This window comes from Lactuca saligna, chromosome 2, assembly GCF_052625555.1.
Source record: "Lactuca saligna cultivar CGN05327 chromosome 2, ASM5262555v1, whole genome shotgun sequence".
NCBI classification, from domain to species: domain Eukaryota; kingdom Viridiplantae; phylum Streptophyta; class Magnoliopsida; order Asterales; family Asteraceae; genus Lactuca; species Lactuca saligna.
In genome coordinates this window covers 128,676,311-128,748,399 of record NC_136418.1, presented here as the reverse complement: position 1 = coordinate 128,748,399, position 72,089 = coordinate 128,676,311, and the positions used below count along the sequence as shown (strand labels likewise).

General features: G+C 40.8%; 2 protein-coding genes across 2 annotated transcripts; one reads left to right on the top strand and one right to left on the bottom strand.

Annotated features, from left to right (window-relative positions):
* The first annotated feature begins 2,089 nt into the window (after positions 1-2,089).
* On the top strand, positions 2,090-6,828 carry LOC145031586 (phospholipid-transporting ATPase 1-like). Its single transcript, XM_078980181.1, has 7 exons — positions 2,090-4,123; positions 4,217-4,517; positions 4,617-5,292; positions 5,377-5,500; positions 5,579-5,798; positions 5,870-6,328; positions 6,410-6,828. The coding sequence occupies exons 1-7, from the start codon at positions 2,557-2,559 to the stop codon at positions 6,615-6,617; spliced, it is 3,555 nt and encodes a 1,184-aa protein (XP_078836307.1). The 5' UTR covers positions 2,090-2,556; the 3' UTR covers positions 6,618-6,828.
* Positions 6,829-63,754: 56,926 nt separating this feature from the next.
* LOC145029076 (Seed maturation protein) lies at positions 63,755-65,788 on the bottom strand. The gene is made up of 3 exons (XM_078977707.1): positions 65,526-65,788; positions 64,295-64,579; positions 63,755-64,175 (listed from the first exon to the last, which is right to left on the bottom strand). Exons 1-3 carry the CDS (start codon positions 65,700-65,702, stop codon positions 63,957-63,959), a joined length of 681 nt encoding a protein of 226 aa, XP_078833833.1. The 5' UTR covers positions 65,703-65,788; the 3' UTR covers positions 63,755-63,956.
* Positions 65,789-72,089: the final 6,301 nt, after the last annotated feature.

The following is a 72,089-nucleotide window of genomic DNA, read 5'->3' as shown; positions in this document are numbered from 1 at the left end:
TACGTTGGCCTTCCCAGGGTGATAAAGGATCTCACAATCATAATCTTTTACCACATCCAACCATCTACGTTGCCTCATGTTCAGATTCGACAGATCCATCAGATACCTAAGATTCTTGTGATTCGCGTAAATAGTACAACAGGCCCCATAAAGGTAATGTCACCAAATCTTGAGGGCGAAAACCACCGCTCCCAATTCTAAATCATGCGTAGGATAATTCGCTTCATGAAGCTTCAGCTGCCTTGAAGCGTAAGCGACCACATAACCTCGCTACATCAGTACCACACCCGAACCTGTTACTGATGAACAATATACCACAAAATCCTTAACACCTCCGACAGGGTCAGAATCGATGCCTCACACAATCTCTGTCTCAAAGTCTCAAAAGTTGGCTGCTGCTTGGGCCCCAAACGAAAAGTGACAGTCTTCTTCATTAACCGGGTCAACGGATCCGCTATCTTAGAGAAATCATAAATGAATCTCTGATAGTACCCAGCTAATCCCATGAAACTTCAAATCTCAGATTGAGACCTTGGAACTTCCCACCTCATCACCGCCTCAACCTTGGCCGGATCGACCAAGATATTGTTCTGGTTGACAAGGTGTTCCAGAAACTGCACCTCGCGCAACCAAACTCACACTTGGAGAACCTCACATACAACCTCTCCTTCCTCAGAGTCTCCAATACCTCTCTCATGTGCTCCTCATGCTGCTCATGGGTCTTAGAATATACCAGGATGTCATCGATAAACACAATAACAGACCGATCCAACACACGCTTGTATACTCGATTCATTAGAACCATGAATGTGGATAGAGCATTGGTGAACCTGAAAGGCATCACCACGAACTAGTAATGGCCATAACGAGTCTGGAATGTTGTCTTCTGCATATCCTACTATCTGACCCTCATCTGATGATAACTTGAACGCATATCAATATTGGAGAACCAAGATACACCCGAAAGGCTGAAGTTGGTCAAATAAATCGCCAATCCTCGGGAGCGGATAATAGTTCTTCACAGTTAGCTTATTCTACATTGGTGTATCTTCTAATTCCAAAACAAGAAAAGTGTGTGTAAATGGACAAATTACACAAAATAGTAATGTATTTACATGTCTTTACCAAAAGTTGGAACACACGAAACAACCACAAAAACAATACATCCCACACCGCACAACGCACGTAAAAACCTTCTAGTTGATATTATATAGAGAAAGAAGATAAAATGATCATATTTTTTAAAACATAAGAGGTTTAGGTCACATATTATAATAATTATAAATCTTTCTGATTTAAACAAGTAGTCAAATATAATTAAAACTAAGGAGAAGCATCGGGGCTGAATACCTGCTTTTGAAAACGAAGTAGGTCAATAACCGACAATTCCAATTGTAATCGAAGCGACCATAACCAATTATATTGATATTTAAATGGATGTTTTATTTATCTTGTAATAGATATATCTTTTAAATTTTTATAAACCGCTAGAATCGATTCCAATTCCAACATTCATGGATTTTCGATTCCAATTCCGTTTTTTATTCCACGACAAATCAACCGGGTACCTACCTATGCTCACCATTTTTGAACTTTACGAAATTTGAGTATAATATTAAACTCTCACCATTTTAAATGTTACAAAATTTGCATGCATAATATTAAACTTAACAAAAATTATTCCGATCCACTTTACACATCCATGAAAGTATCAAAAGTCATGAATATAAAAGAGTAAACCTCAAAAGCATAACAAATATACATAGTTTAAATAGAAGTGTACTCAAATTTATGTTGAAATGTATCGATTCAAGTTATTTTTAAAATTTTAATGAGTCAAACTTGTCAAAATAATCATATAGAGTTGAAATCCAAACCATTTACACGTCAAACCGATCAAATAACACGAGCCCTTTCATCGAGGCTTACCCAAAACAAGTAATTTTAGTAACATATGTGTGATTGGATATTTAAAAAAGGAGAAGGAAAGGGACACCAGAAAGACCTGGAAAGTGCAAACTGAGAAATTTTGTGAATTAATGGAAGATTCTTCCTCCATTTTCAAAGTCAAATTCGAACGCTATGAGTCATTGGGTCATGTGTCTTCTTCCATTGATGATCCCACAAGCGATTAATTAACCATTTTCTTCAACAACTGCTCCAAACAACATCGTGAGAAAAATATGACTTCTTCCCCCCTTCCAGAACGCCAATATTATTTGCGAAAGATTCAATTTCAATACAATTCTCAGTTTCATAGCCGTCGTCGTTGTCGTCTGCCTTCTCTTTCTAGAATGCCTTCTTTGACTTTTGAAAATTCGTCTCTAATCATATCATATATGCATCTACCTGCCCAATCGTCGTCACCCCAAAAGATTAGTTTCAGATTCCATCGTTTTCATTCTCACTTTCATTTTCATTGTTTAATAATAACGCCTTTTGATTCTTCAGAACCCTTTCCTTTTGTTGTTATCTAATTGAGTTTTAGTTCGTTTGACGAACAAATCAAAGTAGTAGAAACAGGCCGTCTGTTTGTGTGTGTGTGATGTTCGGATCATGACCTCCGATCATTCATCATCTACCGCCGATATGAACTCAGATGGATCCAAGGGTGTCGATCTTCAACCCCATCGACAAGAAGAAGATGCAGATAGCTCGCATAATTCATCTTCCCGCAGAAGCATTCCGTCGAACACTTCGAGGGCAAACTCAGTGAAAGAAGTTGCGTTCGTTGATTTGGGATCAAAGGGCGTGCGATATGGATCTCGAAAAGGAAGCTCAGGTGCAGAAAGGTTTAGCATGTCCATGTCGCAAAGAGAGATTAGTGATGAAGATTCAAGGTTGGTTTATGTAAACGATCCAGCAAAAACTAATGAAAAGTTTGAATTTTCTGGGAATTCCATTAGAACAAGCAAGTATTCCATTCTAACTTTCTTGCCCAGAAACCTGTTTGAACAATTCCATAGAGTCGCCTATGTTTATTTCCTCATAATCGCTGTCCTCAACCAGCTTCCACAGCTTGCAGTTTTTGGGCGTTTTGCCTCCATCTTGCCATTAACAATGGTGTTATTAGTTACAGCAGTGAAAGATGCTTATGAAGACTGGAGACGACACAGATCTGACGCGATTGAAAACAATCGTTTATCAACTGTTTTAATGAACAGTTCATACGAACATAAGAAATGGAAAGACATTAAAGTAGGAGAAATCATCAAATTTTCTGCAAACGAAACAATTCCATGTGATATCGTTTTGCTTTCAACTAGCGATCCAACGGGAGTCGCTTACATCCAGACCATCAATCTAGACGGAGAATCTAACCTAAAAACACGTTACGCCAAACAAGAAACCCTTTCAATCATCCATGAGAACAAGGAGATCAACGGCGTTATCAAATGTGAAAAACCCAACAGAAACATATACGGTTTCTTAGCCAACATGGAGATCGATCAAAAACGCGTCTCACTCGGCCCTTCCAACATCGTTCTTCGTGGATGTGTCCTCAAGAACACGAACTGGGCAGTAGGAGTTGTGGTGTACACCGGAATGGAAACCAAAGTTATGCTCAACAATTCAGGCGCCCAATCGAAACGAAGCCATCTTGAAGCTCGCATGAACAGAGAAATCATATTTTTATCGATTTTTCTTGTTGTTTTATGCTCGGTTGTTTCAATTTGTGCTGGTGTTTGGTTGAGACGCCATAGAGACGAGCTTGATATCATGCCTTTTTATAGAAGAAAAGATTATTCAGAAGGAGATGCTGAAAACTACAAGTATTACGGATGGGGGATGGAGATATTCTTCACGTTTCTTATGTCGGTGATTGTGTTCCAGATTATGATACCAATTGCTTTGTATATATCCATGGAGCTAGTGCGTGTGGGCCAGGCTTACTTCATGATCCATGATGATAACATGTATGATGAAAGTACAGATTCGAGATTCCAATGTAGGGCCTTGAATATGAATGAGGATTTAGGTCAAGTGAAGTACGTTTTCTCTGATAAAACTGGTACATTGACTGAAAACAAGATGGAGTTTCAGTATGCAAGCATTTCTGGTGTCGATTACAATGGGGAGAAATCGGAGTTTTATGGAGAAGAAGAGGGTTACTATGCTAAAGGTGCTAAAAATCTTCTATATTTGCTTCTTGTTCTTCATTTTCAGTTTTACACATACAAAGATCAATCAACTAATCTTTATTGTTCTTTTACAGTGAATGGGCTTGTTTTGAGGCCCAAAATGAAGGTGAAAGTTGACATGGAGCTAGTTCGTTTATCACAAAATGAATCAAAAACCCAAAAACAAATTTACGATTTCTTTCTTGCATTAGCTGCTTGCAACACAATTGTCCCAATTGCGGTTGATACATCAAATCCTACTGAGAAATTGATCGATTATCAAGGGGAATCCCCAGATGAACAAGCCCTAGTTTATGCTGCAGCTGCTTATGGTTTCATGCTTATTGAACGAACTTCCGGTCATATAGTCATCGATATTCATGGTGATCAACAAAGGTAGATTTCATCATTCAAGATCGTTCAAAACAATTTGATGATCTTGTTCTAATTAATCTTATATAAGCTATTTGGTTTCTAATTGATGAATTTATACAGGTTTAATGTTCTTGGAATGCACGAATTTGATAGTGAAAGAAAAAGGATGTCAGTTATATTAGGGTTTCCCGATAACACGGTGAAAGTTTTTGTAAAAGGTGCAGATACAACGATGTTTAACGTCATAGATAAATCAATGGATTCAGATATAGTAAAAGCAACCGAATCCCATCTTCATTCATATTCTTCAGTCGGATTAAGAACCCTAGTTATGGGAATCCGTGAACTAAATTCTCATGAATTCAATCAATGGCGTTCATCTTACGAGTCTGCAACCAATGCTTTAATGGGTAGGGCACGTTTACTTAAAAAGGTGGCAATCAATTTAGAAACAAATCTCCACATCTTAGGAGCTTCTGGAATTGAAGATAAATTACAAGAAGGTGTACCTGAAGCAATCGAGAGTTTAAGAACAGCGGGAATAAAAGTTTGGGTTTTAACAGGCGATAAACAAGAAACCGCTATTTCAATTGGATACTCATCGAAGCTTTTAACAAATACAATGACGCAAATTGTAATAAACAATAATTCTACCGAATCGTGTAGAAAAAGCTTGAGAGATGCGTTGATTAGGTCTCAAAAAAGTGATAGTTCTGGAGATGATTCAAGATCGATTGCTTTGATTATTGATGGGACGAGTCTTGTGTATATCCTTGATACGGAACTTGAAGAACAGGTGAATGTTCATAATTCATAAACCCTAGAATTTCTTCTCTTTTGAGTTTCTGTAATCTGATTTTTTTTTTTTTATTTGTTTCAGCTGTTTGAATTGGCGAGTAAATGCTCTGTGGTTTTATGTTGTCGAGTGGCGCCATTGCAGAAAGCTGGGATTGTTATGCTGATTAAGAAAAGAACAGACGACCTCACCCTTGCAATTGGAGATGGTAAGTATAAAATTGGCATGCAAGGGTAAAATAGTCATTTCGGTTACAGGAATCATTGATTACCTTTTCTCTTTGTAGGTGCCAATGACGTTTCCATGATCCAAAAGGCGGATGTCGGAATCGGAATCAGCGGACAAGAAGGTCGGCAAGCTGTGATGTCATCGGATTTTGCCATGGCTCAATTCCGTTTTCTGGTTCCTCTTTTGTTAGTCCATGGACACTGGAATTACCAAAGAATGGGATACATGATCCTTTACAATTTCTACAGAAACGCAATTTTTGTCCTCGTTTTATTCTGGTAATTTCATCACTTTCATCTCCCTCCAATCAAAAAAACATTCTTTTTCTAATTTCTACAACTCTATTCAGGTATGTTTTATTTACTGCATTCACTCTATCAACCGCCATTAACGAATGGAGCAGCGTGTTGTATTCTGTAATCTATACGTCTGTACCTACAATTGTTGTTGGAATTCTCGACAAGGATCTCGGAAGAACGTCTTTACTAAAACACCCTCAGCTTTATGGAGCGGGACAAAGGCAAGAAAGCTACAATACGACATTGTTTTGGCTTACCATAGCAGACACGTTATGGCAGAGTATAGTCGCCTTCTTCATTCCGCTACTCGCATACTGGAAATCCACCATTGATGGTCCGAGTATAGGCGATCTTTGGACCCTCGCGGTTGTTCTTCTGGTTAATCTTCACTTAGCGATGGATGTCACCACATGGAATTGGATTATTCACGCATCGATTTGGGGTTCAATTGTTGCAACGATTATTTGTGTGATCATCATCGACGCTATCCCGATCTTGCCTGGATACTGGTATGCATAATCTCTTACTTTAATCTTCAATTTCACGAACCCTAACCCTAACCCTAACCCTAACCTCCGATACTTTTGCAGGGCGATCTTTTATCTTGCAGGCGATGGTTTGTTCTGGATTTGCTTGATTGGGATCGTGGTGGCTTCCTTGATTCCTCGATTTGTTCTGAAAACATTGTTGCAGCGTTATAAACCGACGGATGTTCAGATCGCCGGGGAGGCGGAGAAATTTGGGGATTTAGTTGAGTCAGGAAGTGGAGAAATTGAATTGCATCAACAGCAAAGATGATTTTTCTTTTTTTTTTTTAATTATATTCTTTAGGTTGCTAGAGAAATGTTCTCTTGCTGTGCCTGTGTTTGTGTAGTTTTTTTTTTGTCCTAAGGATAGAGCATGAAAGTTTTGTGTTCATAGTTTCATCATTATTTATGCAAGTTACTTGGTCTTGTATCTATTTGTAAATTTTCATTGTTTACAATATAAAATTTTGGTACATGATGCACATATGGTTTCGTAAATGATTGGAACATCCAGCGAATAGTTTGATGGAAAGTTTGTTTATATGATAAATGAAAAATTATGTACAAAATTTATGATCGTTTAATTAAGTAAACAAACATGAAAAACATGCCATGTTTGTTTATGTTTGTTTCTTTCTAACTAAGATGTTTTCCGAATTTATTATTGGATCGTTTATTCTAATGCCATTTCTGTTTTATCATAACCTTGCTAAACCTACACGAAAAAGTTATACAATCATGTCTAGTTCTCTTCTATCCAATTTATCCATATGTACCAAACACTATCTTAAAAAGCATGTGTCTTTCAACTATTGACCACATAATATATGATCAATTGTTGTAATCTTCAAGTTAATCCAAAGTGGACAAAAGTCGTACGAATATTTACTTTTTAGCGACATGCATTACAATCTATACATATCCATAATCATATATTGAAACCTTTAATCATGGTCTTAAGAGAAATCTAGCATGCATAACCACTTATCCAACAATACCAAATCATATAAACCCTCGATACATAATCTCTAAAATAACAAAATCCCATACATGAATTATTTCCAATAAGGTAATATACTTTGCCATAAAGCCATTTAGGCATCACACTTTCGCTTGTCATAACTTGTCTAAATATTTTTTGTGTCCAAACAAGGACATTCCAAAAGTATTATATCCAAAAATATTGGCTGTCACAAATATTTAGGAATATTTGGTTCAGTTGATAAGATATAATAATTTGAAAAAACGGTATGTCACAAAGTAACAGAAAATAAATCTATAAAGTATTCAATAATGATACATTATTTCTTAATTACATTGTAGTTTAAAGTTTTAATCAATCTAATTTTATAGTATTAACATATATATTGTTTTATCTTTATATATAAACATTAACATTTGTCAAAAATATCAAAAACTGTAGATAAGAGCACATCACGATACAATGCTCTTGCATTGTGCTCGAACATGTCTTTCTCGCACTGTGCTCCTTTTTTACATGTCTCATTTAGATTTGAAAGAAATTTCTCTCAAAAATATCTATCACAACCTCAAACCACTTTCCACCTCATGACCACCTCCACATATGCTTCACTGGTTTGGAACCAGCCTCTGTGAACAAACCAGAAAGAAGAATTTAGCAAGCGAGGTAAAGCAACACTTTGTCGCATCATCTGTTGGAAGGAGAATAGAAAGAAAAAAAAAAAAAAAGACAAAATGTAACGTTCCAAAAACTATATGTAAAAATTTTATTTTTAAATCTATCAAAACCATCATTCATTCGTTCCAAAACCCATCAAAATGTGATAATGTATAAAATAGTTATCATAGTACAAATTATATAATTAAATACGGAATACTGGTGGATATGATGCGATCATGCCGAGCCATCCCTTTTGAACCAGAAGTACCTAAAATCATAAACATAAACTGTAAACACAAAGCTTAATAAGTTTCCACAAAATACCCCATATTAGACATACATAACAACTTGAAACAAAAATGGGTCTATTTCACCCCTTGAGTCTATTTCAACTCCTTCGGTATCTTTCAACTGATATTTGGTCTATTTCACCCTTTAGTCTGTTTCAACTCCTTAGGTATCTTTCAACCTGTATTGGGTCTATTTAATCCTCTGAGTCTATTTCAACTCCTTTAGTATCTTTCAACCGATACACGTCTCTTTCACCCTTACAACTAAGCAGGTAGTCATATCAGCAAGAGTCACAAAGACAACAAGCACATTCAGGCATATCATCAAGTGTTATACAGACAACTATCATCCTACAAACATAATCTAGTGGGTTGGCATTTGTGCCTTCAGCCCACGAGTATATTGAAGTGACTCACCTCAATCTGCTGATAAACAAATCACACACTCAAACTGTTGATACGGGGCTCTTCACACTAAACATATCCAAGAATAACCTTAATTAGAAATAAAGTTCAACATCCATAATCAAGGGTCATAATCAACTTTTCTCTTTCTAGGGTAAAAGACAATTTTACCCTCCCAAGGCTAAACCTAACCAAACATGACCTAAATCCTAAAAATGATGTATTTTTACTTTTGGGAGTACGCCATGCATACACCTTAATTATGCACCGCGTATTGAGTTTCCACAGAAGAGAAAACAGGGAAAACCCCATTATGCACTGCGTACTCTAGGGTTATGCCCCATGTAACCGAGCTACTTGCCAAATACTTCATTAAGCTCTTAATTCATGAAGACTAAACGTACAACACTTAGATTTGACTCTTATGGACGCCTAAAGTCATGGAATAAGCACTCTAATTAATACAACTCTCAAGGCTAGACTATTCCCTCTTTTAGCACTCTCAGAAGGGTAAACGACCATTTTACCCTCTCATGGCTCGGGGACCCTAAAGTTGACTAAACCCTAAAAGTCAACAAAAGTCAACTCTCCAGGTTACGCTGCGCGCACCAAACCTGTATGCTGGGTGTACCTGGCGACCTCACAGAAATGGGGAACGTGACCCCCTACGCCGCTCGTACTGGGATTACGCCCCGCGTAACTCCCAATTTCAGACTCCTTAGTTCTTGGGGTCTTAAACAGTTAAGACACACGTCTAACTTTCAAATTTGACCATTTCTAAGCCTCTTAATCCATAAAGTTGGTGACTTTAAGCCTTTGCATGGCTGTAAAAGTCCCCAAAACCCATAACATTCCATTTCCAACCCTAGACAAGCTCATAGCTCAAGCATGACCTCATAATAACGACCAAGTTGGGATTTTTATGGATCTACAACACAAATATCACCGAAATGGGACAAATCTAGGTCCATGGAGTCCCTTACACTCATAAAGTCTCCACCTTTGGGACTTTTAACCCTAGAAATGGTCCATGCAACACCAAACCAAAATAAAGAGGAAAGTTTTGAGCTTGATACCTCTAGATGAAGCTCCTCCATCTAAAGAACTCAGATCCAAACTTGCACTTCAAGCCCTAGCCTCCACAAGCTCATCTCATTCTTCTTCTCTAACACAACAAGGCACTTTTAGCTCAAAACACTCACACATAAGCTTAATGACAAAGGAAATGCTCTCTTAGGGTTTCACTCTCTGATATGGTGGCTGAGGATAAGGCCTTAGCATTCCTTAAATAGTGCTCAAGCCAAATATTAGGGTTTGCACCTGGGCCCGCTATGCCCAGCGTACCTAGGGGAGTCTGCGTCCAAATTAAGCGCATGAGTACGCGCAACGTACTCCCTAGTACGCCCAACGTACTCATTTGCTACATTTTCACTCAAGGGCTAATCTTGACAACTTGATAAAAGAGAAGGGTCAAATAGCTTTACCTGAATTTCGGGATGTTACAATTCTCCCCTACTAGAACCAGACTTCACCCTCGAAGTCTCATGCTGAAAACAACTTCGGATGTTGCTCCCGCATCTCTGAATCTGGCTCCCAAGTCAGCTCAGACCCCCTTCGGTGTTGCCACTGGACATGAACCAGAGGCACCTCCTTGTTCCTCAGAACCATGGTCTTCCGGTCCAAGATCACGATCGGTCTCTCAACATAATTCAAACTCAAGTCCACCTGGATATCCTCCAACGACACCACTGCCGACTCGTCGGCAATACACTTCCTCAGCTGAGACACGTGGAAGGTGTCATGAATCTGGCTCAACTCCGCGGGTAGCTCCAAGCGATATGCTACCCTGCCCACCCTCGCGATCACCCTAAACAGCCCAATATACCGGGGCCCCAGCTTGCGCCTCTTCCTGAATCGAATCACTCCTTTCCAAGGAGACACTTTTAGGAGTACGAGGTATCCCACCTGGAACTCAAGCTCGGATCGCTGCCTATCCGCATAAATCTTCTGGTGACTCTGGGCCGTCAAAAACCTCTGTCTAACCTGTTGTATCTGCTCTGTCGTCTGAAGCACTATCTCAGTGTTGCCCATCATTCACTGCCCTACCTCTCCCTAACAGATGGGAGTCTGACACCTCCTCCCATACAACAACTCAAAGGGAGGCATACCAATGCTTGAATGGTGACTGTTGTTATAGGAAAACTCATCCAATGGCAAATATGTGTCCCAACTCCCTCTAAAGTCCAATACACATGCCCAAAGCATGTCCTCGAGCGTTTGAATCGTCCGTTCACTCTGTCCGTCCATCTGTGGGTGGTAAGCGGTACTGAAATGCAGTCTCGTACCCAACTCCTCAAGGAATTTATTCCAGAACCTGGAAGTGAAACACACATCTCGATCTGACACAATCGAGATCGGTACGCCATGCCGCGATACCACCTCCATCACATACACCTCCGCCAGCCTCTCTGCAGAAGAGCTCTCACTAATAGCAAGAAAATGAGCGCTCTTTGTCAGCCGGTCAACAATCACCCACATTGCATCAACTCCCCTCGCAGTCCTCGGCAATTTGGTGATAAAATCCATGGAAATTTGTTCCCACTTCCACTCGGGAACCTCAAGTGGCTGCAACTTGCCATGCGAACGCTGGTGCTCAACCTTCACCCTACGACAGGTCAAGCACCTCTTTACGAACCATGTGACATCCCTCTTTATACATGGCCACCAATACTCCCGCTTCAGGTCCAAATGCATCTTAGTGGCCCCGGGATGGATCGAGAACCTCGATCTATGCGCCTCCTCCATCAAAATGGTACGTGTCCCATCTTCATACGGCACCCAAATCCGACCCTGAAAGGTCATAAGCCCACGACTATCGGCAACGAACTCAGATATTTGTCCGATCACCCGCTCTCTTTTGCGGTTCTCCAGTCTCATGGCCTTTACCTGGGCCTCCCGAATGGTGTCCAACACCGGAGTCATCACTGTCAATCTCAAACAAACATCTTGTAATGGGGCACTCTCCGCCCTACGACTCAGGGCATCGGCTACCACATTAGCCTTACCAGGGTGGTAGAGGATCTTACACTTATAATCCTTTACCACATCCAGCCATCTCCTCTGGTGCATATTTAGGTTGGGCCGATCCATCAGATACTTCAAGCTCTTGTGGTTTGTGTATATGGTACACCGGACCCCATACAAATAGTGGCGCCATATCTTGAGGGCGAACACCACTGCCCCCAACTCCAGATCGTGAGTAGGATACCTCGAATCACATCAGTGGCATACACCGCTCTCTCGACAGCTATGGAAACTCACAAAGGTCGACTCAACGCCTCACGACAGATACTGATGTGCTGACAAAAGGCTAACAACACAAAAGACCGACTCGCACCCGAGTCAAATAACACCAAAGCAGTTACAGAACTTACAAGAAATGTACCTACGCATATCATAATATAAGCATAACATCACAAACTCAAAATAAATAGATGAAAGAATACATACCAGCCACAACATCGGGTGCTGCACGGACCTCCTCCGCTGTCAACTAGAAGGCTCTCTCGCGAGCCTTCGGCACCTCGGCCTTCACCGACCGACTCTCCGTAGCTCGTACGACACCAGGGGAAGATCCCTGTGATGCTCCCTGAGCTGACCCCTGCAACTGCGGACACTCGGCCTTCTGTTGTCCAGTCTGGTTGTAGTGAAAACATACTGCAAACCCCTTGGGGCAATCCTTGGCCATGTGCCCCTCCTTGCCACACTTGTAGCAAGACCCTGCCGTACACACCCTCATGACCCTTGCCGCACTTTCCACAAGTGAGGCCCTTCTGGTTCCCTGATCTCGAATCAGTGGGCTTGGCCCGCTTGGCAGCCGGCTGGGACTGTGTCGGTCACCGATCCCTCCCATGAGACTCCACCTCCTCCCTGGCCTGAGTCTCGAGCTCAATCTCCCTCTTTCGGGCATTTTCCTGAAGCTCGGCAAATTTCCGGTACGTCAAGTTCACCATGAACTCGCAGATGTCTCTCCTCAAAATGCTTAAATATCTACTCATGCGTGCCTACTTGGAAGACACGTGCTCAGGGCAGAACATCGCCCTCTCATGGAACATCCTGGTGATCACTGTAACAGACTCGGTACCCTGCTTGAGGGTCAAGAAATCCTAGGCCAAACGTTCCCTTTCCACCGGGGGAACGTACTCATCAAGAAACATAGCGGTGAACCTCTGCCACATCACCGTGAAAAGCTCTACATATGAATAGTGTGTTGTCACAAACTTCCACCAGTCCTTCGCCCCCAAGCGAAGCTGGTTCAGCGCGAACTGAACTCTCAGATGCTCCAGACAAGAACACGTATAAAAGCATCCCTCAATATCAGAAATCCATCTCATCGCAGCGATCGGATCCTGCATCCCATCAAACTCTGGTGGCTTCGTGTTGATGAACTCTTGGTACAACAACGAGTCACCCCCCTGTGGCCTCGCAGCAACAACGGTTGCGTTGGCCGCAACAACAACATCATCAGTGAGAGCAGCGTAACGCTTGTCAAAAGTCTCGATCAGGGTGGTCTTGATAAACCCAAACATCTCTGGTATCTCAGCTTGGATGGCAACAACCACCTCCTCGTGAATCAATCGGCGGATCTCCTCATCGCTAACACCACTGCTCTCAGGTGTGTAGCGTGTCCCAACCATGATATCTCTCTAAAACACAACACAAAATATCATAGAATTGCTCGAGTGTACACACACTCGATATCCCATTCCTACTCGATCCTTGGTACCTTAAGGATTCTTACTTGGGCTGCGTACTGATCCGGTGCCTTCGGTAGTACGTGCCCAATACTACCGTCCACACCGCATCCATATTCACCTCAAGTCCTCCTCCTAGGATCCCAAGTCTCAACTACTCTACTCTCCTTATGCATAGTCTACTCTCTAGCAGATCTCTCATAAGCTCCTCACTGCTATCCACTTACTCTGATGTATCTCCTAGCAGCAAAACCCCTAAGCTAAGGCATCACAAATCAGGCCACTCTAGTCCTAATAAGAATACCTAGCCTACTCTAGCATGCATATCATATCATAACATATCTCATAACTTATAATGTAAGGGTATTTTGGGAAATCACCTTTCGGGTGCTGGCTGATCGTACACACTGCTCTGCTCTGCTCTTTCAAAAACTTTTTACTCTTTTGAGAAAATCTTGTGATTTTAATTTAAAAATCTCTCAAATCCTCAGTTTGAGTTTAGATACGCCCGAAGGTGCACCCGAATCTGTCAAACCAAGGCTTTGATACCAACTTGTAACACCCAACATTTTCAAATAATTTTTCACATTTTAAAAACACACTTTCATTCATAAATATTATAAAAATGTCATTGTATCACATATCAATCCATAGAAACACAACCCAAGATCATAAAAAACTCCTCATGTGTGTACTGATCATGTCGGCGCCTTCCTACGATCCTCACTGGTACCTGAAACACATAACACAATGCTGTAAGCATAAATGCTTAGTGAGTTCCCCAAAATACCACATACAACATATATTAGCCAGTTGGGGCTATAACTCTGTTTGACCCTCTGGTCAATGTGTCTCAGTGGGACCCTCCAGTCCTATAACTCTGTGGACCCTCTGGTCCTAACTCTGTTGGACCTTTCGGTCCTAACTCTGTAAACTCTAAATCATACATAACACAATCACATTATACAAAAAAAACATACAAGACACTCTGTCACATAACTCTAATTACAACTCTCTGGTAAAGTATAGTGAGAAGACTCACCTCGGGTAACTCGGTAATCTCGAACTCAATAAAAATCTGGTATAGCCTCCGCCTAAGCACATGGAATAAGCACTCTAATTAATACAACTCTTAAGGCAAGACTATTCCCTCTATTAGCACTCTCAGAAGGGTAAAAGACCATTTTACCCTCTCATGGCTCAGGGACCCTAAAGTTGACCGAACCCTAAAAGTCAACAAAAGTCAACTCTCCGGGTTATGTTGCGCGTACCAAACCTATATGTTGGGCGTACCCGGTGACCTCACAGAAACGGGGAACGCGACCCCCTACATCGCGCGTACTGGGATTACGCCCCGTGTAACTCTTAGTTTTAGACTCCTTAGCTCTTGGGGTCTTAAAAAGTTAAGACACACATCCAACTTTCAGATCTGACCATTTCTAAGCCTCTTAATCCATAAAGTTGGTGACTTTAAGCCTTTGCATGGCGGTAAAAGTCACCAAAACCCATAACATTCAATTTCCAACCCTAAACAAGCTCATAGCTCAAGCATGACCTCATAATAACGACCAAGTTGGGATTTTTATGGATCTACAACACAAATATCACTGAAATGGGACAGTTCTAGGTCCATGGAGTCCCTTACACTCATAAAGTCTCCACCTTTGGGACTTTTAACCCTAGAAATGGTCCATGCAACACCAAACCAAAATAAAGATGAAAGTTTTGAGCTTTATACCTCTAGCTGAAGCTCCTCCCTCTGAAGAACTCAGATCCAAAATTACACTTCAAGCCCTAGCCTCCACAAGCTCCTCTCCTTCTTCTTCACTAACACACCAAGGCACTTTTAGCTCAAAACACTCACACACAAGCTTAAGGATGAAAGAAATTCTCTCTTAGGGTTTCACTCTCTGATATGATGGCTGAGGATAAGGTCGTAGCATTCCTTAAATAGTGCTCAATCCAAATATTAGGTTTTGCACCTGGGCCTTCTACACATAGCGTAACCATGGGTCCGCCCAGCGTACCTAGGCGAGTCCGCGTCCAAATTAAGCGCATGAGTACGCGTATCGTACTCCCCAGTACGCCCAGCGTACTTATTTGCTACAATTTCACTCAAGGGCTAAACTTGACAACTTAATAAAAGAGAAGGGTCAAATAGCTTTACCTGAATTTCAGGATGTTACGAACCTAAATCTAAGCGAAGGAATCATCAAGGTGAGAGCTTTATACCTCCCGAGGCTTGCAACTGAAATGAAAACTCTAAATCTTCAAGCGCCAAGCACATTAATCCGCAATGATGAACTTCTTCTTCTTCCATAATGCTCCAAGAATACTGTAAAGGTCCAAAATAAGCTCTCAAGAATTAGGGTTTCGAAATGACATAAAGAAGGAGTGGAGGCTGATGACAAGGGAGGCCGCAAGGACTTAAGTTTTTTAAATAAGGTCTAAACCCTAAAAATTAGTGTTTGGAAACAACGTGAGTACACCCCTTACGTACTCCTTAAGTACATCCACTGTACTCAAAGAAGTCCCTGCCATGCTTTAATGAATCACGCCCAACATACCCATAGGGTACGCCCTGCGTAAGGACTAGATTTACAAATATTTTATACTTTAAGCCATATATGAAAATACCTGTGAACACGGGTGTTACACAAAAGATGGTGCAACTTTCACATCTTATTCTCTACTTGAAAATGGGAATTACACACACTAGAATCGACTCCTATATCTAACTTATATGTGAGAACTATCCAAGAAAATAGGAGAAAGTAACAAATAATCCTAAAATTGTGCAACCTACAACCAACATGGTTTTGACCTGATCAATTAAAATGAAAACAAATGAGTAAACTACCCCTAAGACAATCACGTGATTTGACTCAATTTGGATTAACACCAACATTCTCCCCCCTTAATCCAAACTGTTCCTACCAAACTTCTTTCTTTCTCTTGGTCTCTCTTTCTCAGGCAAACAACTGGCCTTGTTTACTTCCTTCGGTATTCGTTCTTCTCTTGCTACGTCGGTCTTTTGATACAACACACTCATTCGATCTCAATAACCGTTCTTGCTTGCTTTTTTTGAGGGAAAGCATTAGCTAAGATCGCTCTCGGTATTTTAGAGACGACTCATGTGATGTTCGGTACCATTAAGGAGGGGATTATGGAGCTTTCGGATGATTGAATTATGGCTTTTTGTGCATAGACGACGGCTGGTCAGATTAGGGCACATACTCCTTTTTTTTGGGAATTCAAGTCTTACGGAGCCCTAGAGTTCTTCAGGTAGAAGGACCCTATTGCCAGTAAATAATGGAATGCTGACATGGAGTATGATCACTAAACAAAAGTCGTAGAATTCGTTAAACCGAGAGCGTCCATAAAAAGAACGCCCAAATCTGACTTCGTATGAGGAAGTTATGATTTTTCGAAGTTTCGGCTTAACACTGTACAACCCGAAATCCGAATATTAGATCGAGCGGTTTTTAGCTGACACAACCTAAACGAGAACCGAAGATCTCATTAATTGTAGCGTAACGAGAAAAAGATGGATGAAAACGGACGTCAGATGAAGAAGTTATGAGAATTTAACGGACCAATCCTATCCCGGCCTGTTAAAAATATAAAATTTAAAATAAATTCAAAATTAGCCGAAAAAGTCTAAACGAAAGTTGTAGAGTACGTTCATGCCAATGCGTGGATATAAAGAACGTCAAAAATAGAGCTCGTATGCGAAAGATATGAATTTTAGAAGTTAAGTGTGCAATTTGCAAAGCTGATGCATAGAGTGACGACGTGGATCGATCTGGACCGTACATTGCTGATTGGAGGACCCGCTTCGGATGAAGGTCACGTCGCCTTTTGCTACGCCCCGCGTCCAAGGTTGGGTACGCCCAACGTACCTTGGCCTTATCTCTTCCGAGCCACATGCGAGACAGCTGTATGCGAGGTGACACTCTTATCCGGACTACGCCCAGCGTACTTCGGAGTTACGCCCAACGTAATCCGAGGTCTTGGCACTATAAATAGACGTGCGAGGTTGCCTTCTTTCTCACCCAAAAAACTCACTCTCTCTCTAACTTCTTTCTCTCTCTAAAGGTTCCTAACCCCCTAAGCCTAGGTAAACCTCCTAGCACCCGAAGGAAGCCCCGAGGCTCCGAAGTCCCGAGAAAAACAAGGTCTTTTGGTTTGGAAACGCTACTCCAAACGAATCCCGGTTTTCTATAAAACTCGCTGTAAGTGAGCTACGCCTATGCAATTTTTAATATAGCTTTTAAATAATTATAGTAACATTATTAGGACCTTAAAATAATTATTTGGGCTATTATTATGAGTTATATAGAGTGTTGTTTAACACTTATATAATAATAATAATAACTAGACTATTAATTAGTCGCGTTTAACATTAGACTAAACCCTAGTGGTATTGATACTAGGTTTTGTCAAGGGAAAATTGTTTTGAGATAACAAAGTGTTGTCCGAGTTCCGAGTCACCACCTTAACAAGTGAGTGCATGGTCCATTTCATCTTACACATAGATATGAAGTATTTTATATAAATTACGTGTTATGTGTGCATATTATATGTATACTTGCTATATATGCTGGATGAATGATTTTATACAAGTTTTATATGATTTAAATTGTATATGTATTTATATCTACATAATATGTTGGGTAAAACATGGGTAGATTAAATATGAGTTGGTTGATGAGTTAAGAGGTGAAATAGACCATGAGGTGAGGGTGAGAGGTGGACGATGTGAGAAGCCTTTTACCCAAATGCTGTTCCCATCATCTAGTAGAGTATGGATGACAACCACGGACAATTCTAGACAGTCCAGTGGAACACTATAGGCTCGCAACCTGTAGGTGTTGTGAACGATGTCTTCACCGGTGTACTCTAAAAACCCATTGACATGTATTGCGAATGGACTCTCGAAAATGATACTGTCAATAAAACCCTCGCAGATGCGCCTAAAGGACTCTACCGGCAGAAGCGCCTAATAGAGAACCTCGTAACCCCGACAGATGCGCCTAAAGGACTATACGGGCAGATGCGCCTTATAGAGGATGTCACAATTCTAGAAGTTGTGCATGTGACAACCTGATATTTGGAATCAATGTAATGACCTAAAAAGTCAAGAATTGTAACCTCTTTTGATATAATGAAATTATCGTCAAAAATAAAATGTTCAAAAGTTATCTACTGGATTTCATAAATGATAGATATTGTGTCTAGGGTTTCAGAAATATAAAGAACACTAAAACCCGAATTATAATGAAGAATATATGACCAACCTAAGATTCATAGCAAAACCGTCAATACGGTTAAACGTAAAATGCGAAGTTTTAATAAAATACTTTTTAAGCTTAGGTAGTAAAATGAAAGTCGTAGATATCATTAACCCTTAAACAAACATAAAAAACGTCCAAATCTGACTTCGTATGAGGAAGTTATGATTTTTCGAAGTTTCAGATATAGCAGTAGACAGCTAAAAACTCGAAATAGAGATCGAGCGACTTTTAGCCGATGCAACCTAAACGAGAATCAAAGGTCTCATCAATAGTAGTACAACGGTAAAAGGCTGACGAAAACGGAGCTCGTATGAGAAAGTTACGGATTTTACAAGTTCTGGACACAAAACTCGAGGCTGGTCCGGAGGAACGCCCCGCGTTCGTGCTCGTAGACCTGTCCCTTCGCCATCCCATCTGAGGTTCGTAAGCAATGATGTATTTCAGCTTCAGAGCGTGCTGCGTTCAGGGGAACGCCCTACGTAGGGGAAATGCCCCGCATACCTAACAGGAACGCCACACGTTCGCATCTTTTCCAACCCCTATATAAAGGGCGCGGGGATTCCGGGCATAATTGCTCATTTTCTCTCCTTCTCTTGCGTTTTTACCCCATTTTGCATGCAAGGAATATCCCGAAGTCCCTGTTTTCATACCCAAGTCCCGAAGGAAGTTTTACGCTCCCGAGATTCCCGAGAATCCCAAGAAATCCTCTTTCTCCTGTCGAAGTTCTGCTCAGTTTTCGTCTCACCTTCTTCAATCTATCAAGTGAGTTCATACCCTTATAACTACATTTTCAAATGTTTTGTAAATGCTTTTATACACTTTTAAGGGGGGGGGGGGATACAAGTACACACATGGTTATCCTCGTGTGAAAAACATAAATCTTTTGCTTTACTTTTGTTATATAAATATAAAACACTTTATGTATATTTTGAGTATAAATGTTCAATAATGTTATTACAAATGTTATAGTTTACATACACAGTCGACACTACACTAGGGTTTATCATAAAAACGAATCACACATTTGGAAAAACTATAATAGGCATAGTTACTAGATATTCATGAGATTTTACATACTATAAGTACTCTATCAAGGAAATACTTTCATATACAAGAACAAATGGACTTTTCATACGTAAACCTATTTGATACTAAGTTTTGTGAGACATTCAACTTTACGTACTTTCAAGTATGCAGTTAAAGTCCTGTATTATATACCATAATCTCTTGTAGGGAGAGCGTGACACTTGTGTATGGATATATACGGGATTGACAATCCCGCACCTAAACTGTTAGCTACAGTTAGACCGGCAGGTCTGGGGTGACAAACGTCATAACATTCCAACGCCTGAAGAACATTGTTACAGGCAGTCTGGGTCAATAACATGGTTATAAAACTCACATGGAGTATTAAAAACACGTTGATTTACGGGGTTACCAAATTCCTTAGAATATGTAATCAGATTTGGGACAAATATAGCCTGATCAACTATATTTATCCGAGATCGGACTAATGTATGTCGAGTAGTGGTCGTAGTGAGCAACAAGTCAAAACTTACCAAAATAACACTGGTATCAAACATACAAACTTAAATACTATAGGAGTATTTGGTAAATACACTAGTTTAGCTTACATGTTTAGATTTACATGTTTTAATTTCTAGACAATTCTCATATCTCTATTCTCGCACAGACACAATGGATGGATTCTATCCACCCGGGGATCCCTACTACTCGAATCAGGGCAATGGAGGATGGGTATAGGAGGACCCCGAAGAGGATGAGGAACCTATAGAGTTGGAGGAAGGGGAAGACTCCGGGACAGACTTAGAGCCAAAAGTAATCAACCCACCAGTCGCTCAACCTCCTGCATTTAGGGGAAACTTTCAGGGACCAACTCCCATTTGGGGAAGTCACATTAACCATTGGAGCCGACAACAATGATTACATCCTCCCTACGGTATGTGTTGGGACTTTTACAATGCGGGGGGGTGGAGTTTCATCTGACCGAGCACTCCCAGTCATGGTGGGCAAACTAGCCAACCAGTTCTATCAATCCGAGGTTCAAGCAAACCGGATTCGTAAAGTCAACGTGGAAGTACAAGTTCACCTTTCTAACATCCGTCGACTGGACAGGTTGCAGGATGATGCCCAACTCCACACCGACACATTCCAAGAACAACTGATTACGGCCTTCTCTAAGATAAGGGAAATGAGGGAACAACAAGCCGCCTTCGATAGGCATCTTATGGAAGCAAAGCAATTAGACATGGAGTCGAGCTCCGAGCGCAACCTATGTCGCAAGTAGTGCTTGATCGAATCCCAAAAATTTTGTTATAGAATAAGAACACGGCTAAAAGTCTTACTTTTCTTTAACTTCTATATCGGAGACTCATAGAAGGGTCGAAATTTTCTTAACTTCAAAATGTAACTTAACGTATGTTTAATATATATGAAGAAATTCCTTTGTGTGTTAATTCATTAAATACCACTCAGATTCATAAGTTATCTATCACTATACAAACTTTTATTATGAATCAAGCTCTAAAACCTTGGGTAGATCAGTCAAATTCATAAATTGATGAATATAGCAAATTTATTAGCACACGGCTTCCAATCATTAAAGACTTATGGTCTTCATTCTATTTCTTTAGCAGCACGATGCCGCCCCATAGATCTACACGCCGTGTCAACAACACAACACCTCCACCACCAACACCACCTCCATCAACGGATGATGCCGCACAGATGAGTAATAATGGGTCCCGAGGGGGAGTAAATAGCTCTACAAATGGCCAATGTCAGGGTCGTTTAGGGGATTGCACCTTCAAGGACTTCACCAATAGCAAGCCCATATCTTTTAATGGACCCGGAGGGATAATGGCTCTATCATAGTAGATAGAGAAAACAGAAGCGATTTTCGAGATCTGTGCATATCTGGAAGGGAGCAAGGTAAAGTTTGCTGCTTGTACATTCTCTGAGAGAGCTCTGACGTGGTGGAATGGCCATGTCAAGTCACTAACTCTAGTAGTGGCTAATTCTATGGGATGGGAGAATCTAAAGCAAATGTTAATGCAAGAGTACTGTCCAAGGGGCAAAGTACAAAAGATGGAGGAGGAACATTAGGGCCTTACTATGGTAGGATCGGACATCACAACCTATACCAATAGGTTTAGTGATTTGGCAATCCTTTGCCCAGGGATGGTTGCTCTAGAGAGCAAGAAGATCGAAAGGTACATCTGGGGACTGTCACCCCAGATCCAAGGAAGTGTACTGGCTTCCAAACCAGTCACTTTCAATAGTGCTAAACAGTTGGCACAAGCTCTCGTTGACCATGGAGTCTGCTAAGGCTTCGCAACTGTTGTCCTGGAGCGAACCATAGGAAACAACAACAACAACAACATAAGTACCAAAAAAACAAGAAGAAGAAGTTCTGGAACAAGAGGAAGAGTCAGTTTTCACAGGAACCTGCCAAGAATCAACAGATAGTGGAAGTCCATGTCGCTACTACCCCCACTGTTGCTCCTGTTACCCCTACACCAGCAAAGCAATATGCTGGGAACCTACCAAAGTGTAGCAAATGAAATTTCCATCACAAAAAAAATTGTCGGGAGATGCACTGCAACAACTGCAACAGGAAAGGGCACACTGCACATTTCTGTAAGGCACCGACACGACCAATCACCCTAGTACCCGGAGTCGGTGTGGGCCAGGCGTGTTATGGGTGCGGTGAGGCTGGACACTACAAGAGAGACTGCCCTAAGGCAAGGAATGTTGGTGGCATAGGAAGAGTGCTGGCAATAGGGCAAAACGAAGAAATAGCTGATCCCATGGTGGTTACGGGTACGTTTCTCCTCAATAACGCTTATGCATGCATACTCTTTGATTGTGGTGTGGAGAGGAGTTTCGTGAGTCATAAAATCAAATACTTACTAAAACAAAACCCTCAATCACTTAATAAGATGTTTATAGTAGAAATGGCAAACGGTAGAACTGAAAGCACAAACAATATGTACGTAGGCTGCACACTAACTCTAAACGAACATTCATTTCAAATCGATTTAATGCCGATCACTATAAGGAACTTTGATGTCATCATCGGTATGGATTGGTTAAGCCTGCACCATGCCGATATACTTTGTCACGAAAGGGTCGTTCGCTTAAATCTACCAAACGGCAAAACTCTTGTCATTTATGGTGACAAACCCGGTACCAATTTACAAATCATCTCTTGCGTCAAAGCCCAAAAATACCTGTGTAAAGAGTACCATGCCTTCTTAGTCCACGTAGTAAATGAGGAAAAAGAAGTGAAAGACCTCAAAGACATTCCAGAAGTCTGCAATTTTCCCGATGTCTTCCCTGAAGATCTTCCAGGAGTCCCACCAGAACGACAAGTCGAGTTTAGGATCGATTTAATTCCTGGTGCTACCCCAATAGCTAAGTCGCCATATCGTCTAGCGCCAGTTTAGATGCATGAGTTATCCAGCCAGTTAAACAAACTACTCAGTAAAGGATTCATCAGACTGAGTTTCTCACCGTGGGGAGCACCAGTCCTGTTCATAAAGAAGAAGGATAGATCTTTCTGCATGTGCATCGATTACCGGGAACTCAACAAGCTCACTATCAAGAACCGATATCCCCTACCACACATTGACGACTTGTTCGACCAACTCCAAGGATCGAGTTACTTCTCGAAGATTGATTTGAGACCCGGGTATCATCAGCTACGAGTCTTGGAAGAAGATGTTCCCAAAACAGCCTTTCGAACTTGTTATGGTCACTACGAGTTTGTAGTGATGCCCTTTGGATTAACAAATGCATTGGCGGTGTTCATGGACTTAATGAACCGAATATGTCGTTCATTCCTGGATAAATTTGTGATCATGTTCATAGATGATATACTCATTTATTCGAAGAGTAAAAAGGAACATGGTCAACACCTCCGACAAATCTTGGAAACTCTAAGAAAAGAGAAGCTATACGCAAAATTCTCAAAGTGCGAACTTTGGATTCGGAAAATAGATTTCATAGGTCACGTGGTTAGCAAAGACGGGATACACGTGGACCCTTCCAAAATCAAGGCAATCGAGAACTGGTCAGCTCCCAGAACCCCAACGGAAATCTGACAATTCTTGGGCCTTGTTGGCTATTATCGAAGGTTTATACAAAACTTCTCGAAGATTGCTAAACCACTTACCACGTTGACCCAGAAGGGTGTAACTTTCAATTGGGAAGAAAGACAAGACGCTGCATTCCAAACACTGAAGCAAGCACTATGCAACACACCTATATTGTCCTTGCTAGAAGGAACAGAAGACTTTGTGGTCTACTGTGATGCATCTAATCAAGGTCTTGGATGTGTTCTAATGCAACGAGGAAAGGTCATTGCCTACGCCTCGAGACAACTCAATATGCACGAGGTCAACTACACTACACATGACCTCAAACTGGGAGCAGTGGTTTTCGCGCTAAAGATCTAGAGACACTATCTCTATGGCATGAAATGCACAATCTTTAGGGATCATAAGAGCCTTCAACACATCCTCAATCAAAAGGAACTCAACATGAGACAAAGATGATGGGTTGAACTGTTGAATGACTATGAATGTGAAATTCGTTATTATACAGGGAAAGCAAATGTGGTAGTTGATGCTCTTAGTCAAAAGGATAACTCGGACCGCCGAGCGAAATCCTTAACCATGATGATCCATTCACACCTGGCCACACACACCAAGTAAACTCAGAAGGAAGCCTTGAAAACAGAGAATATGACGGATGAAGCCTTAAGGGGAATGGATAAGAATCTTGAAGTCAAGGGTGACGGAGTTCGTTACTTCGTGGATCGGATCTGGACACCGAAGTTTGGTGGATTCAGAGACGTCGTCATGAATGAGGCTCATAGGACTAGATACTCCGTGCATCTAGGTTCAAACAAGATATATCTGGACCTCAAGAAACTGTATTGGTGGCCGAACATAAAAGCAGAGATCGCTACCTATGTGGGCAAGTGTCTAACTTGCGCCAAAGTCAAGGTAGAGTACCAAAAGCCTTCAGGATTACTACAACATCCTGAAATACCTGAGTGGAAGTGGGAGTGGATAACCATGGATTTCATAACCAAATTACCCAAGACAACAGGTGGGCTAGACACCATCTGAGTAATCGTCGATAGATTAACAAAATCCGCACACTTCCTACCAATAAAGGAAACCGACAAGATGGAGAAGCTAGCTCGAACATACATCCGAGAGATTGTACGACTGCATGGTGTACCAATATCCATTATCTCCGATAGAGATAATAGGTTCACCTCGCAATTCTGGCAGTCACTACAAAAGTCTCTAGGGACGAGACTAGACATGAGTACCACTTACCATCCACAAACCGATGGTCAAAGTGAGAGGACCATACAAACCTTGGAAGATATGCTAAGAGCTTGTGTAATCGATTTTGGTAAAGCATGGGATACCCATTTACCACTAGTCGAATTCTCATACAATAATAGCTATCACTCCAGCATTAAAGTTGCTCCATTCGAAGCCCTCTATGGCCACAAGTGCAGATCACAACTGTGTTGGGCTGAAGTGGGTGACACGCAACTAGCCAAGGGATAAGTACCCGACAACGCTCTCACAGGCCAGGAAATTATAAGAGAAACATCTAACATCCTGAAATTCAGGTAAATCTATTTAACCCTTCTCCTTTCCCAAGTTGTCAAGTTAGGTCCTTTAAGTATGTGTTAGACTTGTGAGTACGTTGGGCGTACTGAGGAGTACGCCGCGCATACTCGCGCGCTTATTTTGGATGCGGACTCGCCTGGGTACGCTGGCCGTACCCAAGTTACGCCGGGCGTAATGCGTCCAGATGTAAACCCTAATTTAGGGCTTGAGCACTATAGAAGGAATGCTATAGCTGCACCCTCAGCCTCCATTCCAGAGAGAAAAACCCTTAGAGAGAGTCCCTTTGTTTTGAGCAAGAGTGTTAGTGTTCTAAGCTCCTAATGTTATTTCAAGGTGGTGGAAGGAAAGAAGAGATCATTTTGGAGGCTAGAAGCTTGAAGGAAGGAAAAGATCTGAGCTTTTCAAAGGTTGGAGGTTCTTCCTGAGGTAAAAATCTCAAACCTTGCTTTGTTATTTGACTTATGTGCTTCTTGGACCATTTTCTAGGGTTTTTGGTCCCAAGATGGAGACTTTATGAGCAAATAGTCTCCATTGGCCTAGATCTATCATATTTCTGGTCTATAAGTGTTGTATGTTCATAAAAATGCAAACTTCGACGTAAAGATAGAGCCATGCATGAGATCTAGACCTTTGGAGGGAAAAAGGAAAGAGGTTTGAGGGTTTAGGGACCTTTACAACCATACAAAGGCTTAAAGGTTCCGACTTTATGGATTAAGACTTTGTAAGAGAGTTAAATATGGAAGTTGAAGGAGTGTCTTAATCGTTTAAGACCAAAATTTAAGAAATGGCTGAACTGGGACTTACGTTGGGCGTAACTCCCAGTACGCGTTGCGTAAGGGGTTGAAGCCCCGATTGTGGTTCGCTAGCGTACGCCCCGCGTACAGAGAAGGTACGCGCCGCATACTGCCTTCTGTTGACTTTTAGGGTTTCTGGTCAACCTTTAGACTTTTGGGTTAAGGAGGGGTAAAATGGTCTTTTACCCTTCTGTGGAAGTTATAGAGTGGTTCTGATCTAGCCTTTGAGTGCCATAATTTATGTATGAGTATTGTTATGTGTTTAGGCGAGGGCTAGACTAGTGTGACCGAGTACAAGGCTATCCGAGATACCGAGGTGAGTCTTCTCACTATACTGTACCTGGAAGGGTACCTATGTGCAACCGGAAGGTCTTGTATGATATGAGATGTATGTGTTATATGTTATGTGATATGTATGTGCTATGTATGTTATGTATGGTATGGACCGGAAGGTCAAGATGATATGGACCGGAAGGTCGATACGGGTAGGACCGAAAGGTCTACTGGAGTTCGGGACGGAAGTCCACTGAAACACTCGGATCGGAAGATCCCATAGAGTTATGGCCTGGAAAGGCGTATGTGTGGTATGTGGTATTTTGGGGAACTCACTAAGCATTTATGCTTACAGTTTTGTGTGATGTGTTTTAGGTACTAGTGATGACCGCGGGAAGGCACCAACATGATCTGTACACACACGAGGAGTTTTGCATGTTATGGTCTTGGGATGTAATGTTTTGGGTTGTTATGTGATACAATGATGTTTTTACAACTATTATGAAGGAAAGTATGTTTTTAAAATGTGAAAAATTGTTTCGAAAAGTTATGTCGTTAGAAGTTGGTATCAGAGCCTTGGTTTGAGGGATTCGGGTGCTTCTTTGGATGAATCTGAACTCAAACTGAGGATTTGAGAAAGTTTTCATAAAATAAACAATTTTTCTAAAAGAGTAAAAGGTTTTGAGGAAGACAGAACGGAGCAGTGTGTGTACGATCAACCAACGCCCGAACGATGGTTTCCCAAAATACCCTTACTCTATGTGTTATGAGATATGTTATGATATGTTATGCCTGCTATATTGGCTAGGTATTCATGTTAGGACTAGAGTGGCCTAATTTTATGATGCCTTAGCCTAGGAAGGATTGTGCTGCTATGCGATGCTTAAGAGCGAGTAGGTAGCAGTGAGGGGCTGATAAGAGGTCTACCGAAGGGTAGCCTATGCCAGTGAGATATAGAGTACTTGTGATCTGGGATCCAAGGAGGAGGACTTAGGGTGAATACTGATGCGGTGTAGACGGGTAGTATACGGGCCCGTACTACCAAAGACACTGGAGCAGTGCGCACTCTAAGTAAGGATCCTTTGGGTACTAAGGAACAAGTAGGGTCGAGTTATCGAGTGCGAGTACACTCGAGCAAGTCTTTGATATTATTATGTTATATTTAAGAGATTTTATGGTTGGGACATGCCACAAACTTGAGGCGGGCGGTGTGAGTGATGAGGAGCTTCATCAGATTATCCACGATAAGGTGGCGGCAACGATCAGGGCCGAGATTCCAGAGATGTTTGCGTCTATCAAGACCACACTGATTGAGACTTTCGATGAGCGGTACGCCACGGTGACTGAGGCTACTACTGCTATAGGTACCGCAGTTGTGGCTGCTGCCAAGCCTCAGGGAGGTGACTCGTTGTTGTTTCGGGAGTTCAGCAACACGAAACCACCTAATTTTGATGGGACGTAGGATCCGATCGCTGTAATGAGATGGATTGCTGATATTAAGGGATGCTTTTATACGTGTTCATGTCTGGAGCATCTGAGGGTTCGATTCGCATTGAACCAACTTCGCTTGGGAGCGAAGGACTGGTGGAAGTTCGTGACGAAAAGCTTCACAGTTGTAGAGATTTCAGAGGTGACCTGGGAGAGGTTCACCACCATGTTTAGAGATGAGTATGTTCCCCTGGTGGAGAGGCAACGGTTGGGTCAGGGGTTCTTGACCCTCAAGCAGGGTACTGATTCGGTTACTGTGATTACCAGGAAGTTTCATGAGAGGGCGATGTTCTGCCCTGAGTAGGTGTCTACTGAGCAGGCACGTATGAGCTGGTATTTAGGCGTTCTAAGGAGAGAAATTCAGGAGTTCGTGTCGAACTTGACGTACCGGACATTTGCTGAGCCGAGGAGGAGGCTGGCCTAGTCTTAGAGGGTGGATCGGCGGCCGGCCCAGTCTCAACCGGCGGCCAAGCGGACCAAGTCCGCTGATTCGAGGACTGGAGGCCAGAAGGGCCACACTTGTGGGAAGTTCGACAAGGGAAATAATGGGGTGTGTCGATCGGGTGCTTTCTACAAACGTGGCAAGGAGGGGCATATCACCAAGGATTGCCCCAAGGGATTTATGGTTTGCTTTCATTGCAACCAGACTAGCCATCGGAAGGCCGAGAGTCCGCAGTTACATCAAGGGACAGTGCAGGGATCTGCGCCTGCTGCACATTTTCTCGCCATGCGTGAAATGGCTCCAATAGATAAATACGCACAAGTATACTTGGATGAAATTGTTGCAAGACATGGTGTGCCACTAAAGATCATTTCCGATCACGATACTCGCTTCACTTCTCACTTTTGGGCGAGTATGCAACGCGAATTGGGATCTCGAGTTGCTCTCAGCACCGCTTATCATCCCCAGACAGATGGTCAGACGGAGAGAACAATCCACATAGTAGAAGATATGCTTCGTGCATGTGTTTTGGAGTTCGGTGGTAATTGGGTTAAATACTTACCTCTTGTCGAATTTTCGTATAATAACAGTTACCACACTTCAATCAAAATGCCACCATATGAAGCATTATATGGTCGCAAATGGCCTACATTGTTATGTTGGCGTGATGTAGGACAGAAGATCCTTGGGGGCCCTGAAATGATTCAAGACACCACCGATAAGATTCAAATCATACGAGAAAGAATGAAAGCGGCCCATGATCGACAGAAGTCCTATACGGAAAAGAGAAGACGACCTATAGAATTCCAAGTGGGTGATTTTGTGATGCTGAAGGTATCCCCATGGAAAGGCCTTATGCGATTTGGGAAGAAAGGAAAGTTGAGTCCTAGATTTGTTGGTCCTTTCAAAATCATCCAGAGAATTGGAAAGCAAGCATACCACTTAGAATTGCATGAAGATTTGGCAGGCATTCATGATGTGTTTCATGTAAGTTATCGGCGCAAATTCTTGAGCATCTACGATGAGATAGTTCCATTATCTGAAGTGAAATTGGATAATAAGTTAAGATATGTGGAAGAGCCTGAAGAAATCGTGAATGAAAGAACAACTAAGCTACGCAATAAAGAAGTAGAATTGGTGCTTGTCAAGTGGAAACACCATCGTGGCACAAACTATACTTGGAAGAATAAGAATGAGATAAAAGCAAAATATCCCCATTTATTTTAATTGATGTAATTTCGGGGACGAAATCCTCAAAATGAGGAGGTATTTGTAACATACACGTTTTGAAATCGTGTTTTGTAATGAATAAAATTGTGAAATATTATGTAAAATTGAGTGTTGAGTTCTAACAGATGGTTTTTACTAGAAATGAAGTAAAACTATGTTTAGAGTCACTCAGAAAATATTGGAAATCTTATGAGATTCCAATTAAAAGCCAAATAGTGAAATTTAGCGAAAATATGAAATTTTAAATAAGTAAAATTTTATTATTAGATGTTGTAGAGAATCTCATTAGAAACTTGTAGGCGAAAACCTCGTCAAAATCCGAGATATAACGAAGAAGTTATGACCAACCGAAGATCCGCGACAAAATCGGCACGGCGCCGAATGACGTAAAAAGTGAGTTTTTGATAAACTACTTTTTAGCCTTAGTAATCTAAATGAAAGTTTTAGTATTCGTTAAACCGAGAAATTCGATAAAAAGAACGCCAAAATCTGACTTCGTATGAGGAAGTTATGATTTTTCGAAGTTTCAACTTAGCAGTAGATAGCTAAAAACTCGAATTTTAGATCGATCGATATTTTACCGATACATCCTAAATGAGAATCGAAGGTCTCATCATATGTAGTACAACGGTAAAAAGTCTGACGAAAACGGATGTTGGATGAAGAAGTTATGAATTTTTAATGGATTTTTCTGTCCCAGTCTGTTAAAAATAATAATATTAAAAATAATAATATTTAAAATAAATCAAAATTAACCGACGAAGTCTAAACAAAAGTTGTAGAGCATAATTTTAGCTACGCGTTCATATAAAGAACGTCAAAAACGGAGCTCGTATGCGAAAGTTATGGATTTTAGAAGTTCGGGGCCCGAAAACCGAGAATATTCGCATGAACAGTGTTCGGACACGTCACTCGCACGAAGCAGTAGTGTCACCGGAGACGTGGCCGATCTAAGAAGCTTCACGTCTCGCAAGTTGAGTGGGCCGAGGTGCGAGACAATCCGGATTCGACGCGCGCTTCACATCGCTTTCGCCACCGAGCTGCTTCGCTGCTTGCTTCTGTAAGTCCCCAAAATTGCTTATGTATCAATCAAATCCAATTGATAGTGCGGAATCCCAATCAATTGGATGATGCAGATCAATATAAAAGAGAATTAGAAGAAGAAGAAGATAATGAATCTAATGATGTATTCAATATGAATGATGCTCCTTACAATAGATTCTCTCTCACACACACACTTCTTCTCTCTAGCTTTCTCTCTCTACAAGTTGCTCTCTTCTCTTTCCTTTTTCAACCGTACACTCCCACATGCACTCCTCTATTTATATGGACCTCCATCAATACACATGTATACAGCCGCACACCCTGTGTATGACCGTACACGGGGTGTGCGGCCGTACACACAAACCGTAAACACATACAGTATTAGATAAAAGTATATTTTCCTAGAAAAGAAAAGTATAAATCATATTTTTGACCCAACAATCTCCCCCTTGGTTTATAGCTTTCTTTTCTAATTGACCCAACAAACTCTCCCTACAAAGTAGCTGGTTTTTCTTGTTAATCTTCGTTGGGAGCTTGGCTTCAGCATTAGTCTTCAAATTGATTGGGTGAGGAGGCTTGATGTACTGATTCTTAAAAGATAGCACTTTCAGCTTGAGAATCTTCAGAGAGAACTATCAGAGAGAAATAATCTTCTAGATCACTTCAGTAGGTACAAAGATAGCAACAGACTGATTGAGGAGGATTCAATGCAATCTGTCACATATTCTTCAATTTAAGCTTCACCTTGCTTCTGGGGTTGACGGATGGAATGTCGAAAGAATAATCTTCATTTCTTGCTCCTCCGAATGCGAATTCTTCGATGCTCACAGATGAAGCCTTGGCTCAGAAATCTTCAACACAAACTCCATGAGTCTTATCTATACCTGAAATCACTTTTCAAGACAAAACAAAACTAAAAGAAAAAATAACACACAAAATAAAAATAGAAACAAAAATATTTTTGGATTTTCTGATTTTTTTGAACAAGAAATAACACTATTTTTGGATTTTAATTTTCTGATTTTTTGTTTGATTTTTGAATTATTTTTTATTCTCCCCCTAAAATTTGTGCATAGAGAAAAACTATGAACAAATTTAACAAAAATAAAATGATATCTAATTTTAAGAATGATTTGGGATCAACGTTTTTAGACAACCTTTATCCGCTTGTCAGTACCATCTATCTTCACGTCTTTTTCTGGTCGATCGCCGATATTGTTGTCCACTTAAACACGAAAAATTGTGACAAAATTAGGACATACTATAATTGACAAGTCAATGTGATCCTAAGTTCGTAGATATTATATCTGATCCTAAGTTTCTAGATACTATATCTTAAGGACCATTCGGCTGACGACGACCAGGGATATTGTTGTCCACCTAAATTGAGCAGCAAGATCTATAGACAATCTTTGAGTGTTCAATTTTAATTGTACTGGAACATGTTTCCCACTTCCTGATATGCCCAGTAATCAAAGACTTCTAGAGTACTCCTTACATCGGGTGAGCAGACAATCATTAGGAGAGAAGAGAGATTCAGATTATTATCACGTATAGTTTTAGAGGGATTAAGAAGTAGAAGGTTGCATATGCTGTGTACTAGGTCGAATTGTTAATCACGCAAAGGAGACAACATATGGCTAACAGATAAGAAGAATTTCATAGATATAATATGCAGAGAAATAGATTTGCATATGTTGCTGTCCAGGTCGGATCTCTTCCAATCACGCAGAGGAGGCAACATATGACTAACAGTAAGAAAGAAAGAAAATAATTTTCTACAGACCTAATTCATCGGAATTTACCAGTCGCCCCATCAATACCGGAATTAAGGATAGAATCCACACATCGAGGAAAAGTTAAGCCACGGTTCCAAGTATGGGTTCAATTAATGTGACGAGTAGATTCCCATATATATCTCCCTGCTCAACCTATCCAAGCATCGTATTGTTAGGCTAAACGGAACTATCTAGGTCAAGATTTATTAAGTCTCTAGATTCCTTAAGTTCATCTGCACCTAGTCAAGTCTGTTAAATTCTTCGTGCCTACCGACACATCAAACTAGAGCATAGACCTTTCAACTTTGGGTGCGTTATACAGACTTAGATTGCCTGTTATCACTTAATAATATCACTTCCCAAAACATCTCCCATAAGCACATTCCATAACCAACATATTATTTTTATATTATTTTTTTTAATTTTTTTTCTAATTTTTGTTTTGATTTTATTTCCCCCCCTAAATTTGTGCATAGGAGAGAAACGACAGTAAATGCGCAAATTTAAACTATCCTAAAACAAAAATTTGTATTTAAAGCGAATCAGCTTAAGAAAAACTCAAGAGTATAGAGAAGAAAACTCAAACCGTAAGTCACCGATTGAATTTGCATCCAGAAGGTCTGAGAACAACACGCATAAACTTAGAACGGATCCGAAAATTCTTCACGTCGTTAAGCACAAACCCCATGAGTGACCACTTCCTTTCTTCCCTTCCCGCAAGGACACATACTCTCAAACAATGTTCTAAGTGTTGTACAGTTGAGAGATGCCTCCTATCATGTGCCTGGAGCAACCACTATCAAAAAACCGAAGTCTGATGATATGCCTCCATAGCTGCTCCAGCACAGAGTGGGATCAGTTGGTCTTTGGAACCCAATCCATTTTGAAACTGGGTTGACCTTTGTCATCTTTTCACGATACTCTCTCCCATGACATGTCCTGCTTATCACAAACAGAAGATGTAAAAATATTAGAATCGTTAGAAGATTTGGGAGAGTGAGCCTTTGGAACCCATTTGTAGTTGGGTTTAACCCATTTATTTTTCGAGCGGATGGGTGGCTCAGTACTTGCTTTTGAACTTGATGTCGGCCGTTGAGATGACGTTGATTTTGGCTTCAAGGGAGCATCTCTTGGATTTGGCTTCTTTGCCAACATTCCCTTCTTGTTCTTGGGATTCAGATTCTTGGCCTTGTGGGTTTGATTCTTGGCCTTTTGCGTATTCCAGTCACCATTGTCTGAACGTGACCTAGAGGGGTTTCTTTTGGAAAATCTCCCTCTTGGCCTTTTCTGCCAGCCATGTGCGTAGTAGGGAACGTATGCACGATTTAGACAATTTCTGGCAATGTCTAGGTGTTCCACAGTGAAAACATGTCTTTTTATTCACTGTGGAATTGTTTCTTCCTGCCGCTGGTGGCGTGTCCATGCCTTGTCTCTTGTTGTTCCCACATGCACACTTGCAACAAGAACTCTTTTGCGTTGGAATTGGTGGCCTGTATTTCTCAATGGCAGGTTGATCAGAAGCAGTTGAGTTCGAAGCAACAGATTCAGAGTTCAAGGAGATGTTGGTTTGTTCAATGGTGTTCTCCTTGTTCTCATCCTCTGCTACTTTACCTGCACATAATGTAAAAGCATTAGTATCTTTAGCTTGAATATCTCCTAACAAAAATCCAGCTGGTTTGCCATATCAAAGATGTGTCTCCCTGTCAATTTCGTCCTGTGTCATAGGGATGGATGTGTAGTTATGATTGAAATGTGGAGGAACACTATCATACCCTAGACCCTTGTTTTGATTTTCTTTGAATTTTAATTGGGTTTCATATAAGGACTCGACTGTCTTACTTGATGCAGTGTAATTTTTGAAACTAACATCTGTTTTTCCACACTTAATTTTCAAAGCGTCAAGTTCTTCAGTTACAGCAACAAGTTTTTTCTTAATGTGATCATAATTTTCACACTTGTTGCTGTAATCTTCTTGGAGTTTTCGAAAATCCTTGATTTTGGTTTCTAATTGAGCTTTTAACGATTTCTGTCCTTTTCTAAGAGTATATCCTTCGTATTTGAGGTCCTCATTTTCTCTTTTTAATAAATCGATTTGATCTCGGAGAAATTTAATTGTAGCTTTACAAGATAGAGTACATGAAACTTCATTTACCGGAATTGATGTGGAACTCATTTTTATTTATTTATTTATTTATTTTTAATTAATTTTTTTTTAAAAAAATTTATAATTTATAATTTTTTTAATTGCCCTTTGATTTAAAACCGGGAAAGTCAACCTTAAAAGTCAAATTTAAAAAGTCAAACTTAAAAGTCAAACCGAAAAGCTAAATTTGAAAAATTAAAAGTCAAACGAGAAAGTCAAAGTTCAAAGTCAAAGGTCAAAATAGAAAAGTCAAAGTCAAAATTTAAGTAAAAGGTCAAAATTAAAAGTCAAAAAGTAAAAACTAAAATTTTGGGTTGAAAATTGGAATTAAAAAAAAAAGGAATTAATTTTTGGGCTGATTTTGTCAAATTTCGAAAGTATAAACCGAGAAGGACAAGATATGTATTATATTTCAGAGGACAGACACAAAGAGAAGTTTAGATGAGTTGGTAAGGCGCGCTTGTTAATGACCAGGAGGTCCAGGGTTATATTCCTGGCACCTCAACTTCGTGTCACTTTTTTATGTGGAAGCTGCTTAGCGAGGTTGCTGCTTGCGAGGTGAGCCAAGTGCGAGCCGAAGATGCTGTTGATACGAGAGCTAAGCACAGCTGAGCCGAGAATCTGAGGCGAGACCGAGCCGTACACTCCGAGGCGTACACCGTGATCGCACACGTCCGAGCCACACACACCGAACCGCACACTGCTGAGCGGGACACCGAGGCTGCTGAGCCGCAGACCTTCAGCCAGCCGCACTCGTTCAACCGGTTCTCGAAAAAACAACGTTTTCACCCTTTTTTGCTCTAAAACTCGATCAAAAACTCGTTTTTATGAAATATGCAAAGAAGTAAACCCCCTTATTTTTGCGAGATCTATCCAAAAACGCTATTCTCCTTTAAAAATAAGATCAAATAGGCTCCAGATCTGAAAAAATTGATTGATACAACCAAGCTCTGATATACCAATTGTAAGTCCCCAAAATTGCTTGTGTATCAATCAGATCCAATTGATGGTGCGAAATCCCAATCAATTGGAGTATGTCAGATCAATATAGAAGAGAATGAGAAGAAGAAGATGATGAATCTAATGATGTATTCAATATGAATGATGCTCCTTACAATAGATTCTATCACATACACACTTCTCTCTAGCTTTCTCTCTCTACAAGTTGCTCTCTTCTCTTTCCTTTTTCAACCGTACACTCCCACATGCACTCCTCTATTTATATGGACCTCTAGCCATACACATGTGTACAGCCGCACACCCTGTGTACGGCCGTACACAAGATGTGCGGCCGTACAATCAAACCGCAAACACATACAGTATTACATAAAAGTATATTTTCCTAGAAAAGCAAAGTATAATGTGGCTGTTTCGTCATCATATGCCCAAAATTCCATGTCATCTAGATATCCCTCATGAAAGTGTTGAGGAATAGGAATTTCCTTCTGTTTCTTAGTTGCAGGCCAAAGTATAATCTTCATGGGTTCGCCTGTTTCTCGATCAAGAACATCTTTGTCCTTTTTGTATAGAGCTTTGGCAGTCTTCATTGAAGGAAAGTTCTCTTTGACCTGTCTGTCGAGGAATCTTTTGAAATTTGAGGCATTTGGATCTTCAGAAGGGTTATGGAATGGGGCTGCTGCTAAAGAATTCACTACAATGGTAGCTACAATTATAAATGGAAGATTGTGGATGGGTTCAATGGGGAGATCAGATCTGAGGTTGTTTGAGAAGCCCGCTGAGGAGCCAAAGGAGTAAAGACAAGACTATGCTAGTCTCAAACCAAGGGGGAGACTGAAAGAACATATTTTTGTGGTTTGAGCTAGGCATCATTTTGTATAGATGATAGTGTCTTTTATTTATGTGATTATGTGGTGTAGTGTAATGTGTGCTGCCACACATGTGTGTGCGGCAGCACACATCTGTTTGGATGCACTCTCTTGTGCTGGTGTGAGGGGTACTATATATAACATCCGAGGTGTGTCAGATAGTACTGATTTTTGCTGGTGTAAGAACTTTGCTGCAGTTGTATTTCTCTCAAGATGTACCTGACATTTACTGAATATAAATGTGTGCATGCTTGTTTTTAATTCTTCTTCTTCTACATCTCTCCTTTATTATAATTAACTTCATTGATTACTGAATTGGATCATTAAATTTAGGACTTACAGCTTCCGAGATTGACGCGTGTTCTTCCCTGATTCGCCGAAGCCGAGGTCCAGCAGGAGCGAGACACGCCTCGCCTACCAGCTTCGTATCCGAGCCTCCCCTCTCACGCCACCTGCTTCGCTCCGCTACTGCCACCAAACCCTTCGCTGCTTAAGCCAGCTCCGAACCTCGGCCCTATATAAAGAGGACCTGCGAGATCTTCCGACTAACTTTGGAAATTTGCCACTTTTAGCCCCTCTTTCCATATTTTCACTATTTTAACTTTTTCCGAATCCCCGGTATCAATTTTAGCACCCGAAACACATCCCAAGACCCCCGAGAAGCCCAAAAATTTTATCTTTTCGGTTTTGAAGCCCTACCTTCGCAAATCCCAGTTTTCAATTAAGCTCCCGGTTTTCAACATAGAAAGTTATATTTAAAGCCGATGTGTTGTCCAAATTACTATTTTAACCCCCGGCTAACTTAAGGTGAGTTCAATATATAGGAACAATTGTATGTTATATGTTATATGTGCTATGTGCTTCTCAGTATTATCATTCTAAGTTATTTTCTCGTGTTATTCGCTATGTTTATAGCAATTGTAATACCTTTGACCATGTGATCAGTGAAAGGACTTAGATTCACATTGGTACTGGTACGTAGCCTCTGGCCATGTAGAGCATGTCTCCGTAAGAGAATGACTTCTATTCTATGGCATTGGCAAATGGTTAGACATGACTATAAGCCTGAAGTCTAACAAGATGTTAATCAGAAATTGCATGTCTTCTATGCCATTTGGGCCAAAGTTTATTGATGTATATCAAGAATTGAAAAGAACATATTTGAATAATGTCTTTGATTGATATGAACGCTTGTCACATGATCTCACATACTTCTTGTTGTTCCTCTTTGCTTTTACCACATTGAAGTATATATATGGCATAACATTATATTGTATCTATTTTTGAACTCACTAAGCGTCACCGGTTACCCTATCAATGTTTAACAATTACAGGTGATAAATAACTAGTATGTTTACATACTATTGAAAGATGTAGAATAGTTTGTAATAGTACTTTTGTACTACAATTTATGTTTGTATAAATTACAATATCATGGGTAGTTATGTAATATATATAACACTTTGTAATAGAAGGTTTGTATCCAATAGTTTGTAATTCCCTTTTATCAATGTAAAATATTGCTTTTATAAATATGCAAATAGCATGTTTTGGAGTAATGATATTGTGAAGTACGAAAGTTTGGGTCTTTCAAAAATATGAAGGTTGGGGTCTTTCACATGAGGTGGGAGGTGCCGAGATCGCCCACCAAGATCAGAAGCTTTCTAGGATTGACCAGCTATTATCAGAAATTTATCAGGGATTTCTCCAAGATCGCTATTCCACTCACCAGGTTGACCCGAAAGGGTGTTGCTTTTTCATGGGGTCCGGATCAGCAGAACTCGTTTGAGACACTTCGCCAGAGATTGTGCGAAGCCCCGGTGCTATCCCTCCCGGAAGGGATGGAGGATTTTGTGGTGTATTGTAATGCAACGATATCAGGGTTAGGTGTAGTACTTATGCAGAGGAGGCATGTGATAGCGTATGTGTCGAGGCAGCTGAAGCCTCATGAGACGAGGTATCCTACCCACGATTTGGAGTTGGGGGCTGTGGTGTTCGCCCTCAAGATTTGGCATCACTATTTGTATGGGGTTCGGTGTACCATCTACACGGACCATAAGAGTTTGAAGTATTTGATGGATCAGCCCAATTTGAATATGCGCCATAGGAGGTGGTTGGATCTGGTAAAGGATTATGATTGTGAGATCCTATACCACCCGGTCAAGGCTAATGTCGTAGCTGATGCCCTGAGCTGTAGGGTAGAGAGCACCCCGATTCGTGATATTTGTATGCGGTTGACAGTGATGACTCCGGTGTTGGACACCATTCGGGAGGCCCAGGCGGAGGCTGTGAGACCAGAGAACCGAAAGAGGGAGCGGGTGATTGGGCAGGTGCTGGAGTTCGTTATCGATAGTCGCATGCTGATTACCCTTCAGGGTCGGATATGGGTACCTATGTAGGCGGAGCGCACACCACTTTGATGGAGGAGGCGCATAGATCAATATTTTCTATCCATCCTGGGGCCACTAAGATGTATTTGGATGTGAAGAAGGAGTATTGGTGGCCATGTATGAAAAGAGATGTAGCATGGTTTGTTGAGAGGTGCTTAACCTGTCGCAGGGTTAAAGCCGAGCACCAACGACGACATGGCATGTTGCAGCCACTGGAGATTCCCAGTGGAAGTAGGAATAGATTTCAATTGATTAAATCACCAAGTTTCCAAGAACCGCAAGGGGTGTCGATGCAATTTGGGTGATCATCGACCGGCTGACGAAAAGTGCTCACTTTCTTGCTATCAGTGAGAGCTTTTCTGCTGAGAGGCTAGCAGAGTTGTACGTGAGGGAGGTGGTATCGCGACATGGGGTGCCGATCTTAATTGTATCGGATCGGGATGTACGTTTTACTTCCAGGTTCTGGAAGAAGTTCCACAAGGAGTTGGCACGAGGCTGCATTTCAGTACCGCTTACCACCCACAGATGGACGAACAGAGTGAGCGGACAATTCAGACGCTCGAATACATGCTTCGGGCATGTGTGTTGGACTTCGGAGGGAGTTGGGACACGTATCTGCTTTTGGATGAGTTTTCCTATTACAACAGCCACCATTCGAGCATTGGTATGCCTCCCTGTGAGCTGTTGTATGGGAGGAGGTGTCGGAATCCTATTTGTTGGGGAGAGGTAGGGCAGAGAGTAATAGGAAACACTGAGATAGTGCTTCAGATGACAAAGCAGATACAGCAGGTTAGACATAGATTGCTGGCGACCCAGAGTCGTAAGAAGAGTTACGCGGATAGGCGTCAATCTGAGCTCGAGTTTCAGGTTGGGGATTTTGTTCTTCTGAGAGAATCCCCTTGGAAAGGAGTGATTCGTTTCAGGAAGAGGGGCAAGCTGGGGCCTCGATATATTGGGCCATTTAGGGTGATCGCGAGGGTGGGCAGGGTAGCTTATCGTTTGGAGCTATCTGCGGAGTTGAGCCAGATTCATGATACCTTCCACGTGTCTCAGCTGAGGAAGTGTATACCCAATGAGTCGGTAGTGGTACCATTGGAGGATATCTAGGTGGACGCGAGTCTAAATTATATTGAGAGGCCAATTGAAATCTTGGATCGGAAGATCAAGGTTCTGAGGAACAAGGAAGTGCCCCTGGTTCAGGTCCAGTGGCAACATCGGAAGGGGTCCGAGCTGACTTGGGAGCCGGAGTCGGAGATACGGGAGCAGCATCCGGAGTTATTTTCGGCATGAGACTTCGAGGGTGAAGTCTGGTTCTAGTGGGGGATAATTGTAACATCCCGAAATTCAGGTAAGGCTATTTAACCCTTCTCCTTTCCCAAGTTGTCAATTTAAGTCCTTTAAGTATGTGTTAGGCTTGTGAGTACGTTGGGCGTGTTGAGGAGTATGTTGCGCGTACTCGCGCGCTTATTTTGAACGCAGACTCACCTGGGTACGCTGGGCGTATTGCGTCTAAATGTAAACCCTAATTTGGGGCTTAAGCACTATATAAGGAATGCTATGGCTGCAACCTCAACCTCCATTCCAGAGAGAAAAACCTTTAGAGAGAGATTCCCTTCGTTTTGAGCAAGAGGGTTGGTGTTCTAAGCTCTTAGTGTCATTTGAAGGTGGTGGAAGGAAAGAAGAGATCATTTTGGAGGCTAGAAGCTTGAAGGATGGAATAGATCTGATCTTTTCAGAGGTTAGAGGTTCTTCCTAATTGAGATTTATTGTGGGTTTGGCACAGAGTTAGAGTCCGGTACCTAGCAGCAGTGATTATAGGAGCTGTTCTTCATCCGAGGTGAGTCTTTTCACTATACTTTACCCAGAGTGGTAAATAGAGTTACGTGACAGAGCATTTTGTATGTTATTTATATGATGTGATACACTGCATTATTTCTATGTGATTTATGTTGTGTATGTTCCAGAGTTTACAAAGTTAGAACCAGAAGGTTCCCAGAGTTATAACCAGAGGGTCCACAGAGTTATAGCCTCGAGTGGCTAATATGTGTTATATGTGGTATTTTAGGGAACTCACTGAGCTTTGTGCTTACCGTGTTATGTGTTATGTGTTTCAGGTTTTCTTATTTGGATCACGGGACGACACCGACTTGATTGTATACACCAGAGAAAGAGTTAAAAGGATCATGTATTATCATTTTATTAAACATGGAACTTTGTTTTTTGTGATTTAATAATGATGTTTTGTGAAATATGTACTGAGAATTATAATTTTTCAAAAGAAAAATTGTTTTGAAATTTACGATGTTACATTTGGTCCCAAGATGGAGACTTTATGAGCAAATAGTCTCCATTGGCCTAGATCTATCATATTTCTAGTCTATAAGTGTTGAATGCTCATAAAAATGCAAACTTGGACGTAAAGATGGAGCCATGCATGAGATCTAGACCTTTGGATTGAAAAAGGAAAGAGGTTTGAGGGTTTAGGGATCTTTACAGCCATACAAAGGCTTAAAGGTTCCGACTTTATGGATTAAGACTTTGTAAGAGAGTCAGATATGGAAGTTGAAGGAGTGTCTTAATCGTTTAAGACCAAAATTTAAGAACTGACTGAATTGGGACTTACGTTGGGCGTAACTCCCAGTACGCGCAGCGTAAGGGGTTGAAGCCCCGATTGTGGTTCGCTAGCGTACGCCCCGCGTACATAGAAGTTAGGCACCGCGTACTGCCTTCTGTTGACTTTTAGGGTTTTTGGTCAACCTTTAGACTTTTGGGTTAGGGAGGGGTAAAATGGTCTTTTACCCTTCTGTGGAAGTGATAGCGTGGTTCTGATCTAGCCTCTGAGCGCCATAATTTATGTATGAGTATTGTTATGTGTTTAGGCGAGGGCTAGACTAGTGTGACCGAGTACAAGGCTATCCGAGATACCGAGGTGAGTCTTCTCACTATACTGTACCTGGAAGGGTACCTATGTATGAGGATCTTTGGAATCGGAGTTATATCAAAGAAGCTATGGAAGTTTGAAGATTTGGCAAAATGAGTCCCTAAAGTGGAGAAGTGTGGCAACAAAGTATGTTAGGCATACGTATGCGTACACTTAGCGTACAGATGTGCGTGTTTCTTAAGAAAGAGCCACCTAGTACGTTGGGCATACCAGGGGGTACGCTGGGCGTACTAGGCACAGAAGGAAACCCTAATTTAGTGAAGTGTCCTTATAAAAAGAAAGAGATGGTCTCATTTCTGGCCACCTTCCTCAGTTATTAAACCCTCTCAAACCCTAATATCTATTCTTGAATCTTGTGGTGGCCATGATGAGCTTGTCTGTGTTCTTGTGGATTTTTAAGAGTTAAGAAGGAGCATGGAAGGGAGTAAAGTTGAAGAGCAGGCTGTGGATATGAGCTTTCTTAGGGCTAGAGCACCATTTGAAGGTATAAAGCTCCAAGTTTTCCCTCTCTTTTTGTTTTGTGCATATTAGGGTCCATTTTAGGGTTTTTGGTCCCAAGCTTGAGGCTTTATGAGTTGATGCACTCTGGAGCTTAATAATCTGTCCTTTTAAGTGTTTCTAGTGGTGGAGAACCATAAAAATAAGGTCTTGATCGTGTGAATCTACCCATGCATGAGTTATGAGCATTTTGGGTTAAGAAAGTAAGAGTTTTTATGTGTTGTGACCTTCTCGGCCATGCAAAGGCTTAAAGTCGATAGCTTTATGGAGTAGGAGATGTTATGAAGTCCGGATCCAAGAGATGAGTTAAGGTCTTAACGGGTTAAGACCTAGAAATTGAGTTAAGCAAAACTGAGAGTACGCCCAGTGTAATCCTAGTACGCCCCACGTACTGGGCTGGGGTCCCCGATCAGAATTGTGCATGCTTGAGTACGCTGACCGTACCAAAGGAGGTACGCCCCGCATAACCCCTCTGTGATATTTTGGGCTAAGTGATGTTTTTGGCCTTGAGTGTTGGGCCTGGAGTTTGGGCTTCATGCATAGAGTCTTGGATCAGCAAAGCGTATGTATGTGCTTTGGGTCCCTTGGTTTGGGCTTGCCTTTTTGGTTGGGATTTGGGCCGTATGAGGACCCATTTATTATTGGGCTTTGGTGGGCCCAAAGGGCTTAGGGTATTAATGGATTGTTAGGTGGTCTATATTTAGACCCAATGAGTGAGAGGTTGGACTTAGCTCCTAATTGAGATTTATTGTGGGTTTGGCACAGAGTTAGAGTCCGGTACCTAGCAGCAGTGATTATAGGAGCTATTCTTCATCCGAGGTGAGTCTTTTCACTATACTTTACCTAGAGTGGTAATTAGAGTTATGTGACAAAGCATTTTGTATGTTATTTATATGATGTGATACACTGCATTATTTCTATGTGATTTATGTTGTGTATGTTCCAGAGTTTACAAAGTTAGAACCAGAAGGTTCCCAGAGTTATGACCAGAGGGTCCACAGAGTTATAGCCTTAAGTGGCTAATATGTGTTATATGTGGTATTTTAGGGAACTCATTAAGCTTCGTGCTTACCGTGTTATGTGTTATGTGTTTCAGGTTTTCTTATTTGGATCACGGGACGGCACCGACTTGATTGTATACACCAGAGAAAGAGTTAAAAGGATCATGTATTATCATTTTATTAAACATGGAGCTATGTTTTTTGTGATTTAATAATGATGTTTTGTGAAATATGTACTGAGAATTATAATTTTTCAAAAGAAAATTGTTTTGAAATTTACGGTGTTACATTTGGTCCCAAGATGGAGACTTTATGAGCAAATAGTCTCCATTGGCCTTGATCTATCATATTTCTAGTCTATAAGTGTTGTATGCTCATAAAAATGCAAACTTGGATGTAAAGATGGAGCCATGCATGAGATCTAGACCTTTGGGTTGAAAAAGGAAAGAGGTTTGAGGGTTTAGGGATCTTTACAGCCATACAAAGGCTTAAAGGTTCCGACTTTATGGATTAAGACTTTGTAAGAGAGTCAGATATGGAAGTTGAAGGAGTGTCTTAATCGTTTAAGACCAAAATTTAAGAAATGGCTGAATTGGGACTTACGCTGGGCGTAACTCCCAGTACGCGCAGCGTAAGGGGTTGAAGCCCCGATTGTGGTTCGCTAGCGTACGCCCCGCGTACATAGAAGGTACGCGCCGCATACTGCCTTCTGTTGACGTTTAGGGTTTTTGGTCAACCTTTAGACTTTTGGGTTAGGGAGGGGTAAAATGGTCTTTTACCCTTCTGTGGAAGTTATAGAGTGGTTCTGATCTAGCCTCTGAGCGCCATAATTTATGTATGAGTATTGTTATGTGTTTAGGCGAGGGCTAGACTAGTGTGACCGAGTACAAGGCTATCCGAGATACCGATGTGAGTCTTCTCACTATATTGTACCTGGAAGGGTACCTATGTGCGACCGGAAGGTCTTGTATGATATGAGATGTATGTGTTATATGTTATGTGATATGTATGTGCTATGTATGTTATGTATGGTATAGACCGGAAGGTCAAGAGGGTACGGACCGGAAGGTCTACCGGAGTTCGGGATGGTAGTCCCCTGAAACACTCGGATCGGAAGATCCCATAGAGTTATGGCCTGGAAAGGTGTATGTGTGGTATTTGGTATTTTGGGGAACTCACTAAGCATTTATGCTTACAGTGTTGTGTGATGTGTTTCAGGTACTAGTGACGACCGCAGGAAGGCGCCAGCATGATCTGTACACACATGAGGAGTTTTACATGTTATGGTATTGGGATGTAATGTTTTGGGTTGTTATGTGATACAATGATGTTTTTACAACTATTAAAATGTGAAAAATTGTTTCAAAAAATTATGTCGTTACAAAACAACTGAGAAGATTGTTCAAATTCGGGAACAACTAAAGGCTTCAGGAGACAGGCAAAAGAGTTATGCGGACAAAAGACGAAAGCCCTTAGAATTTTAGGTTGGGGACCGAGTGCTATTAAAGGTCTCGCCCTGGAAAGGGTTAATACATTTCAGAAAACGGGGGAAATTAAACCCAAGGTATATAATACCATTCGAGATCCTTGCAAGGATCGTCCTAGTAGCATACAAACTTCGACTACCGCAGGAACTCAATAACATACATCCTACCTTTCATGTGTCAAACTTGAAGAAATGTTTGTCCGATGAGACCCTCGTCGTCCCTCTAGACGAAATCGAAATCAACAAGAGTCTTTACTTTGTAGAGGAACCAATTGAGGTTATGGATAGGGAAATTAAAAGAACAAAACAAAGTCACATACCCATTGTGAAGGTCCGCTGGAATGCAAAGCAGGGACCTGAATATACATGGGAGTGCAAAGATCAGATGAAACAAAAGTACCCGCATCTCTTTCCTTAATCCACAAATATTTTCCTTACATTTAAGTTCGGGAAGAAATTCCATCTAACGGGGGGATGATGTGACAGCCTGATATTTCGAATCAATGTAATGACCTAAAAAGTCAAGAATTGTAAGATTCACATCATCCCCCTATTAGAGGGAATTTCTTCTACTAGACACGATAAATGATAGATATCGTGTCAAGGGTTTCAGAAATATAAAGAACACTAAATCCAAGTTATAACGAAGAAGATATGACCAACCTAAGATTCACAGCAAAACCGTTAATACGGTTAAACGTAAAACGCGAAGTTTTAATTAAATACCTTTTAACCTTATGTATCTAAATAAAAGTCGTAGATATCATTAAACCTTAAACAAACACAAAAAGAATGTCCAATCTGACATCGTATGAGGAAATTATGATTTTTCGAAGTTTCGGATATAGCAGTAGACAGCTAAAAACTCGAAATAGAGATCGAGCGACTCTTAGCCGATGCAACCTAAATGAGAATCGAAGGTCTCATCAATAGTAGTACAACGGTAAAAAGACTGACAAAAACGGAGCTCATACGAGAAAGTTATGGATTTTACAAGTTCTAGACACAAAACTCGAGGCTGGTCCAAAGGGACACCCTGCGTTCGTGCTCGCAGACCTGTCCTGTAATGACCAAAATTTCAACAAAATTTAAACTTTTCAAAAACATCACAATTCATTAAGTTATTACAAAAAGGTTTTCAATACATTTATTATCATAGTATTCCCAGGTCCATATCATAAAACATAAACACGAGGAGCGGTACGATCACGCCTTCGCCTTGCCACGATCTCCTTAAGAACCTGAAAAACATTTAAACCACAACTGTAAGCCCCAAACCTTAGTGAGATACCCCCAAAATACCAACCACATATACCATACACGTAACATGCCATATCATATCGAATCACAGAACAACCATACATATCGGGTCTACTGTGGGACTGGTCCACCGTATCGGGCCTTCAGTCCACCTGGTCCACCCTCCGAGTCTAGTCATGTCCCTCGAGTCTGCAATGTGGTTGGTCCGCCCGCACCGAGCCTTCAACCCACCTGGTCCACTCTCTGAGTCTACAGTATGACTGGTCCGCCCGCATCGGGCCTTCATTCGGCCTGGTCCACTCTCCGAGCCTCGGCACGTCTGGTCCGCCCTCGTGGGGCCTACAGCCTATCCGGACCGCTCGTTGGGCCTTCAGAACAACCATTCCGCCCTGGGTATCTTGGCCTACAGCACAACGCAGGACTCGCCTCAACCCAACTCCAGTCCAAACAACCATGTGCACATAAACATACAATCACATAAAAATTCATATTCAATCAAACCGATCTAGCAGATCACGTAACATAACATACTCTAAGCAGGATACCGACCTAACCGGTCACTAGCATAGCATCACCCTATATACCAGGATACCGACCTTAACCAGGTATCTAACGAATACCATCCTAACTACCAGGATGGAAACATCTCAAAGCAATAACATAACAACAGATACCCGGATCTCAATCCGATAAAGGGCCGGCCTTGGTGCCTTAGACCCTGTTGATATAGTGAGGATAACTCACCTTGAAACTGCCGGCTGAACGGATAACTCAAGCTGCTCCGACTACTGGTAGGATCTCCACCACTCGCCCACCACAAATACACTGAACTTAAAACAATATTCAACAATAACCAAAATGCCCCTGGAAATCAACTGGTCAACCCTTGGTCAAAGTCAAAGTCAAAGTCTACCCCTGACTGACTCTACTCGCCGAGTCAACCCGATGACTCGCCGAGTCCCCATACACAGAACCTCCTTCAATACGCGACCCAACTCGCCGAGTCATCCCTTAACTCACCGAGTCACAGCCTTTCCCAAAAGAAACTTGGACCCTACGACCAGATTCGCCGAGTCCAAGAACAGACTCGCCGAGTCTACGACTATCTTCAACCTACTCGCCGAGTTGTTCTTACAACTCGTCGAGTTCCAGGCCATCTTCAACCAACTCGCCGAGTTATTCTTCGAACTCGCCGAGTTCCAGCCTTTCTTCAAGCAACTCGCCGAGTCCACCCATGTGACTCGTTGAGTACCACCGGGTCTGAATCCATACAGAGGCTTTCCAAGCCATGCATATGATCCAAACCATAGATCTACCCCTCCTAAGGCCATCCATCACGTAAAGTGGCAATCTTTACGTGAATCCAAGAAGATCTAGGCATTTTCACTCTAGGGTGTGGGTTTGGGACAAGATAGCTCCATCAATCACTCAAAAACAGGGACCTTTATGCATTCTAACCCTTCTCCATTCCAGATCTGAGTTAGCGATCTCAGATCTAACCTCTAAACTCCAATACATCAAAAGATATGATCTCTAACACCTCCAAAAATGATGAATCTAGATAATAGCAGCTCAAATAATGAAATAATACCTCAAAAGGAAGCTCCAAGAGAAGATTAACCCGAATCCTTGCAAAGCCCTTTGATCTAAGTCTCTTCTCCTTCAAGATTTCTTCAACAATCACTTCCCCAAGCTCCAAATGCACTCAAATCCTCCACAATCACGTATCTAGGGTTTCTGGACATCAAGGGAGATCAAAGAGGCTGGAGAGGGTATAATGTCCTTTAAATAGGGCTCATCCTCCGGATTTAGGGTTTTCTCCACTCAGCGCCTACTCGTCGAGTCCAGCTTTGGACTCGCCGAGATGGCCACTTAACACGCGACCTGAGTCGCGATCCTACTCGCCGAGTCCACCCATGGACTCGCCGAGTTGCCCTTATACATTTTCACTTTTAGCCATTCAACTCTACTCTTGATATTTCAGGATGTTACAATTCTCCCCGACTTAAATTAGGCTTCGTCCTCGAAGCCTGTGGGAACTCAACTCTAGAAATTCTCTCGCATTACAACTCCTGGCATTAACCCAACCAGGTTCCTCAAAGCACAACCATAGAAACCAGAAACTCACTTTATTCTTTCTTGCGGTGTCCTGACCATCGTCACAAGCCGACCACTGGCTTTACCCCTTGATAACCACACCTAATAACTGAGTACCACTCATGATGCAACACTGCTCCTAATCACAACCATCCTTCGACCCATATGAGCTAGAAATAACCATGCACCACCGGATTCCCGATCCGAGTCCAACTCTATCCATTCCATGCTGACAAAAAAACACATTCTTTAGAGCAACTCCCATGAGTTCTCCTCTTGCAATCACATGCACATGCTGAACTAGCTCTAGCACCCTCGGGTTAGGAAAACCCATCACACTGACGACCCTCAAAACATCCCTCAGGATGAACCAGTACTACATACACAATTCCTTGATCAGAATCATACTGGGAGTCCAAGACTCCATCCCTGCATCCCTTCCGGGCCTCTCGGTTCTGCACCCGCGGAATTCCTTCCGCGACCTCAACAAACATCCCATCTGGATGTGTTTCCACATCACCGCCGCACACATTGCGCAATAACCACAATGAAAACAATTCAGTCATAACTTCGCACTACTGATTTGACTTCCGTGACTTACACTCCCTCTCGGAGCTACATCCCCTTCCTTTTTCCTTACCAAGGAGATCCACTTGGCAGTCTTGACACTACCACAAGCACCGCGGTGCTCACCCAACACTACACCATTTTCCTTATGACATAGTCGGTATCCCATGCACCATACATACCCTGAATCCACTCGCGAAGACTCTCAAGTCCATGCACTACCTCCACTAATCGTGATCAATACTCGGGGCCAGACCTTACAACGCTAACATATCGCGACACACTCAATGCATTTTCTCGCACCGATACTTCCCACTATCCCGGGGACCAACTCTCAACCCAACCCTAGAGGTCATGGTTTCCCTGATACGCGTATGGGTCCTGTGCTTTCAGTAGTACGGGCCCATACTAGCTTCCACACCTACCTATATTTGTATGAAGTACTACCACAACACCCTTGTGACAAATATAGATAGCAAGCGCTCAATCCTCACTCCTAGAGGAACACTTGAAATCTCTCACAAGGAAACCTAGGCTAACAGGCATCATAAATCAGGCAACACATCATGAATCATGAAGATCCCTAGCCTAGCACTAGCATGTTGTTCTATCAAAGCTCAAGAAAAACAAATATCATGTATGGTATTTTGGGGTTACTTACTGGCTCCGGCTGATCGTACCTCCGCGTCCTCTAGGAGGCATGTTAGTTTAACCAATTGATCATTGTTTGAATTGACTTGTTTGCTAAAGGATTAGTTATAGTAAACGCCAATCTAATCATTTTAGGAATCGGTGAACATGAATAAATGACTTTGTGTATGCAATTGTCTATGTTTTTAAGGTGTAACTTGTCTAAACCAAAGTACATGAAGAGATTTGTTTTCCTGTTAGTTTATCGAGAGTTGCTAATTAATTATTAGTTTAAACTACTTCTTTATCCTTTCCGTGTGACCTGTAACCTATAATTAAATATTTTAAATTAATTCACCACCGTTCCCTGTGATCGACACCCGACTTACCTAAGCTATACTCTAATCTGACTAGGTACACTGCCTATAAGTGCATAGTTAGTCTAAGTTTGTTAGGTTATAAATATTAAAATTAGTTGGTACTTTTGTGCACATCACTCACCGAGTCACAGCCTTTCCCAAAAGAAACTTGGACCCTACGACCAGACTCGCCGATTCCAATAACAGACTCGCCGAGTCTACGACTATCTTCAACCTACTCGCTGAGTTGTTCTTACAACTCGCCGAGTTCCAGGCCATCTTCATCCAACTCTCCGAGTTGTTCTTCCAATTCGCCGAGTTCCAGCCTTTCTTCAAGCAACTCGCCGAGTCCACCCATGTAACTCGCCGAGTACCACCGGGTCTGAATCCATACAGAGGCTATCCAAGCCATGCATATGATCCAAACCATAGATCTACCCCTCCTAAGTCCATCCATCACGTAAAGTGGCAATCTTTACGTGAATCCAAGAAGATCTACGCATTTTCACTCTAGGGTTTGCGTTTGGGACAAGATAGCTCCATCAATCACTCAAAAACAGGGACCTTTATGCATTCTAACCCCTCTCCATTCCAGATCTGAGTTAGCGATCTCAGATCTAACCTCTAAACTCCAATACATCAAAAGATATGATCTCTAACACCTCCAAAAATGATGAATCTAGATAATAGCAGCTCAAACAATGAAATAATACCTCAAAAGGAAGCTCCAAAAGAAGATTAACCCGAATCCTTGCAAAGCCCTGTGATCCAAGTTTCTTCTCCTTCAAGATTTCTTCAACAATCACTTCCCCAAACTCTAAATGCACTCAAATCCTCCACAATCACGTATCTAGGGTTTCTAGACTTCAAGGGAGATCAAAGAGGCTGGGGAGAGGGTATAATGTCCTTTAAATAGGGCTCATCCTCCGGATTTATGGTTTTCTCCACTCAGCGCCTACTCGTCGAGTCCAACTTTGGACTCGCCGAGATGGCCACTTAACACGCGACCTGAGTCGCGATCCTACTCGCCGAGTCCACCCATGGACTCGTCGAGTTGCCCTTATACATTTTCACTTTTAGCCCTTCAACTCTACTCTTGATATTCCGGGATGTTACAATTCTCCCCCACTTAAATTAGGCTTCGTCCTCGAAGCCTGTGGGAACTCAACTCTAGAAATTCTCTCGCATTACAACTCCTGGCATTAACCCAACCAGGTTCCTCAAAGCACAACCATAGAAACCAGAAACTCACTTTATCCTTTCTTGCGGTGTCCTGACCATCGTCACAAGCCGACCACTGGCTTTACCCCTTGATAACCACACCTAATAACTGAGTACCACTCATGATGCAACACTGCTCCTAATCACAACCATCCTTCGACCCATATGAGCTAGAAATAACCATGCACCACCGGATTCCCGATCCGAGTCCAACTCTATCCATTCCATGCTGACAGAAAGACACATTCTTCAGAGCAACTCCCATGAGTTCTCCTCTTGCAATCACATGCACATGCTGAACTAGCTCTAGCACCCTCGGGTTAGGAAAACCCATCACACTGACGACCCTCAAAACATCCCTCAGGATGAACCAGTACTACATACACAATTCCTTGATCAGAATCATACTGGGAGTCCAAGACTCCATCCCTGTATCCCTTCCGGGCCTCTCGAGACTGCACCCGCGGAATTCCTTCCGCGACCTCAACAAACATCCCATCTGGATGTGTTTCCTCATCACCGCCGCACACATTGCGCAATAACCACAATGAAAACACTTCAGTCATAACTTCGCACTACTGATTTGACTTCCGTGACTTACACTCCCTCTCGGAGCTACATCCCCTTCCTTTTTCCTTACCAAGGAGATCCACTTGGCAGTCTTGACACTACCACAAGCATCGCGGTGCTCACCCAACACTACACCATTTTCCTTATGACATAGCCGGTATCCCATGCACCATACATACCCTGAATCCACTCGCGAAGACTCTCAAGTCCATGCACTACCTCCACTAATCGTGATCAATACTCGGGGCCAGACCTTACAACGCTAACATATCGCGACATACTCAATGCATTTTCTCGCACCGATACTTCCCACTATCCCGGGGACCAACTCTCAACCCAACCCTAGAGGTCATGGTTTCCCTGATACGCGTATGGGTCCTGTGCTTTCAGTAGTACGGGCCCATACTAGCTTCCACACCTACCTATATTTGTATGAAGTACTACCACAACACCCTTGTGACAAATATAGATAGCAAGCGCTCAATCCTCACTCCTAGAGGAACACTTGAAATCTCTCACAAGGAAACCTAGGCTAACAGGCATCATAAATCAGGCAACACATCATGAATCCTGAAGATCTCTAGCCTAGCACTAGCATGTTGTTCTATCAAAGCTCAATAAAAACAAATATCATGTATGGTATTTTGGGGTTACTTACTAGCTCTGGCTGATCGTACCTCCTGATAGCTTCATTTTATTTACTTATTCTTATAGTTTATTTTAGTACATTTCATTCGCATTTTAGTTAACTTTCATGCATATTTTCCCTTTTGTTATTTTTATGACCATTTCGGGGTACTTTCTAGTTTCTTGAGCATTATTGCAGATTTTCTTGGAAACTAGCGGGGCGGCACTCTTGCGAGGCGATTGGGCTTGAAGGGAATTGGAGATTTCATGCTTGATGGCTATGAAGGTGATTCATGGGGTGGACTTGTCAATTGCTTGAAGGCTTGGAAGAATTGAGCTTTAAATTTGAAAGATGCGGGGGAACATTCAAGCGTATGAAAATTATTAATCGGCGAGTTCACGAGCTTTGGAGGATTTAGAGAGGTCAAATTGGGCTTTAAATGAAGAAAAACTTGAAGAAAATGGGCTAGGAGGTGATTGGATTCGATCTGGGCTAGTGGGATATGCTTTAGAGGCCCAAAATCTCAAAGGAGCCCATGTCAGGTACCACCCGCGCAACCCACCCGCGCAGCAGCACGCGGGTCGCGCAAGGCCCTGCAGGGGCAATTTCGGAAATCCTTCTTTTGAGCTATTTGAGGAAGGTTGGTGCCCATCTTTTGCATACACTTGCACGTCCGATTTTTGAAGATTCTCTCTGGAGTTTTGGAGACTTTTGAAGGCCAAGAACCCTTGAAGAACATCATATTTTTACCTCTTGATTCTTGCTTAATGTTTGGTACAAATTTCTCTAACTTTGTTTCTTTGTGTTTAGCCATGCTTGGCTAAACTAATCTTGGTTGACTTTTGTTTAATCCTTTGAACTTTTGTTGAATGTTGAAGAATCCATGAACATGTTCTTGAATCTTTATGGAAATGTTTTGTGTTTTAACATCTTATCATTACTTGTATGTTTTAGTTCATGAGTTTAAATGTGTTTGTGGTGATTAGTTGGCTAATTTCTTGATTAAGTAAAGGATCCTCAAATTAGCAAGCAACAAATGATTTTTGTGTTGTTTTTACTTCACACAATCATAAAAACATTTCCTCCAACATGGTGGTGAAAGCATTTGACCCCTCTTGGATTTGGTGACTTTTTGGTTCTTAATGCTAGTTGACTTTCACTAATTACATGCTATTTGGAATTAGTGACTTTGACTAAGGAAATTGTTATGAGCTTCTCTAGCCATTTCAACAATTAAGAAAAGTCTAGGTAATCTCAAGCTCCTTGGATTACTATAGCCAAATTGAGGATTTAAAACAAGTATTGCACCATTGAATTCTAATGATATGTTCATCAAAAGTCAAAGTGAGAAAACTTTAAGTCAACCATCTTTCCCTTATTGATTTTACATCAAATTCTTATTTTTGTTGCAATTGTCTATTTAAATCATAGTTAATTCTAGTTAGCTTCAAGTATTTCAAAACACCAAAACCCCCCATTTTATTTTTATTGTTATTTTACAAGTATTTTTACAAAGAGATTTTTCATAGAGTTAGAAATTGAACCAATCTCCGTGGATTCGATCCCTTTACCACTATACACCATTTTAGTGTGTAACATTTAGGGTTATTATTTGTGTTGGCCTCGACAACCACCACCTCCGCGTCCTCCTTTACTTATTTTGAAACCCTTTAAAATTCTCTTTTGAAAACCCTCCTCGATTTGAGACTGAAGTCACACGAGTGTTCCTCCAATTCACTCAAACCAAGGCTCTGATACCAACTTGTAACGACCAAAATTTCAACAAAATTTAAACTTTTCAAAAACATCCCAATTCATTAAGTTATTACAAAAAGGTTTTCAATACATTTATTATCAGAGTATTCCCAGGTCCATATCATAAAACATAAACACGAGGAGCGGTACGATCACGCCTTCGCCTTGCCACGGTCTCCTTAAGAACCTGAAAAACATTTAAACCACAACTGTAATCCCGAAAGCTTAGTGAGATACCCCCAAAATACCAACCACATATACCATACACGTAACATGCCATATCATATCGAATCACAGAACAACCATACATATTGGGTCTACTGTGGGATTGGTCCGCTGTGTCGGGCCTTCCGTTCACCTGGTCCACCCTCCGAGTCCAGTCATGTCCCTCGATTCTGCAGTGTGGTTGGTCCGCCCGTACCGGGCCTTCAACCCACCTGGTCCACTCTCTGAGTCTACAGTATGACTGGTCCGCCCGCATCGGGACTTCAGTCAGCCTGGTCCACTCTCCGAGCATCGGCACATCTGGTCCGCCCTCGTGGGGCCTACACCCTATTTGGACCGCTCACTGGGCCTTCGGAACAACCGGTCCGCCCTGGGTATCTTGGCCTACAACACAAAGCATGACCCGCCTCACCCCAACTCCAGTCCAAACAACCATGTGCACATAAACATACAATCACATAAAAATTCATATTCAATCAAACCGATCTAGCAGATCACGTAACATAACATACTCTAAGCAGGATACCGACCTAACCGGTCACTAGCATAGCATCACCCTATATACCAGGATACCGACTTTAACCAGGTCTCTAACGAATACCACCCTAACTACCAGGATGCAAACATATCAAAGCAATAACATAACAACAGATACCCGGATCTCAATCCGATAAAGGCTGACCTTGGTGCCTTAGACCCTGTTGATATAGTGAGGATAACTCACCTTGAAACTGCCGGCTGAACGGATAACTCAAGCTGCTCCGACTACTGGTAGGATCTCCACCACTCGCCCACCACCAATACACTGAACTTAAAACAATATTCAACAATTACCAAAATGCCCCTGGAAATCAACTCGTCAAACCTTGGTCAAAGTCAAAGTCAAAGTCTACCCCTGACTGACTCTACTCGCCGAGTTAACCCGATGACTCGTCGAGTCCCCATACACAGAACCTCCTTCAATTCGCGACCCAACTCGCCGAGTCACAGCCTTTCCCAAAAGAAACTTGTCCCTACGACCAGACTCGCCGAGTCCAAGAACAGTCTCGCCGAGTCTACGACTATCTTCAACCTACTCGCCGAGTTCCAGGCCATCTTCATCCAACTCGCCGAGTTCCAGCCTTTCTTCAAGCAACTCGCTGAGTCCACCCATGTGACTTGCCGAGTACCACCAGGTCTGAATCCATACAGAGGCTTTCCAAGCCATGCAGATGATCCAAACCATAGATCTACCCCTCCTAAGGCCATCCATCACGTAAAGTGGCAATCTTTACGTGAATCAAAGAAGATCTAGGCATTTTCACTTTAGGGTTTGGGTTTGGGACAAGATAGCTCCATCAATCACTCAAAAACAGGGACCTTTATGCATTCTAACCCTTCTCCATTCCAGATCTGAGTTAGCAATCTCAGATCTAACCTCTAAACTCCAATACATCAAAAGATATGATCTTTAACACCTCCAAAAATGATGAATCCAGATAATAGCAGCTCAAACAATGAAATAATACCTCAAAAGGAAGCTCCAAGAGAAGATTAACCCGAATCCTTGCAAATCCCTTTGATCCAAGTCTCTTCTCCTTCAAGATTTCATCAACAATCACTTCCCCAAGCTCCAAATGCACTCAAATCCTCCACAATCACGTATCTAGGGTTTCTGAACTTCAAGTGAGATCAAATAGGCTGGGAGAGGGTATAATGTCCTTTAAATAGGGTCCATCCTTCGGATTTAGGGTTTTCTCCACTTAGCGCCTACTCGCCGAGTCCAGCTTTGGATTCACCGAGTTGGCCACTTAACACGCGACCTAAGTCGCGATCCTACTTGCTGAGTCCACCCATGGACTCGCCGAGTTTCCCTTATACATTTTCACTTTTAGCCCTTCAACTCTACTCTTGATATTCCGGGATGTTACATGTCCCTTCGCCATCCCATCTGAGGTTCGTAAGCAATGACATATTTCAACATCGGAGCGCGCTGCGTTCAGGGGAACACCCTGCGTAGGGGAAACGCCCCGCGTACCCAGTAGGAACGCCCCACGTTCGCATCTTTTCCAGCCCTTATATAAAGGGTGCGAGGGTTTCGGGCATAATTGCTCATTTTCTCTCCTTCTATTGCGTTTTTACCCTGTTTTACATGCAAGGAATATCCCGAAGTCCCGGTTTTCATACCCAAGTCCCGAAGGAAGTTTTACGCTCCCGAGAATCCAGAGAAATCCGCTTTCTCCTGTCGAAGTTCTGCTCGGTTTTCGTCTCACCTTATTCAATCTATCAAGTGAGTTCATACCCTTATAACTTCGTTTTCAAATGTTTTGTAAATGCTTTTATACACTTTTAAGGGGAGGGGGGATACAAGTACACACATGGTTATCCTCGTGTGAAAAACATAAATCTTTTGCTATACTTTTGTTATATAAATATCAAACACTTTATGTATATTTTGTCACACCGACAAACCAAAATGGCGGAAACATTCGGGGGTGGGTGACTTCACGTAGTACCACAACAATTGAATATTGTAAAGAAAGTAACAGAACCATCATAAATATAATAAAAGTTTACATTGTTGCGTAATACATGTTTCAAAAGAATGTTCAATAATGTTATTACACATGTTATACTTTACATACAAAGTCGACACTACACTAGGGTTTATCATAAAAACGAATCACACATTGGAAAAACTATAATAGGTATAGTTACTAGATATTCATGAGATTTTACATACTATAAGTACTCTATCAAGGAAATACTTTCATATACAAGAACAAATGGACTTTTCATACGTAAACTTATTTGATACTAAGTTTTGTGAGACATTCAACTTTACGTACTTTCAAGTATGCAGTTAAAGTCCTGTATTATATACCATAATCTCTTGTAAGGAGAGCGTGACACTTGTGTATGGATCTATATGGGATTGACAGTCACGCACCTAAACTGTTAGTTACAGTTAGACCGTCAGGTCTGGGGTGACAAACATCATAACATTCCAACGTCTGAAGAACGTTGATACAGGCAGTCTGGGTCAATAGCATGGTTATAAAACTCACATGGAGTATTAAAAACACATTGATTTACGGGGTTATCAAATGCCTTAGTGATTTTATACATACATAAATCTACTATCCTAGGCATGAAAAACACTATTGCATTACAGTTTTGAAACTTTTAAACTACCACACACTTATGGAAAAATATTGGATTTCTAGAAGCAAACATTCAAACAGTCGGGTCTTGGTAGGAGACTACTTTTATACTAGTAGGAAATATGGGATTTTCTAGGAGTTTTCAAACATCTACAAACAATTTCATTCAAATTTATACAAACATTAACATTAAATACTCATGAACTTACCAGCTTAAATGTTGATCTACTCTTTCAAATTTACTTGTATTTTTCAGGGATTCAGTAATGCAGGTAAACTTCAGCTTTTGGAGAAGTGACGCTAAGACGTCATTTTAAAACTCATTTTGTCATCATATTGTAATTTGTTTTGAAACAAGTATCATTCAACAATGTACCTTTTAAATTATATATATGATGGTTGTTTTACTTTCTTTACTATGTATTCAATTGTTACGATACTACATGAAGTCATCCGCCCTCGAACGATTCCACCGTTCTGGTTTGGGGGTGTGACAACGCCTAAGTGATAGAACTAGCAGATGTGCTTGACAGCTGTGTCATAGGAAACGATGGACTTCGTACCTATTCCTTAGGAAAAATCTTTAGGAAGAAATAGCTGATTCTTAGGGTAGACCCTTAATATTAAAGACGATAATGTGGATGGATGATTTGTTTAACTGTTTGATGATTAAACATAATAATTATATTATTGTGCATTGAAAACCCTATGTACTCACCAGGTTTCCCAACCTGACCCACTCAGTTTATTTATATCACAGGTGTTGATATGAAGTCGCATTACACTAAGAGATTAAGGAGATATAGATCACTAGTGATAATGAATGTAAGTTCTGTTTATGCTTATGTTTTTGTATTGACGATGACATCCCAAACACTTTAAAATGAATAAAAATACTTTTCTTCCGAAATGCTTTCATAACGTATTTATCATGTTTTACTGGGAAAAAATTCTGCAACATTTATATTAAAAGATGTACTCTGATTTTCATAAAAAATAAACAAAATCAGTCTTTTCTGGCCGTGAAAATGGGGATGTCACATTTGGAGATGCAGATGGGAAAGAGGAAGTAGACTCATGACCCGACTTTACCAACAAAGAAGCTTGATGTTGATGTGCCAAGTACTCGAGACCAGAGGGACCATAACATTTACGTTAAGGGTGGAAGACCCACGAGCATGTACGATGCAAGTTCAAATGCAGCAGGTGCGGACGGAAGAACCATCTTCGCTAAGATTGCACCCTGTAGGTAGAGTTATGTCATCGTTGTCATCAGCATGTTCACATTAGGGCAAATTGCATACATTTAGCGGTTGGGGCGACTTATACCCCATCATCCGTGGTTTTTTCAGGATGCAATGTCATGATCTCAAGACCTCATGGGTATGTATACATTCATGCTTTTATTTTTTATACTTATGTAATTATTAGGTATGAGATGTTGTGTTCAGAATATTTAAGTCTCCACCACAGATCGAAGTTTCTTTATGTTTGCATGGTTATTATATTTGAAGGAATTGTCATATTCCATTTTTTGCATACCGAGAATCATGTGTAGAAGGCATCTGGATGAGCTGGTTTTAGGCTTCGATGTTGGAGATGTTGTCAAATGATAGAGTGAGCCATAAGTAGACAAGAACGGTGTATTTAGCTTGGAGGATCAACAAAAGGATTAATTTTGTTGGTTTCAGCACAATGGGTCCGAGTAAGTTGCAGTGTATGCTAATCGATTTTTGTTATTCGAAATTGTAGAGATCTTTCATGTTTGCGAGGTATAAGGGATTGGTGAGAAGGCGAGTGCAGAGTTAGTTGTTTTCAAGTTCATGCCTTCAAGGATGTGCAGGTGGTCCTCGCATCGGAAGCTCCTAGGCAAATAGTTCGTCGGTGCCTGTGCCACTCAGGAGAAGTGTTAGTAGAAGGATTGGCTAGCTTGTTGATCCGATCGTTGTATTTCATCGGGGAAGAGTTGTAGTTGATCTATCAACCAACTTCGGGTTGGGGTTGGTGTGTTTTGCATGGGTTTGTTTAGAAGTAAGTGGATCCTTGGATTGATTATTTAACCAATTTTGATAGTTGGTTATTTCTTTCTTTGTTATCGGTGGTGTATGTTCGAGGATATTAGAGTTATATCAGGGGATAGTGCTTTGGATGCGTCAATCGTTCGTTGAGTTTTGCAAAAGTATATATATATATATATATATATATGTGTGTGTGTGTGTGTGTGTGTATATATATATATATATATATATATGTATATAAATTCTGGTTTGAGAGTATGTGTACCCTAGACTGTTTGGCCATGAAATCTTAGTTCTTGTAAGCTCAGGATGGTGGTAGTTTTGAGTAGTGAGGTTATACGATGGCTTGGAGACTCGAATGGTTATGAAGTTGTTAGAGTGTAGTTGATTGTAAGTGGGGGAGAATCACTTGGGGTTAATGGAAATATTTCCAAATGTGGGTCAACTTGGAGTCTTATATGCAAGGATAAGTGGATATCTAGTTCTAGTTGTGGTATGAGTCGAGGCTTTTGTAAGGAATAATGTTCATTGGTCAATTGTAATCAGGGAAGCAAATGTTAAGGATCTAGGTTATCTCTTCCTAGGGCGTGAAGCGTCGGCAATGGCGCATTTTAGGTTCGTGACTAGGTCAGGTTGATGGTTGTGTTAGGATCTCTCTACATGTTATTGTCTGATTAAAGCTTTAGGGTTCAAAGCACGGACCGAATGCCTGATAGGGCCCAACACTTGGGGTTCGAATCGTATTGATTTGGCTAGGTATTCTTGTGGATAGTTAGCAAGACCATGGGTTGGGCCCATGGAAGTTGTGAAAGTTTTGTAAGACTGTGAGGTAGCACATAACATTCACTAGGTTGGTAGGTAGTTATGGAGGTGTTGTAAGACTGTGGGGTGGGCCATAACATTCACTAGGTTGATATTCAGTTGTGGAAGTGTTGTAAGACGATGGAAGGATCATAACATTCACTTTGGGTTGAGTCAGACTCGTTATTGTTGTTAGGTTGCTTCGTGTTAAGACATGAGGGCGGTTAGAGATGTGGCAACGTTTAGGCTTGTGTAGCTCTTGATTGTAGGCGAGGCCTGTTTGGTTATGTTAGCTTGGGTGAGACTCATGGACGAGGCCCGTATGGTTATGATATCTTAAGTGAGCGGACAATTCCGAAATTCGAGGATATGTTCAAGCATGTGATGTTAGTCATGAGTCTCCAAGCCAGTGATAGAATGATGGCAAGATCAGCGTGCTCTATGATCTTAACTTCCTAGTGGATTAGATGGTGTCACAGTGAATCGTGAATAAGTGAGTATATGACTCATGTAGGTGGGACCCGATAGTTATGTAATTGAGACTCTTTGGTTTCAGATCATTATTATTTGGCATGGTTGGGTGTGAGAGAATTTTGAGGGTCGGGAGGCTCAATAACCAGTTGGTTAGGTATGGATGTTAAAACTTCGGACTGGAAGTTCGATGTAAATGTCTTAAAGGATTTTTTGGTGGTTGTTCACCTGGGTTGGCGCGAGATTCTTGGATTGACCAATGTTAAGCTTATGAGAGTAGTAGGCGAATGATGACTTTGCAGAAAGGAAAGTGCATACGTGAAGTCTTTTAGGCAAGAATTCTGTATAAACATTTGTTGGAATCCATGATCGGATGTTATGTGAATTCTTTCTACATGTTTTGGCGGTGATCTTAGTCAGGGACTAGGGGTAAGTATGTTAAGGGGATGATCCTCGATTTTATGGCATGATTTCTATAGTTTGACTGATGGGGTGCCTAGGTTGCAAAATATATCGTTAGAGCCATGATGAGGTCAGGTTAGGATAGCCTTTTTCATATAGAATCTTGGTTGGAGCATCGTGGGAAACTATGTGTGAAGGTGATAGCTTCAGTATTTGGACATGATTTATGCATTCCAATCTTTTAGTAGGTAAGTGTGGAACCAGAGAGATCTCGGATAGATTGAAAATGCGATTTTTTTGTTTAGCAGGATGTGTATGGCACCAATGGTTGAGACTTTTGTTGGGAGTCACTTTTGTATTTAGAAGCTAGGTTTTCAGCATTGATGATTGGTCAGGGATTCTGTTTTCCAGTTATCAGTGAGATAATTCAGGATCGAATGGGCTTTGGTGAGTTCGGGTTGTGGATTGGAGTCATTATGGATATGGTTTGAATGGTTCTGCATGTCTGGAAGTCAGGCATGAAATAAAGTTTTCAAATTTAGGGTAGAGTAGTTGGATTTTCTCTTTGTTGGCTATGGGTGGCGTGTTAAGGTTCGTTTCTTCGCCAGGGTATGTGATTTCTGCTAAGATTGGGTTTCGATAGCAGTGTTGGAAGGCATTCGTCAGTGTGTGATGATTTCTCGATTATATTTTGAATTTAGGAAAATTCGGATGGGGTTGGCTGATGTAGTAGAGTAACTTGTAAGGAATTATTTCGATGTAAAAATGTAATTTAAGCAAGCCCGACCCAAGAGTGTGGGTAAGCTGGACGACCGCACCAGACCTCACCACGATTGGGGGCCCCAAAATTAATCCTATCGGGTATTTTAATATATGTTAGTTGTATTTTAAAATAGTAAACAAACTTTCATTTAGATGAGATGGAAACGTGCCTGATATTTGTTTGGTTTGAGTTCAATTTCTTTTATGCTCAACTTTTTAAATACCTTAAAATTTTATTTTAGCAGTAATTAATGAACATTCTCATTAATATAATAATTAATAAAATATAATACTTTTAAGATCATGTATAATAGTAACAAAAGGTTTTCATTTAATATAATAATTATATAAAAATAATACTATTAAAATGTCATTGTAGTCAACAAACTAATAAAGTTCATAAACATTTTATTGCGTTGAATTCACAAATGTGAGACTTTCTTTCTTTCTTTTTTTTAGTTATTATTTTTAAATGCAAATTGTTTATATTTGTTTTTTCACTTTTATTGTTAAAAAATAAACCTTACTTTTTTTAAGAGTCTTCTTTAACGTCTTTATCTTTTTTTTTAAACAACATAATCAATGATTTCATATATGTTAAATTTGGTACACTAATCAATAAAAATATATGTAAACGAAAAACATATTGAAAGATTTTTAATAGTTAAGAAATTAATTGGAGATTTATTTCAATGGGATTTTCATAATATGTTGTTTAACCGGTAGAGACAAAAAGTAACTATTTGCATAATGTTATACATAAGTTCTTGTAAAAAATTATTTTAAACAAGAAGAACACGAGAAAAATAACCATAAAACAACATAAATGTTACTAAATATACACGACTTTTGAACATGAACACAAACACGACACAAATACGACATTACATGCTATTATCGTGTCGAATTTCTAACACAAACACGACACGACAACATATATGTTTGGACTGGTGACCTAAGGGACCCTTTTTGTTTTGTTTTTTTGCCTGAGGCCTCATATATTCTTGGACCGGCCCTGAATTTAAGTGTGGGAGAGTTGTAGCATCTGTTTTCTAGATTGAATCAGTGTAGGGCATAAATGAGTTAAATGCATGATTTTTGAGAAAAATCATGTGTCACGATGTGACCATAGTTTGGGCACGACATGACAAGCCAAAATGAAAACACGTAAACTATAGGTACATGTGTCTAACGTGGTAAGTCGTTTGCATTGGTGGAGGAGAGGTACATGTTCGAAACTCCCTCCCCTTGTTCTCTAAAAAAATGATCCGTCTAGTTGACATGCCTTGTGCCATATATTACATTATGAAAAGGTAAAAATGGGCTAACTTGAAGAAATTTGTAGGTTTCTTGAGTTTTTCTATCCAAAAAATAAAATAAAATTTGGGACGTAATCGTTATTTTTCCCAAAATAATGAGAATTTTCTAGAGATTTCTCTTACGCTAGCAACTTGCTACTTTTATGATGTATTTAATATAGTCTTTTCCGTTCAATAAAGAAAATACACAATGACTTTTCTAAACGATGTCTATTTTTGGGATGAAAAACAACTATAATTTCTCAAAATCTTGAATCATACGGTAATTATATAATTTTCTGAATATGCCAATTTGAGATATCGTTACATTTACGTATACTTTCAACAACTTTTAAAATCTTCCAATCCGCTTTCTCTTTACCTAAACTTACCTATATCCATTAGGTTGTAAGGTATACTTGCGACGCCCTCACACAACACCTTTAGCTACATCAGCAACCTTCATACAACACAATAGGGGTTGGTCATCACACATAAAAGAGAAGGAAGAAGAAGAGAAAGAGGGTGATGAGAAGAGACGAGAGAGAAATGTTGTGTGAGAGAGATTTCTTGTGTTATAGCCGGTGGCAATGGCCACGACTCATCACGCCATGGAACGCACAGGTGGTGTTTGCGATTTACAACATAACATCCGAGGTTTCGAGATAAACACAACCTTAGAAAATATAGATCAAATCCATCAATTTTTTCATACACGAGTTGAAATTACCTAATTTGCCAATGAGATTTTTCTTGTTTAACCTATCATTAATAGCAGTTTATTAATGAATGGAGTTGATACCTACAAGATCAAAAAGATCAAAATACTGGCTAAGTATATAGGCTTATCTATCATAATTACAGTAAAAACCGAGATAAATTTGTCCCTTAGTATATTATACTATACATCATAATTCAATACACAAATATCAAAATACATTGAATTTAATTGTTATTAGAACCAAAAAAAGTCCCAACGTTTATTGTAATATAGTCAGAATTCAATCTTTGTTACGTGGACTCGGGCTATGTTGACTATGGGGACTCTGGCTATGGGGAGTTTGGTTAATTTGATTTATCCTTGCAGCCGCCGCTAGCGACGCCGCAACGCCACCAGGACGGGTGGTTAGATTCGGATCGTTTCTCAACTCGGCTCCGATGACTCCCTCCGCATCTCTTCGTGTCACCGGTTTATCCGCCGGTAGCTTCGAAGTTGCTTCCTGTTTTACGTCAAAAATGAAAACCCTAGATTTTCATTCGAATTCAAAAGGTTTTCTTCTAGTAGTTGGAAACGATAAATACAAAATGTAGTTGGAAAAGGAGAGTGATTTATGTTTACCGCTAGAATCTCGCTCAATTTCGTTTTGTCATCGTCTCGTGCGACGCGAGCGTTTCGGGTGGCTGCTGATTGAGCTGCCGCAGCAACGCCGCCGGGAACGATATTGGTGCGACCAGTGGCTCTTACTTCCGCTGCTTGTATGGCGGCAGCATCACTGTAATCCACCGGCCTGCTGCCTGCTGTTAAAGCTGTGGCTTCTAGTGCTTCTCCAATGGTGATGTTTCCTCGTTCAAATATGGCTTCTGCTGCTAGTGGTGATGCTTGCTGACTGCTTTTACCTCCGACCTTCAATCATATTCAGTTTTGGCAAACTGTTAACTTAAAATCTCACCCAATTCGTTCACATACGACATGAACTTTAAAGATCTTGGGTCGTGATGCATTTGATATATTATTGTTTCATAGATCAAAATAGATGATGAATGGATCAAACATGTTGGTTGAAAGTCATCAAAAATATATTCAAATTCATATAACCTTTTAAATTACCTTCTTCCAAAAATATTATTATGGTAATAACTAATAATTTACATCTCTTGTAATCATATTTAACATATTGTATATTAACAAAATAGGTGTTTACCGATCCAATATATTTTCATTCTATTTTTGAAAAAAAAAACAACTCAATTATTTGTATTGCACTAAATTTTTTATATTTTCTGAAATTGTTTAATTTGAAGTTTTGAAATTGGTAAAGCCTAGACAACCACAAATGATTGATAGTAACCGGCTTTTAAGAGTTTGTCGTATAAAATCGCTTAGAGTATAAAATTCCAGAAAATATATAGGTTTTAACACAATAAAAAAAAATATAATGATTTTTTTAATGGTTGAATAAAAATAGGTTGAGTTACTATGAGTTTATAAAGACTTAAATTAGACTCTCAAAAAAATAAATAGGTTTTAATACATTAAAAAATACTCCATAATAAGTTTTTTTAATAGATGAAAATATGTTTATCATAACAAGATTTCCAAAATATAACTACCAACCCGACCTATTTTGACCAACACAAAAAAATTTAGCTTTTTGGACAACCTTTCTATTTTGTTACCTCAAATTGATCATAGTTGAAAAGCCAAGGTGAATGCAATAAAATTTGACTCCTAATATGGTTTCCTAGGTCTTTCTAAAACAATAATAACAATCTTATTTTTTGCATGACATGCATGCAAGATTTTTAAAGAAAAACATAACATAAACCAATGTGTATCTAATTGTATTCACCTGTCCACCATTGCTCGGTTCATTGGTTGCTGCACGTCTGGCGGACACACTAGTCTCGATATTATCCATTGCTTTAATACTAAGATCTTTATGTTCTTGAATATGTGTGGTGGCATTATTATGGTGTTCTTGAGCTTCTTCCCCCATTTGGGGTTTCATAGGTTGTTCTTGGCTCATTGATCTCTTTGTGTTTTGCGTAATCTACTATGAACACTTCCCAAATTAAGAACTAATTTCTTACCTCCAGATTTGAAAAACTTTTGCATAATATATGCATATACAAAAAGGATTGAAGGAATGAAGGGTATATAACAAATAGGGTCAAAAGTTTGTGCATGAATTGTAACAAGGTGTTGACAGGTGGTGGGTTCGTTTACCACACATATGGGTGAGACTTGGTCTTTTGTTTTTGTTAATGAAATTGTGTATGTTTGCAATGTTTCTACGATTTGCTGGTTGTAGGGTTGGTATGCCGTGATTTTCGGAGAAGAAATGTTACGTACAAAGGCTTTTATTTTTGGCTTTTATGAAAGGGTTCAGCTATTTGAAAATGTCTTTTGAGTTACGTCTTATTGTGGTTTTGGGGGTTTATTTATTTATTTATTTTTCCTTTCTGCCTATTTAGTCTAGACATTATTTACCGGACTTCGTGTGTATATATATATAAGTAAAAACATAGATATTACCAAAGGACTTATAGGGTAGTGGTATAGGAGTTGACGAAAAAATGCCCCTCAACCTTGTGTAGATTTAGGAGTATGATGGTGAGGGTGCGTGTATAGCCGATTCTTAAAAAACATAGTATATCCATGAGATGAGATTCATAATATAACATATTCTACTCTATAACACTACAAAAAATAAAAGTATTATTCTCGACAATTGTCGGCTTGTCGCCACTAAACACCCCCAAGCAAAAGCAAAAGGTATTGGCCGCGATATATCGTCGCAATTGACCGTCGACACTAAAGCATTTTTTTAACATTGCAGCTAATCTATAAAAGCAGTATTTAAATGACTATTATAATCTATAGAAACAATATTTAAGTTGCAGAAACATAGAATCCACATCATCATACAAAAATCTTAATATAAAATCTACAACATATTAAAGTCGTTGACAAACGTACGATATTGATATTAACAAAATTATAAAACAAAACATAAACTAGTCATCATCACCATCTTCAAGCTCCTCATCATCAGCCCCGGTATCATCTTGTTGCGACAACGATCGAAACCAATTTGCAAGTTTCATGATCGTCCTCCTACAAAATAAATATGTACATTAATATAAATATCAACAAAATAGCATCTAAGCTATCTATAACAACCCGAAATTTCTATCTTATTCAAACGTGCAATTCAATCAAAGTCAGACTCGTTTCTGCTATCTTTTAGCATTGTTTAGAGTCAATTTGAGTGTTCCAAGCCTAGTACCTTCAAACTTAGGGTTTAGAAATGGGTTCCATAAGTTCACCACTTTTCAAAATGGCCAAACACTCCTTCATGAGGAGTGTACGGCCGTCCACTTGGGTGTGCGGCAGTACACCCCCTCCTGGCCGTACACTCTCACGTATATATGTGAGACTTAGCCTTCATTCAGCTCTTTTCACACTCCTAGGCCAAGAAATTGATTCTCTCTCAACTATCATTGCATTTTTTTCACCTAGATCTTCAATATGTAAGTGTTACCTCCTTTGATTCGTTGATTCATTACACTATCTAGTGAAGATCCATGATTTCATCCATGAAATTACTTCTTTTGGTTAGATCTTCAAGTGTTCTTCATTTTCACCAAGAACACCAAGAACACCTACTAAGTTCTTTGACCTCAAACACCCCTAAAGGCTTCTAATCGTAAGTACTTCTTCCTATGCTTGTTACTTACTAGATGTTCACCTTAAAAGTCATCTAACGCATGATCTTCAAGGAGTGTACGGCTGTACACACCTCATGGGGCCGTACACCCCCTTGTTTAGTGCATTTTGGCCTCAAACTCATGTTATACTCCAACACAAAGTCATGGACGCTTAGGGGATGCAAGATAGAGCCTTGGACCACAATTTTGACCATTTCTTCAAGGAGTGTATGGTCGTACACTCCATGGCCGTACACACCTAGCGGTACACACAAGTGGCCGTATACACACTTGGGAGGCCGTACACCCATTATAGGCAATCCTTTGTACTTCTAACACTTCAATCTAAGTGTTTCATAAGTCCTAAGTGATGGGTTTTTAGCCATAAGAACTTTCCTATGTGCGCATGCAAAACCCTAATGCTCGGATCTAGGCTTTCTAATTAAACATGCTTTGAATCCAAGACTTCTAATGGCTAATTAGGTTAAATAACAACATTGAAATAGATCTAGAACCATACCTTTGAATTCCTTGTTGATCTTGTTGTCTTGGAGCTTCTAGAGTCACAAATGTCACTCCTCTAATGGCTTACAAACACCAATAGCAAGAAAGATGATTTAGGAGAGAGGAGAGGGGAGGAATTCGGCCAGAGTATCTCTACTTTAGGTGGTGTGTCGAATTCCCTCACCCCTAGGGTCTATTTATACTTGTAGACTCCTTAAGGATTACAGCTTTAACCCTAATTGGATAACTTAGACTTTAAGTTAATCCATATCCTTTCCTTGATAACCCTATGGACGATTTTGGCTTATCCAAGCCCTAAAAATCGTCCATCCTATCTTGGATAAGGATTTATAGTCTAAAGTGCAACTATCAAACAATTGACAGTTTATACCCTCTTATTTAATTAATCTCTTTAAGTCACCAAATTAATTCCAATTAATCTATGACTTATATTAATTAAATAACCATATATATTATTCCTTATAATATTTACTCTCTCTTAACAAATCATCCATCAAGTTGCTATGGTGAAGGCAACCCAAAAGGACCATGCACAACCGGATCAAATACTTGCCTAATATAGTTGCAGCCTTAGACACTATTCCAACAGTCTCCCACTTGGATAAGTCTAGTAACTATACAAGTACAATTCGGTTTGCAATCGTAGCTCTCAAAGACGCTGTCAAACTCTGATCTAATCAATCTTGTCCTTTAGATAAGGGATCGTACAGTCCTCTGTTAGATATCATGTTGACAATCCTATGGAATGGTTAGTCTAGCATTTTATTTCTCGATCTCCGATTTATTCGACATAGAACTTAATCAAACACATCAATTCAGTTCTGACCGGGCCCGGCACATAAGTCAAATCAAATCATCGAGTGGCCAAGATATCTCTTCTACCCTCTTAGGATAAAATTTACAGATAAACTTCGAATTATATGCATTTACTTATTCATTAACCAACTATACACAACAATGTGTTTTATAACACCAAGTTACTGATGCGTTTTTGCATTATCAACGTACAATCAATTAACAAATAATAAACCATATATCTAGGTTTTAAGACTATATGATATTATCGTCTTGCGATCACCTTTTATTTCGTATTCCATAAAGTGATTCCAGCAAGCGCGGGTTTGTTCCAATGCTCAAAACCAGTTCATAAGCACTCATGAACGTTGCAGCAACCCTTGCTATGTCTAACACCATTTAGACAATCTACACACCAATTCATGACAATCTTCATTCATATCTACTTCCAACATATGAACGATTGTAGACAATTTGAATAATTCGATTATTCCTAATAAACTCAATTATTCTGGAAGTCAAAACATGCAAAGTGAAACAATAGTTAAACAATTAACATATGACAGTAACTTTACTTATAAATAAAACTCCTTTATTTAATCATCAAATGTTAATTACATTTATCTATTATACGTTTCTAATACTATCTAATCTATACTAATATCATCCTTCAGCCCAATACTCCTAGCATGCTGCAAGTTCTTAACCCTACTCAGTCCCTTCGTAAGCGGATCTGCTGGGTTATCTTCTGATGATATCCTCTTAACTATGAGTTGTCCTTGTTCTACACGATGTCTAATGAAGTGATATTTTCTGTCGATATGTCTTGATCTACCATGATCCCTCGGTTCCTTGGTCAAGGCAACCGCACCTTTGTTATCACAGAAAATCTCCATGGGCTCCTTTATGGCAGGCACAACTCTAAGATCACCAATGAAGTTCTTTAGCCATATTGCCTCCTTCGACGCTTCGCTCGCTGCGATGTACTCTGATTCGCACGTTGAATCAGCTACGGTTTCTTGCTTGGAACTCTTCCAAGTTACTGCTCCTCCATTTAGGGTAAAGACCCAGCCCGACTGCGAACGGTAGTTGTCCCTATCGGTCTGAAAACTGGCATCACTATACCCTCGCACCTTCAAGTCATCACTCCCTCCAAAGACTAAGAACCATTCTTTCGTCCTCCGAAGGTACTTAAGGATGTTCTTTACCGCAATCCAATGTGCTTTGCCAGAGTTCCCTTGATATCTGCTAACCATGCTCAAAGCGAAGGCTACATCAGGGCGAGTACAAGTCATAGCGTACATGATTGAGCCAACTGCGGAAGCGTACGGTACTCGACTCATTTGTGCTATTTCAGCTTCAGTACTCGGACTTTGAGTCTTACTCAACTTGGCATTTCCTTGTATCGGTAGTTCTCCCTTCTTTGAGTTTTCCATACTAAAACGTTTTAGTACCTTCTCTAAGTAAGTATTCTAACTAAGTCCAATTAGTCTCTTACTTCTTTCTCTTACTATCCTTATTCCCAAAATGTAAGAAGCCTCTCCGAGGTCCTTCATAGCGAAACACTTCCCGAGCCAGGACTTGACTTCCTGCTTAGTCGGGATGTCGTTTCCTATGAGTAATATGTCATCGACATATAGAACGAGGAAGCTTACTATACTCCCACTGGCTTTGACATATACACAAGATTCGTCTTCGCTTCGTACAAATCCAAACTCTTTGACTTTCTCATCAAAGCAAAGATTCCATCTGCGAGACGCTTGCTTAAGTCCATAAATGGACTTCTCAATCTTACACACTCTATTTGGATGCTTCGGATTCACAAACCCCTCTGGCTGAGCCATGTAAACATCCTCAGCTAACTTTCCGTTAAGGAAGGCGGTCTTGACATCCATTTGCCAAATTTCATAATCATGAAATGCGGCAATTGCTAGCATCACTCTAATAGATTTAATCTTCGCAACTGGTGAGAAGGTCTCATCATAGTCAACTCCTGGAGTTTGAGTAAAGCCCTTCGCAACCAATCACGCTTTATACGTGTGCACGTTCCCATCCACGTCGGTCTTCTTCTTGAAGATCCATTTGCACCCAACGGTCTTACGTCCGGGCACATAATCAACCAAATTCCAAACTTGGTTATCGTACATGGATTGGATCTCGCTATCCATTGCCTCTTTCCATTTCACAGACTCCGGGCCTGCCATGGCTTCCTTATAACTATTAGGTTCATCAAGATTTACTAGTGTACCATCACTAATATACGTGTCCCCTTCGGTAGTAATATGAAAACCATAAAACTGGGGATGAACTCTAACTCTATCGGAACGTCTAAGAGGTAAGGACTCGTCAATCGGTTCAACCGGAGTTTCCTCCTCGGGTTGAATGCCAGCGGTAAAGGTTCCTTCATCTATCGACTCTTGAATCTCTTCAAGTTCGATTTGCCTCCCACTGTCTCCTTGGCTTATGAGTTCTCGCTCTCGGAAAACTCCTATCCTCGCAACAAAGACAACGTTGTCCTTCGGTCTATAGAAGAGATATCCAAAGGATGTCTGCGGGTAACCGATGAAAATACATCGCTCACTTCGAGGTTCAAGCTTGTCGTGAGTATCTCGTCTTACGAAAGCCTCGCAACCCCAAACCTTGATGTGTGCCAACAAGGGAGCTTTCCCCGTCCACATCTCGTGAGGTGTTTTGGCAACCTTCTTAGTAGGGACTCGGTTAAGGATATGGGCGGCAGTCTCTAAGGCATACCCCCAAAAGAAGATAGGTAGTGAAGCACGACTCATCATAGAGCGAACCATATCCAATAAGGTTCGATTACGCCTTTCTGCCATACCATTCAACTGCGGTGTCCTAGGAGGCGTCAATTGCGAAACTATTCCACACTCCTTGAGATAATCGTGGAATTCAAGACTTAGGTACTCTCCTCCTCGATCGGATCGAAGCATCTTGATTTTCCTGCCCAATTGATTCTCCACTTCATTCTTGAACTCTTTGAACTTTTCAAAGGTTTCTGACTTTTGCTTGATTAAATAGATATACCCATATCTACTATAATCATCGGTAAAAGTCACATAGAAGCGGTTCCCATCCTTCGTGGTTGATCTAAAGGGTCCACATACATCGGTATGTATTAGGTCCAATAGCCCCTCACCCCTTTCACAAGTATTCGTGAAGGGTGACTTAGTCATCTTTCCAAGTAAACAAGACTCGCATGTGTCATCTTCCCTAAGGTCGAATGACTCCAACACTCCATCCTTTTGGAGTTGGGCTATGCGTTTCTTGTTGACATGTCCAAGACGGCAATGCCACAAGGATGCTTTATCCATACTAGTGGAAGAATCAATATTCAAAACATCATTTCCTAAGTTATCAACAATCAT

Coding starts and splice junctions, on each gene's coding strand:
- LOC145029076 (XM_078977707.1), bottom strand. CDS start 65,702: ATGAGCCAAGAACAACCTATGAAACCCCAAATGGGGGAAGAAGCTCAA. Junction 64,580..65,525: donor AACCGAGCAATGGTGGACAG/GTGAATACAATT, acceptor ATATGATTGAAG/GTCGGAGGTAAAAGCAGTCA. Junction 64,176..64,294: donor AATTGAGCGAGATTCTAGCG/GTAAACATAAAT, acceptor GACGTAAAACAG/GAAGCAACTTCGAAGCTACC.
- LOC145031586 (XM_078980181.1), top strand. CDS start 2,557: ATGACCTCCGATCATTCATCATCTACCGCCGATATGAACTCAGATGGA. Junction 5,501..5,578: donor CACCCTTGCAATTGGAGATG/GTAAGTATAAAA, acceptor TTCTCTTTGTAG/GTGCCAATGACGTTTCCATG. Junction 6,329..6,409: donor CCGATCTTGCCTGGATACTG/GTATGCATAATC, acceptor ATACTTTTGCAG/GGCGATCTTTTATCTTGCAG.